The sequence below is a fragment of the Lupinus angustifolius genome, chromosome LG09, assembly GCF_001865875.1.
Source record: "Lupinus angustifolius cultivar Tanjil chromosome LG09, LupAngTanjil_v1.0, whole genome shotgun sequence".
In the NCBI taxonomy this organism is placed as follows: Eukaryota; Viridiplantae; Streptophyta; class Magnoliopsida; order Fabales; family Fabaceae; genus Lupinus; species Lupinus angustifolius.
This window is the reverse complement of record NC_032017.1, coordinates 18,877,356-18,949,188: the sequence shown is the minus strand read 5'-3', so window position 1 is coordinate 18,949,188 and position 71,833 is coordinate 18,877,356. Positions and strand designations below refer to the sequence as shown.

The following is a 71,833-nucleotide window of genomic DNA, read 5'->3' as shown; positions in this document are numbered from 1 at the left end:
TAGTTAAATTAGTCATTTTAAGATAAAATTATTCATCATCACGTGTTATAAAATATGTTAAAAAAACTAATTTAACTTACATTTGACATTCTTTAGGATCATTTAGAGTTTTTCAATTTTGGAAAAATCAAACATGTAAGGTTTAAAAACAAGAGGGACTAAAATTGGTATATACTAAAATATTGTATACACTTTGGAACTAGTTTCTTGTAATAAGTGCTCTAATTTTGTGTACATTTTTCTACAACTTGACATGGTTATGTATGGGTTGGGTTCCTCTCCGATACTAGGGAGTCCAATATTGACCCAAATTTTAATATGTGATGCTTATAAATATTTAATGATTCATATTTTTTTATTTTTAAATTAAAAAATAACAAAATCATGTGTCCTCTTATTTTCATATCCGAGAGGAGCCCAATTCGTTATGTATACTGGACATGTTATTTGTAGTATAGGATAGAGTGGTAGACTCAAGCCCAAATTATCCTTTTTCCCTCTCTACCTATTGCTTGAAACCACTTCTCCTCTCACCTTATCTTGTATGTTTCAACTTTTATAGATAATATCTTCATCTTTGTCCATCTTTTTGCTCTTGTGTGTGGCAAAGAGTTGTCTTTATAATGGGTGCTACGGCATCATCATAATTTCCAAGATTTCAAAGTGGCTACCACACATTTGTTGTTTCCATCACCTATTGTGTGGATATGCAAATCTAACAAGTTTCTTATTATCACCACAGGCATTTTTCACTAATATAACCTCTTGAAACCATGCAAATATGATATTGCTTTTGAAAATAATGCTGTTATATATTTGGTAATAGGATAACCCAAGATTTTACTACATCACCTATCAAGTGTATCAATGCTGTTAATTTGGACTTAATATTAATCTTGCTTAAGTTAATATAAATGTTTGTACTATGAGGCTACATTAAACTCATTATAATCAATTTGAACCCGTTGAACCATATCTAACCTTATATGTCATGCTGGTGAGTTTGTGACCTTATATTCAACATTCACTTAAAAAATTAACATTCACCCTGTTATTGGGATATAGTATTTTTTTTTGGCTGAAAATCACATTATTCTTTGAGTAAGGAACTAATCAATTTCAGTTATATTATTTCTTCTAATAAATGTTATAAGAATTAAACTCTTAGTATTTTTAATCATATCATAACTTATATAACTACATTAACGTTTTGTTGAAGATGTATAAGTATGTTACTATGTTTACTTTTCACCTTACAATATGGAATATTTTAATAACCATCCACATTGATATTAATATATGAAATTCACAAAAAAGGAACATTTCCACCAACAAATGTTTAGGTAATGTAGAAGCACTATATCCCCTTCACTTTTCTTCTGCGGGTGCGACCATTTTCATCATCTTCTGATTCATCCACTGAAGAACTGACACAGAAAAAGCTATGTTGGATTTAACTTTTCGGGGAAATTGCATTGCATTTGGAACCCTTCATAGGGAACACAAACTTGTCATTATTTCTGTCTTTGTCTCGTAAGACCTTTTCAGCTTTAATTTCACCCACCAGAGTTAAGTTCATTTTTTTGTTTAGGGTTAGGACTTAGTAAGAAGTAAATGCATATTTATTTTAGACTGAAAACTTTAACTATTAAGGGTATTTTGATTCCTAGGGTTAAAATTAAAGGAAAAAACATAGGTGAGTAGTGACCAGATTAATTATACCATTGCCTTGTTACTTTTTTAGGATGATAACCAGATTGAATGTTGTTGCATAAATGAGAAAATATTGAAAACCTAAATATCCTCACATAATTGAGATAAAAATTATATTTAAGCCTTTATTTTTTAGATGAAGACCTTTATGACTTTATGACTTCTACTATCTTTAAACCTAAAAGCTCACAATAAGTATGAGTCTGATTTGAATACTTGTCCTTATCAAATTAGATTAAACTCATTTATTAGAATCTAAAAGGAACAAGTTCATATCTAATAGTATAATCTATCAATATAATATTTAAGATTAAGTGAGAAACAAAATTTACTTATCTCACATATACTTCTACTATATCTTGAAACTTTAACTAGGTGATAACTTTATAAAAAAATATGAATAGGGTTATTAAGAATAAGGATAAATGTTGAGAATAATTAGTGTAATTAATTGTAAGGTTACTTCTGTAACATATATTATTAGTAAACGGGAATATTATGGTGTGTTTGGTTTCAAGAAATATTTTCAGTTTTCATTTTCTATTTTTATTTTTAAAAAATAATTTTTCATTTTCATGTTTTTATTTCCTCAAAATATATTTGTTATTAGCATTTTCATTTTCAAAATCATTCACTCTAAACAAATGTTATGAAACCCGGAAAATGTCTCATATTAGGTTTAAACAATTAAACTGTTGGGTCAGACTAAGTGATTTCATATATAACTTATCATTTTTATCTATAAATATATAGTTATATATAAATACAAAATTTTATATAATTAATAACTATGTATAATTATATTGAAATAACACATCTTCATTTTTTCTTGGGACAGAGTAAAACAAAACATTAGAGCATTGTTCTATTTTTTAAATTTTCAAGTGAACTATTCAGTTCATTTTGTAGGTTATTCCAGTTCAACCAGGTTTAACACGGTCGGACAGTAATTTATTCGGTGTAAAGCAATTTAACCCATCATCCAGTTAAGACTATAAAGCAGATTTTTTTCAAATCCGATCAGCGATCCAACCGATCCAACCGCCCAGTTATCACAACATTGCTCTAAACTTGACAATCTAGGACACACTTACAATTAATTTACTTATAAAATTTAATCGCTAAAATAATAAAGTCATGATTTTAACAAATTTTATGTTATCAATACATTGAACAACTTTAATTGTTGGAATTTGTGATTAGCTATCACAAAGACGTGGAGAAAGTCATAACAAACATTATGTTGTTGTAGATGTTCTCTAAAAAAGTTCAAATAAAATACTAACATACAAATGTTCTATTATTTAGTTAAGGTTACAATAACTCTAAGGGAAATCAATTTTCATCCCAAATCATATATTATCATATCCATTGTCAAATTATTTTACCTATACCATATGAATTGCTATGTTGAGAGCTAAAAAATTAAATTTTATTATGAAAGTGTATGGTGGTCTTAATGAGAGACACATCCATAGATTGATTATGAAGTTTTGTTGATTAATAGATAAATTATTTGAAAAATATATTTCTCTCATTCTACATATTTTGATATTTAATGTTATACACATAATTTAATAAATTATTAAATGATAAATTTTTTTGATACAATTTGACTAAATAGTCACATTTGATGCATACTAAAAACTAGATTAAAAAAGAAAGGAAAAAATGTGTGATGAAAAGATGAGTAATATATAAGGGTATATTGAAAAATAAAATATAAATGTCCATTGAGTTTTTAAAATATCAAAACATTTGTATTAAAATGGAAAAGTTAAAAATCAAAAGATATTAAATTGATTGGAGCAACAAAAGTTTTAAAATTTCAATAAAAATGTAATTTCCTCGTTATTGAAAATATTGGAAATGACATTTTTTTTCATTTTCAAATTTTTTAGAAATGAAACTTATGTTTTCAGAAATATGAAATGAAAATAACAATACAAAAATGCTTTTATCATGACTCTTCCAAAGCAAACACACCCTAGTGTCACGGCAAAAACTAAGAGTGTTCACCCATAAACAGCACAGGAAATAAACAAATAACCCTTACTACTGTGGCTGAACTTAACAAAACACTAATATTAACAGGGAGCGGCTAAGTTTTAAGACACGCTAGCATGATTTCTAGAGGATAAGTTTCAAGACAACAAGCATGATTTTTGCTAGTATCTTTATTTTAATTGAAGTTAATTAAGGCAAAGGGAAGTGCTTTAGTGCCACTGCCTCCCCATGATACAGTAGTTGTGGGTTTGTGTTGAGAGATCTTCATCTATGAGTTACAACATTCTACTATGGGCTAAGTGAAAGAAATATGTAAATGGGTTTGACACAACATTTTGACCCAAAACCTTAAGACATTTAGTCTATGGTTCATCCACTTATATGTTCTTTAACTCATTAATTTTTACTCAATATGAGACTTCTTCATTCATACTTGGAATACGGAATAGTTTAAAATTTTGTTTGTTCTCTACCTTATAAATGGCATTTGACCTATTTCCATTTGTTGCTGTGGTTGACTATCTTGGTTGGATTATTGGATGGCCACTTTTTCAAGTATGAACACTATGAATTCATTATCCTAATATATTAAATGACCAAATAATTTAACAATTAGTGGAAGAAAGAAAAACACTGAAAATGAAATCTAAGAATCTTAATAAATACCAATCAATTCAAGTTTCAGCTAGATATTTGAGTGGTAATGACCTTGGAGATTAATACAGTCAATGTGCTAATGCTTATATGTTTAATAACTAAAATGGGTAGTTATAAAAAACTAACACGGTAGCATATTACATGAGTATAACATTTTTTAAACACCATTATAAATTAAATAACATTCTTTAAACTAGCATACATCATTGAATACAAAATGAAGAATCTCTAAAATTTCAATGATAACTTTGAGCCAGGCCAACCATTAACCTGCATGAGCAACTTTTATTGTTTTTAATAAACGTTAAAAGAAACTTGTAATTTAGATTAACTTATATGTCAATAGGATATTTAAAATGTTAAGCTAGTCCAGTTGATTCCCATGATTATTACATTATGCTTTACTCGGTTGATTTTCGAATGAGGATTAAGCTCTTCTGAAATGAATATCTCTTTGAAGTAATTATTACATCTTCATTGCCTCACTATAGAGAAATGTTCACTTTAGATTAATCATTCCCATCAAATAGTATCGTTTTCATTTGAAACGAAGTGTTACCATATTTATTGAGAATCCCTCTTGATTAAGATTGAGCAAGCAATGATTCATGGGAGTATTGTCCGATTTTATTTTGGATTCGGGTTCTGTTTTTCTGCCTAACAGAGCTTCAAAGCCCAATACCTATAACCCACTAGAACCCGCCTTTTCTTTCTCACCACCTCAAATGTAGGGGAAATTTACAACCACATTTTTTATGCTTTAAAAATTATATATTTTTTAAAAAAATTAACTTACAAATCTAACTTTTAATTTTATGTATTAATGATTATTTTACTAGTAAGTAGTCACCATAGTATAGTATGGTACAAGCAAATTTATATATTGATTTTCTAGGAATATATAATTATTCAGTTTTTTTAAATCCCAAAACAATACCATCCCTAGTTCATTCCATCTTCTACAAGGTTACAACTCAACTACACCCCACTCCATTCCATTATATTTTTGCATGAAACTTTTTTCTAATCACCAATGTTAGTATTGTTTGTGGATGAGACTTGAATCCTCAATCTTCTTCATTTCAACCTATTATATCATCTTATAATTTCTTTTTTTTAATTTCCTATAGTTAAGACTCAAACCTATAACTATTTTTACTTCGTTCCTTAAACTTAACTGCTGGAATATCTTATCACTCACCTTTTTTGTGCAACTTAACTCCACCCAACTCCATTTATAACTCTTCTTTCCTTTTTTGTTATAAAATTTACATGTCATGCTGTTGAGTGAAAACTAAGAAAATTTATAACGATTAGTCATTAAAAAAACACGAAAATATCGTTAGCCAACTGTAATGAAATTACAATCACTCAGATTTATGAACACAACCCATGAGCCATGAAGATGTCGTGTGAGTGGCGTCACCTTAAAACCAACACGATATTATGGTGATGTTTAAGATCCAACGGCCAAGAACAGCTATCATAATTAACATGCGGAACCAACAACCATGTCCTATTGTCCATTATGCGTATGCATGGTTTCACAACAAAGCGTGCAAAGGTAGCGCCACCTGGCTACTTTGTAATGTTTTTTCCCTGTAATATCATAACTTTCTAACTGGAAAATATGCTTGTTAACTAGTAACAGAATCACCTTTCATGTTTTTATTAATTAACTCATATTTAATATATTATTATTTAAATAATACAAATAATTAATAGAAAATATTGTTCCGTTCGAGTCCAAAAGTCACGTCATGGTCGGACTAAACTAGTTTGGTCTAATCAACATGACAATTTAGATAAGTACGTCATTGATTAGACAATATCTAAATGGTAGTGCATGGGATCACTACCTTTGGAATATGTCCATCACACAACCTGCAAAGGACTGCCACGACACATGAATATCATAGACATCTGCTACAAGTCACATGCCACTTGTGCTATGTACCCACTTTTTGGCAGACGAAAGAGACAGAGATAAAAATATGGCTATTGAGTATATAACAAATTATAAGTCAACTATTCATAGATCATAAGTCAACTATTCATAGACCATAAGTCAATTATTTATGGACTATAAGTCAAGAATACTCCGTAAGAAAGATATCTTAACTTTCTCATTTATACTCTTGCATATTATTCTCTTTATTTTCATACATGTCTTAGATATTGACTTGAGCATTAGAGAATTTTAACTCCCCAGAAATTCCCAGATCAATTTCAGGTGACATCCAGAAAAAACCTCCCATTCAACAGCTCATCCAGTCCAAATATAACCATATCAAAGAACAAATGTCTATAAATATTCAACACTTATTTAAAGAATTATAGTTGACTTAATTATAAGATGACAAGATTTTGACGTAATCAAATTGTAAAAATTAGCACTCATATATTAAATTTAGGGCTTTGATAGCTTCAAAGTCATATATTAAATTATGGGCTTTCTTAGCTTCCGCCCTTAAGATTGAATATAAAGAGTTTAAATAAAGCAAAACATATATTAGAAAAACCAACTCCATTACTTCTCAAAGTTTTAAACGCATGTGTAATCACGTTCAAGCAGGGTGACAATTATATTCTTATAAGTTTGAAATAGGATGACAATATGGACTTAATTCGACAAGGCCACCTTGTTTGGCCTGCCATTTTCGTGGGTTAGGCTGAGGATTTGAGTTATTTTAACAATAAGGGTCGGGTCGGCCCATATATTGGCAAGCCAATAGCAATTCAGGTCAGACTGACCCATATTGCCACGCTTGTTGGTACCTCTTCATGACATCAAATTATTCGTTCTAATGGTTTTCATTTTGTTATGAAACCAAGGATAAAAAATGTAATTATCATTTAAATACATTAAATTTCATCAACAAGAATGTGTCTATGAAAATTTCATACACTCATCATCAAGAATATAATAATCATTTATTTGTTCTAATGAAAATGTAGATGATGAAGAAGAAAAATATTTGAAAGATGTTGATGGTGGTAGTAATAGAAAATGGAATACATCTTTTTCCTACAGAACATCTGATTTTTAAAACTTAGGAGTTAGAAGTTTTATTATGAACTATAAGTCTAAAAATGTAAGACTATGCTAACTTGTTATTTAGAACTTACAAGTTTTAAAATAAGACGTTATATTATTGTAAGATTGTGGACTTTGAATTATGATTTATTTGTTTTAAAAGACATTTATAATGCATGATGATTATTTATTTTAGAAATTGTGATTGAGTTGGTTATAAATACATATTTTATATATATATATATATATATATATATATATATAAATAAAAGAATAAAAACAACAAATTCAACTTAATGGAAAAGTTGTGATGTATACTTAACAAAAAAAGAGTTTTGTCAAAATCATAATAAGATATATACACATGTAGAAAATATTATGAATTTGTCAAAATTTTAACCGTTGATTTTTGGATCTACATTTATAAAAAATTATCGTTTTTTTTTAAAGTAAGCTTCTTACTTAAGATGATTTAAATCACACTAAAATGAGGAGAGATGAGGTGATTTAAAGTACGTTTTGGTGTCTAATATTATTTTATGTTGGTTTTTTATTTTAAACACTGTTAGATTTTTAAAATGACTAAAAAATTAATGTTCAAATTCTGTTAGTGATATTTGTTAAAAGAATCAACTATACATTTCAAAATAAATTAATTCATTACCTAATAAAAATAAAATAATATATTTGATAGTACAAAAAAACAAGTCCCCAAATGATGTTACCTAATCCTTGAAAAGATTGAAAGCTTAAATCAGTATCCATTATGTGGCAACCACACGCGTGCATCACAATTTTACATAAGAAACAGACACCATTATCCCTTTTCAAAACAATGACTCTTGACCCAACTTTAAAAAGGTACTTCTCACCAACATGGTTGGGTCGTTCATACCACTCGCTTGTTTTTAGCGCGTGTGACTATGATACACAGTTAGTGAAGGAGGTTAACTGTCGCAGTCAGAACCCGGCAACTCCTTAATTTAAACTTTAAGGCCCCTTTCTTGTCCCCAACACATCATTTTGCTTTGCCCTGTTTTTCTCTGTCCCTCTCTTTGCCCTGTTTTTCTATGTAAAAGTAAATAAAATATAATATACAACACTTATATCCATTTTATTTAAAATAATATTATATTTTTACTCTTAAAATACAAAAGAAAAAGTCACTTACATCTTCATTACTTCAGATCAGCCTCACTCCTCTTTTTCTATCTCCTATACTTAATTTGCATATTTTAATATTATATATTATTTATTTGTATTATTATTTTAAGAGCAATTTTAATGATGATTGATTAAATATGAATAATGGATATTAGGTTGACACTATAAAATACTCTTAATATTTATGTAATTAACTTAAAGTTTTTTATGACTGTCTTTGTTGGTATAATAAAAAGAAAGGAAAAAAAAGTTAAAGATAAATAATATTTTACTCTAATTTAGTTTATAGGAAGGTAATAGAAGAGATACAGAAAAGTGTATTGGTATCCCTTAATTTGTTTATTCTATCGCGTGGAGAGAAAATGAAAAACGATTGAGAGAAATATTTCTCTTCATTTCATTTTCTTAACCAAATAATATAAAAATCTGCTATATTTTTCATATCTCTTTTGTTGGTTTCTTTCTCACTAATTTTACTCTAGTTATAAATATTATTCTTATTAGTTTATATAAAAATAAATAATCATTAATATATAAATATCCAATTATATAGCGATTAATTATAATGTAAAAATTCTTCTACTATTTACATTATTTTTTCCTTTCAAAAACCCATAAAAACATTTTTTTAATAATAGAAAGGCTTATTTTTTTCTCATCTTTTATTTATTCCCCTTTTCCAAAATAAATCTACTGGACCACCATTAAGTCATTAACTCATTAAGGGTTATTTTTAACTATTGTGGCCAACTATGTCATATTCAGTTATAATATAGTGTGCTACAGAACGTTGAGGACGAAATCCACAGGGAAATACTTGATGTGTGTTTCTGTATCTGTCCTTTGCATGCAAATGAAGTGCCCTATGGCAATGTTCTAATGTCCTAATAAGTTGTGAAAGTAGAGTAGGTGGGATCTATATGGAAGCATTGCATGTGACATTGTGGGTACTATATTATTATTAGTTGGTATTAAATTATCAATCTGTGTATAATATTGAGGACGAATCTCGCAACTTTTGTTATAATAAAAAAGGGTAATGAGTGAAAATGTTGATGTGATTTTCAGTATTTGGCTGAGCATGCCATGTTTTTCTTTGTCCTCATAATCATAATATTTGTAGTACTTAGAAGAATATGGACAACACCATGATTACATTGGATACGAGTTTTCATTAAAAATTTATACACAATCAATACATTATATATTATTTATTTGAACTATTTTTATCTAAAAGTCAGTGTTGATTGAAAATAGTGGATCACAATCTTAGAGTAAACGGACTCTTCCGCTTATATATTTTTTAATTTAATTCTTATGCATTGAGAATGAGACTCAATTTTTTACTGCAATTTTTAGCTATCAGTCATAAAGTATATTCACCGGAAGTTGTAATACGATGACCATATAAAAAACTCTTACACTATTAGTTATACATTTTTTTTTTTTGAGGTTATCATGGTCATTTCAGGTTATTTTGTTGAATGCTAAATGCCTAAATGGAATAAGAAGTTAAGAACCACTGTCTGAACAGTTAAGGAAATGAAAATTGGTTATTATTCGGTCCATGCTAAACTAAAGTAGAAAACGACATCGTAGGCTAGTGATTTGGTTTTAATTAAGGATAAGTTATTGTTTAAATGGAGAGAATAAAAATATATACACTAATAATGTAGAGTTGTTATATTGTCACTGTATCATTCACTATTTTTTTCAATAACATTAACTTTTCAAAAAAGTTATAGACTGAAGAGTGAATAATATGTTAAATGTGTATAAATCTTTTCATCATCATCAGTATATACATAAATTAAAAGACAAGTTTACCATGAAAACAAATGTGTATAAGAGAAAAGTGCTGCATCTTTTTAGTTTCTCCCTCTGCAAAAGGAAAGGTTTCGTTAATAAAAAAATAGAGATGTTTATGTACTCACCAATGCAACCATATACGAGTGACATGCAATTAAGATATTTCATTTTAGGGTATGAACATATCATCTTCCCTACTTTTGGACCAGATTCCATGGTATTAATTTTACAGCATAGCCCAAAAAAAGCACTAACATAAGCACTTTATCTAAAACAACTTATATATCCATTTTAAATTAATTGGAAATCAAATCATAATAAAGCTAGTTACCCAAAATTATATCGTAACCAATATTCAACTACACCAAAATATCAGAAGACATTGTTTTGTGAGTCGACCCCCACTCTCTAAGATACGTGACTCAAGTTCATTCATCAAGAGAAAAAAATGGCAAACAAAATGCATAAGTTAAACAACATATAAGAGATGAGAAAAACAATTGTTATTGAAAATAATAATAATTAATAATTTAATATAGATTATTGAATCTGATTTGAATAATTAAGATAAAAATATAAATGTATATGATTTTTAAGTGATAATATGACCTTTAACTCACTTTTAATTTTAATAGGTCACATTTATTGTTCTCATAGTTTTTAACTCAATATAATAATACATTTGCTTTTTATTTAGTACTAGGAGAATAATATATTAGGGATATAAGAAAACTCTCAATTAATAGGGTATTTTTTGATATACCTTAAGGTTTATAAAGAAAATTACTCTCACTGAATTATATTTTTTCTTAATTATGTATATTTTGTGTTCTCGTCATCCATAATATTAAAATATTATGTCTAATCCTATTATTGTGTCTAATTCACAAATTTATTTTGTTGCCCTATCAACTTAAAGATTTCTAAAATCCTAATTGCAGTTGATAGCACCAATTGCTGGTGATACTAATAAGAGAATAATTTTTAGTATGGTCAGGGTAAAAAGTTTTAAATCATTATTGATCTTATTTGAATATATTATTTAATTAATTAACAGGTTTAACCATATTAACCATATGATATAACAAACTTTTTAAATAAAGCATGTAAACCATAATTAAGTTTGTTATACAAAGTGTAGAACCTCTTATCATAACAATACTTCAAAATAGAATTTTACTACTAATCTGTACAAAAGAGTCTTAAATATATGCTCCGACAATGTGTAAATATATATATAGTTAATATATCATCTACCATTTATTTAGATTACTTTTTTAAAAAGTCAATAATAATTAAAAATGAATGATAAATAATATAATAACAATATAAAAAACTCTTACACTGTTAATATATATATATATATATCTTTTTCTCTTCTACTAATAAAAATTTGCTTAACATTTTTGTGGCACATAGCAATTTATCTATAGAGAACAACCGTGGATTCCACGGGAAGGATAAATCAACGGTGTAGTGTCAATAAGCACAAAAGCGAGGTATTTGAGGCGTGTTCCCTCGTATTGTTCGGCGGAATATAACTACAAAATAAGAAAAAGGTAGCATAATAATTTTTGTTGGTTCCGAACATGTATCCTCTCATACATATATTGGAAACAATCTTGTCCGAGTCGGAAATATCTATAGGTACGTGACTAATTCTTTCAACAGACATTTTTTTCATCTACAAGACTCGAATCTGAGATCTTGTTTAAGGGAATCAAACATATACTACTTGAACTAATGTCCGTTGGTAAGTAACATAATAATTTGTTTTATTTACTTGAATTCAAATAAAAAATAAGAAGAAAATGTATGAATTCATAGTAAAATAGTTTTTATACTATTATTATTATTGTTATTCATATTTAATTATTATTCATTATATTCTTAAAATTAAATAATAGATAATATATTGATTATATATAAATTGTATATATATTTCACTTTCGAAAATTTGGATAAAGAATAATGTTTTTATTAAGACACTTTCTTATAGTTAAAGTGATAGAGTAGTATATTTTAATGCATTGTGTTTCACATCGAACAGCAAAAACAAGCTTTTTGTTGTTACTTTGTGACAAAAAAATGGAGGGTCCTTAGTTTTGTTTCTCTTTCTTTCTGCTCTCATTCTCAACCAAAGTTTCAATCACTCATCTTCTTCTTGTTCACTTTCATTTTCTTTCAGGTAAAACGTTGCTATCTTCAGCTTACAACTTTTGCTTACACGTTTTCTTTACTCTTGTTAGTTGCTTGGTTTAATCAACCAACTTAGCTTGCCCAAATCTTCAATCTTTTATCTTATGTTTATATCCTTTTCCTTTCCCTAATGGGTTGCCAATAAACTAATCAAATTTTCAATCAATGTATTCCTTTTTTTCTCTAAGTAATTTCTCCTATATATTTATATGCATATTATGTTTGTTATGGTTAATTTCAGTGTTTTTACTTGTTGTTTCTATGTTCTATATTCTAACTGTGTCATTAAAAATCCAATCTTGGTAAGTTGTGAGAGTTAAACATGTGGTCTTGTATTCGATCCCGGATTCATTTGTATGAAAAAAATATAATATTATTTGCAATTGGTGCTAATTTCATGCTTCTTAGGCACAAAGCAACAAAAAAACTAGGAAAATAAAGCTGTGAAATATGTTTATAAAGTGTGGATATCAGTCTTATAATATTAACCGTTTTTGTTTCCTATATGATGGAAGATTAATAAAAGACTCAAGTTTGTATATGAACAAGAGGAAATTTTGTTGTTGTTTGATAGGATAATCAAATTGGAAGCTTTTCATTTTAATTGTGATGTCTCCGCCGCAGCTAGGCATAGGGGATGATGAAGGTGAAAGCAATGTAACTTTGTTGGTTTCTTCCTCAACAACCATGGAAAGTGTGTGTCTTAATGGCTCAAAATTAAAAGAGTTCAACTACATGGGGTTATCCGATTCTTCTTCGGTGGATAGTTCAGTTCCGTCATTCTCATCACCGGATGAGAATAAAAGTAATCTGAATTTAAAAGCTACTGAGCTCAGATTGGGGCTTCCAGGATCTCAGTCTCCTGAAAGAGATTCAGATCTTTGCTTGAGAAGTTCAACTCAATTTGATGAAAAGCCGCTGTTTCCTTTGCGTCCTGCGGTCGATGATCATCATCCGTCGTCAAAGCCTGCTGTTTTGGGTAACAAAAGAGGGTTCTCAGATGCCATGAATGAGTTCCCAGAGGTAAACAAACTAATTTAATCACAAGGGTATGATGTACTTTTTAATTGCTGTACCATGCTCTAAAAGTTCCCAATCCTATGATGCAGGGAAAATTGATCGTTAGTTCGGATGCGAACACAATATTGTCATCTAGGCCTTCTCTTGGTGTGGGGTTAAAACCCTGCTCTATGCTTGACAATGTTGGGGCTCAGCAAGCCAAAGCCAAAGAAGTAGCAACAACGAAGGCTACTGAAAGCAGACCGATTCCTAATGGTTCGGCAAATAATAATAGCAGTGCACCTGCTACCAAGTAAGTGGACTTTCGGAACCGGGGACTTGCATTAAGTTTAGATTTATACATCGAAATGACATCCATTGATCCTTGTGTGGCAGGGCACAGGTTGTAGGTTGGCCTCCTATAAGATCATTCAGGAAAAATTCATTGGCTACTACTTCAAAGAACATTGTTGAAGTAGATGGAAAAGTAGGGTCCGGTACACTCTTTGTGAAGGTCAGTATGGATGGTGCTCCTTATTTAAGAAAAGTGGACTTGAAGAATTACTCGGAATATCCAGAACTATCTTCTGCTCTCGAGAAGATGTTCACCTGTTTTACAATAGGTAGGAAAAAGTAGTCTTTATGTGAGAAAATTTAGCCTTCGATAATTTAAGGCCAGTTTGGCGGGATCTAGTTACTTTTATTTCGATGTGATATCAGGGCGATGTGGATCTCATGGAAATCTGAATGAAACCAAGCTGAAGGATCAGCTTCACGGGTCAGAATATGTTCTTAGCTATGAGGATAAAGATGGTGACTGGATGCTTGTGGGTGATGTTCCTTGGGAGTAAGTTTTGATTCATTTATGTACTTTGCTTCTTTCATTCCATTTCTTTTAACGAAGCACATTTCTTGCCACATTGTCGTTTAATTTAATCACTTGTGCTGACAAGGAATGTTCATAGATGGTAGAATACTGACATTTAGAGTTAAAGATTGTGCAAGGCTAAGAAAGGATTGGATAATGAATATAAATGTTGTAATACTCATGAGTAGATCACAACAAAGTGACTTCACAGGCTTTAGCATTTTATTTTCATTTCAACTTAGAATGTTTAGCAAAATATGCACTTAATGAATATGTGAAATCGGCCTAGGAAATGCAAAGATATATTAAAACCTTGTTTTATGGGGTATCCATAATTTTTTATTAAATATAGCCTGCTGATATTTACATATGAATGGCTCAAAACCTTGGATTTATGAAGTTAGTTTCCTGTTTTAGAAAAAACCTGTGAAGTAGCATAAGAGATTGAGAATTGAAACATACCATGAGTTAAGATTATATGAGGCGTCATAAAACAATGAAGTTTGTTATCTAGAAGAGAAAAACAAAGTGAGGATGTCATCTTTGTGAAATGTTAATATAGAACCTTGACGCTATACATTTCTGAAATGGCTGGAAAATCTCTTGCTTGAATGTTCATAATCATAGTTTAATCCCATAACATTGGGATTTTTTTAGGGAAATAACCATTTTCTTTTGCATAAACTCTTGGGGATATTTCAATTATAAGCTAGTTTGAACACAAAATAAGTTAATCCAATACACTACGTGTCTAAAGTTTGATACTTGTCACCTCTATTCTTACTTATAAAGTTGGATTTTCAGCTTATGGTAGGGTGGGCTCTTGCATGAGGGGGAGTGTTAGAGTCTGAATAGTCATTCATGCGCCTTTACGGAACAACTTAAGATCTTGGAAGAGTTGATTGTTGACAATTGGTTTTTCATAATTCGACACACAAGACTCATATTTCTATCTTAAGAAAGAGAGAAAAAACAATGTACTACATTTTTGAGCATCCATGTTACTATAAGTTCAATAGGAAATAGTACCGTGGTACATAATTTTTTTTTGCACTATCAATGATTATTTGTTGTCATACCTTTAAAGAACTATTAATTACTGTCATTGGAAATTAAATATCTGATTGAACCCAATGTGACATTTCTTGCTTATTAGTAGTGTATAGATTTTAACATTGACTTGGATCAAATTTAAACATATTTTAATATAGAATTGGAATTTAGAACAGATAAGCTTTTTGGCTCCACTTTAGATTGTTCATGAAAATGTAGTTCAGCAATATTTGTTTGATTTTCACCAATAAGTTAGTGTTCAAATTAATTTCAATCTAATATCCCTACTCTTTGCAGGATGTTTATTGATACATGCCGGAGGCTGAGGATCATGAAGACTTCTGATGCCATTGGTCTAGGTTAGTATTCGTTTCAACGCCACAACTAAAAACCTATAGCTAATGATCTGCAAAAGGTGATCTGAAATATATCAGAATGGTAATCTGTGTAACTAATTCTGGCGTGTTAATTAGCGCACACCTGGTTAAGTAGCGTAAAATTAAACTCGTAAAAAGAAGCTTCCAAGAGACTGGTGTTTATTTCAATTTGTGTTGGTAAGTAAGAACAGAAATATAATCCCAGTAATCAAATTTGCAGGTTTCACTCAAACTGTATGAGTTTAAGTCCCATTATGAAGTTTGGAAATAGAGAATTTCTCACCAATACCTACTGCATAGAATATAAATGTTTTTGTTAAAAAAAATGTGTTTTCAGATATGTATAAATTGGAGTTATTTTTTGGAAACTTCCAAAGTTGAACTCGGATTATGTTAGAATGTAGTTTTCTGTTTCTGTGTATTAACTTTTTACACCCATGTATTATATATATACATATATATCATATCTGATTTAAGATATTACATTTTATGTGCTTTATGTATACTCTATGCAGCAGCACCCAGAGCTTTTGAAAAAAAGTAAGGGGAGGAACTAGGCAGTGTCAATCATTATAACACTCTCTTCACCTAATTGTGTGGCTAAAAAGCTTTTGGGCTTGTAGGCAAGAACTAAAACATGCTGGAATGGATGGAATTTCTCAGTTTCATATTAAGCTCTTTATCATTATACTATTTACTATCTCTATTGTCATGTTATTTATATTCAGCAAGTCTTTTTTTTTATATTATTTCATTAATGTTTGTCACAACTTATTAAGACCCCAAGACTTATATGTGGGAACTACTTATATTGTTTGTGTTCAAGTTCCTCACTTGGTGAAGGATCTGTGATTTGTAAGTTGCAACATTCCTTCTATGTTTGTGACTTTGTGTGGTAAAAAAAACAAGCTATATGTCATGTGTGTACCTTTAATGAAATGCACTCGAGATAATTCCGAAACCTTCATTTTCCATTTCTTATCATGTAAAATTCAACTTGCAAACAGACTCAAGTAAATGGTTAAACATATAAAAAAAGGTTGTGCTTTTTGATGCTTTGAAAACCTTAAACAAATTAGATAGTGATTGTTAGATATGGTTGTCGGGGTGTTTAGTGGAACATGTGAACTTGTGATCATTGGGTAGTGTGTATGGATCTTCTTGTTCAGTAAAAAAATGACATCATGAACGTTTCTCAACTTTCATTGGCTTTTCTGTTTTATGAAACTGTTGTGTTCTCGGGAGGGTAATTTCTTGCGTAAAAGGACATTATACTATGATCTAGGACAACTAATTCTTCTGTTAATGACTGTCTTGACATAACTGAGTAACAAAATGTAAAAATATTACATTCAAAATCACGGTTTTAAAGTTTTAATGGATTTGAATACACTTTGCAAGCAAGTTCTAGTTTTGATCTTTACTAGTGTCATTGTGATATTAGATATAATATTAGAATCATTAATCATACCTTATAAAAAAAACTCAGATGTAAATATGTTATAATGAGAAGTGTTTTATTATCCATGTACTTTTTAATGTGAAGTTTTTTTTATAGTGAGTTCATTATCCATCCTTTCATCTGTATTATTATTTTGTTTAAAAATAATAAGATTAACATCTAAATAATATATTAATATTATAAAAAACTCTTATACTATCTATTCATACCTTGTTAAACATGTAGACATATATAATTGAAAATGTTGTATTGCTATCGAATTAGTCTAAAATCATCCTAATCATATGATAGTCAAACTTGTCATTTAATCACGCACTAATACATATCATTACTTTACGACATGTAATTTATCTAGTATGATGAAGTACTTTATTTTCAAAATATAAAGTGTATTAGTATACTTTTCCAATCAAATTAAATAAGAATCAGGAGGACATTAAGTTATCATAATTATTAGATATTTAATAAATAATTAAATGTTAAATGATATTGTAAAACGCCACCATCCAGTATTGCCAAAGAAACTTATCTAATAAACTTTATTTTGAAATGGTTTTGCGGAATACTGGGACAGATATCACATGCCCTTATTCCTATTTCATTTAGTGTTTTTATTCAATCAAAAAAACTGATTTAATTAAAAATAAAAATTATAATAATAATAATAAAAATTAATATTTATATATTATTTTATTAAATTTGATTAGACATAATTTTTTTTGAGAATGTATGTCATATTTAGTTTTTTACAGAACACAGGTAAAGATACACTTCTTCCTCGTGAGAGAAAAATACAAAATACACCGAATAGATCAATTCTGCTTAAACTAACACGTGTAGTTGTTACCTTAAAAGGAATAAAACACCTAGGAGTTGTTTAGAGTCATTTAATTGCATTGCATTATTCCATCTAAGTAATTTTAAATACTGATTAGTTAGTTTTTTTGTGATTTCGTTATGTAACAGAAAAAATACTATCAATTATCTCCTACTAATGCTCTATGAACTTCTTCCTCAACAGCTGATGAAGAGATAATAAGATAAGAATTGTTTATGTGAAAATAAAATACATGCACCAATAAGGTTATTCACCTTTTATATTTAATCAGTAATACATATAAATTAATTTATTCCATTTGTGTAATAATGAATAGCATTTATTTATATCTTTATACTATAAATATTACACTAATTGTTTATAAATAGAATCATAATTTTCCATAAAAAAGTGTAATATTTGTTAAGTACACTTTATTAACATTCTATAATAAGATAATAACAACTTAATAACAAACAATCTTTTTCCTACAAACGGGCATTGGTATAATTGTTAAATGTTTGATTCCTCTTAAACAATGTCTTGGGTTCGAGTCTTTAGAAGAAAAAAATATGTCCATCGGAAGAGTTAGCCTCACATACTATTATATGTTCCTGGCTTAGACAGAATTGTATTCAGTGCTCACTTCCGGTGCGAAGATACAGAGACAAAAAAAAAACTCTTCCCATTACATACATCCTCTTCTTTCTGTCACGCCGTTTTTCCTCTCACAGCACACTCACTCCCTTCTTCACCAAACCACACTCTGCAATTCCCAATTCCCAATTCTCAATTTCTCAAACCCTAAATTCATTCTCCAAACACCTCATCAATGGAGAAGAACCAATCCTTCTCTTCCAATTCCCGCGACACCTCTCCCACTTCACGCGATGCTGTCATCGACAACAACAACCACCACCCCTTCGATCAACCTCATTCCTACAAGGTCAAATTCATCTGCTGCTATGGCGGTAAAATCCAACCGCGCCCTCACGATAACCACCTCTCCTATCTCGGCGGCGATACCAAAATCCTCGCCGTCGATCGCAACATCAATTTCTCCGCGTTCATGTCGAAGCTCTCTTCCCTCGCCAACAATGCTAACATTTGCTTCAAGTACCAACTCCCCGGCGAGGACCTCGACGCTCTCATCTCCGTCACCGATAACGAAGATCTCGACCACATGATGGTTGAGTACGATCGTTTATCACGCGCTTCTCCAACCAAACCTGCTAGAATGAAACTCATACTGTTTCCTCTAATCAACAACGCTGTTTCGGTTTCTGTTTCTTCTCCGTTCCAGAATTCGGATTTTCTGTTCGTTGACGCGCTCAATTCTGTTCAGATTCCACATCTGGAACGTTCTTCTCCGTCGCTGAATCCGGATTTTCTGTTCGGGTTCGATAATGTGCATCCAAAACCGCCAGACCCGGCGTCAGATCCGACGGTTCCGGATTTCACGGTTGAAGAACCTAATGCTGTTGTTGCTGGTGCTCAGAACCAGATCCAAGAAGAGTTACAGAAATTGAAGATTGTGAATAACAACAATGAGCAACAACTACTTCTTCATCAGTTGAAAATCAGCGAAGAAAACAGCAATGTTAACGGCGTGGACTGCTACGGTCAAAAGACTCCTGAAAAGGTGACGCCGTTAACGGCGAATTCTCCTAATTCTATTGTTCAGGTTCATGCGCCTTTTTTGCCAGATGGCGGTTTTACTGAACCGGGTCCGGTTTATCTTATTCAAACCGCGTCAGGGTTATACCAAGCGGTTCGACCCGTCACTGTGGGGCCTACTTACTATGCTATGCCGAGGATGGTTCCAGCTCCTGATTCTGGTGAAATGTACAATACGGCGTCGCTTTCGCATTCAGCGTCGAATATTGCTGCTTCTGCTGCTGCTGCTTACAATGGTGATTCACAGGTTGGGGTTCCGCACTTGCCTGAAAGGTCTATTGTTTGGAATTGAAGTTTCTGTGTTTGTTATGGTATTGATAAAAACTGCTATTGATTCTTTTTTGTTTATCGTTTTCAATTTTTGCTTATATGATATGGATATTAATCGTGTCTTGTACATAGGTGCATACTCTAAGGATTCGTGAAATGGTGGAGTGTAATTAGTTTCTCTTGTTATTGTGTTTTGATTGTCCCATTGCAATTCTTTGGTGAGTTTGTTAGCATGATTTTAATATGTGATCATGGTTTGTGATTAAGATGTGATGTGGTTGGGCAAACCTCTAAAACCATGATGTAGTTGCTTCAATATGCATGGAGTGACCTAATTGTTGGGTTTATTGAATTATGATATCACACATTAGATACAAAGGAATGAATAAAAAAATTTGTAAGTTAAAAATACCCATTAAACTAATGCACTAAGGTTTTACTTACGTGGTGTGTTTACTTATTTGGATAACAATAGGACTCTCTGGTCGCGGTTGAGGTGGGATAATGACTTTACACATTAGATACAAAGGAATGAACAACAAAATTTGTAAGTTAAAAATACCCATTAAACTAATGCACTAAGGTTTTACTTATGTGGTGTGTTTACTTATTTGGATAACAATAGGACTCTCTGGTCGCGGTTGAGGTGGGATAATGACTTTATACTAGTGGAATTTATTAAGAAATATGATTTAGAGATGGTTAAGGTGTCATGGAAAAGAAAGGCAGGATTCAAATTATCCTTTTTAATGCTTGTGTTAAACAATGGTGGTGACTATTGCCGTCTTGGCTCTTGAGAGTAATAATGAGATTTTGAGAGATTACCGTCATTAGGAGTTTAGGACTTAGAAGAGTAAGTTAGGTCACATAAGCTAGATTAATTGTTTTCAAATAGTGTAATTATAAAGACTGATATTTTACATTGTAATTGTTATTTTGACAAGTTTATTCTTTCTTTTTTCGTGATAATAAGCTAAAACTGAATTTAACAACGTGTTAGACTGGCAGGCAGGGCACAATATAATAATACTACTACCATAGCTATCCTACCTTATATAGCTGGTAACCTTTATGTTGTACGTTAAGGTATCATGTAGTAAAATATATATTTCCAAAGACAAAAGGACTTCGATGAAAACATATTTATATACAAATAAGTTAAAATTTTAATTCTATTTAAAATTTAATTATAAATGATAATATCAAAAAATATGATTGCATTTGCCTTTAAATATAAAGTGTTTAATCCATCATTGTACAAAATTTTCTCTTCAAAAAATAAAGAGTTAATCGAATTGGATAGAAACATTTTCAACAAATTATTTTGTATACAGGCTATATAACTACGATGGTTAATTTGTTTTATGTATAATAATAGCAAGTCATCCTCTTGTTAAGTATAATTGAAAAACCACTCAAGCGATGATACACCTTTGATTTGTAAAATCAGTAAGCTAAATAAGATTGAAAATAAATGGCCACTTAAATCATTTTCTGTTTAAACAGGAAAACACCCATTCAACCTAGCAATTGTTTCACTATATAGTGTATAGCAAGCAAGTGATTATTCCAATGAATAATCAGTCTCTCCTGTATCTGTTGGATTACAAAGTCACTAGTAAATAGTAATGCCAAATATATTATACTTGAAACAGGTAAGTGTCCTATGTAGTTTGTACTTTGTACCATGTATTCGTTGCACCAACCATACATATTTTGTACAAAAATCAAGGCAAATTTAAAACGACACGAGCTAATCTCATACCGTACACATGACCTGTTTTTTCTTCTCATCATTGCAACAATAAGCACTTGCTACTTCAATCATCCTAAGCTGAAATGCTTGCCTGTACATATACATGAAGAAAATATTAAAAAGCTACTTATATCTATGCATATTTCTTTAATAAACACAAATATGTATATTAATATTACTTATGTTCAAAGTTATAACCTTACCTTATCATTATTTGAGCGATTTAGTTGAAGCTGAAGGAGCTGCAAACCTAGCAGTAAAGCCACGACGTGCAGATTCTTCATCATCATCATCCCAACCATCATCAAAGTTCTGAGCATAGCTTAAAGGGTCATAACTACCAATGGGTTTGTAAGTACTTCTTCTTCTCTTAGTCCATGGAAGCTTCAATTTGAGACACCCCCAACATGAAAACATGCCTCCATGTGATGTGCTTTTAACAGATGAATTTTTCTCCATCACTTTGGGAAGCTATCATCAAATGAAACTTATGTGTCAATGGCCTTTTCTCATTCACCACCACTTTTCTTTTGCTAGTGATTATGATTGTGTGGTATAGAATAATATGACATGAAATCTAATGGTCTAAGTGTTAACGCTGTTGAGTTTGAAAGCATAATAAGAGACAACATAATTTAATTTTGGTGGTCTTGGATTGCTTTGTCTTATTTGAAAAAAGTATATCTATATTATTTTATACTCATATCATACAATATACTATACTACAATAATAAAATTGACTCGAAACAATTACTGATATCATTATATAAAGTACTATATATGTATTTAAATTTTAAAGTTCTCCTTATTATTATGATAATGATGATTTTATAAACAATAAATAATATCATTGTATGTATAAAGTTACCATTTCAAAATCAATCAATTTTAAGGGCGTACACTTTTTTTATGCAATAAAAAGAAAAAACAAAGTATAACTATCCAGTCGATCTCAATTATAAGTAAAAAAACATTAATATTTTTTGATGTCAAATATAAACAAATTTAACCATTTGTGCATATTCTCTAGTAATACTGTTAATTGAAACAATTTCGTACATATCAAACACTCAATTACAATTGTAATTATTTATATATATTTATTAAATCAAAGTAATTAGTTGATTATTAATAGATTTCTTTGATACAAGTGAAATTAGTTAGGAAGAGATATTTAAGTGCAATGGGCAAAACTTTTGGAAGAGAATATTCGAAGGATGAAGTTAAAGTGGGCATGCAGAATTGTCACATTTATCAAATTATATTTCCCATAGTACATGCCAAGAAACTGATCTTCTATCCTAATAAATATATTATTTCATGTATTACTTATTATAATTAGTTAGATAAAAATTTAATTATTAAATTTATAATTTGAATAAGAAATAACAATGAAGTATTTTTTAGGAAGAATATGTCTTACTCCCAATCATATTTCTATTTTGCCCTCATCTCTTACCTTCAAGCTTCACCCCTCATCCATTTATCTCAACGAGACAGCACCAATAATTATCCGTCATTTCAAGTCTGATAATTACTATTTAAATTTTTTCATAATTATATTGTACGAATAAATTCAAATAATTATCTGTCGGCTGATAATTACTATTTATTTTTTGTTATTATTATTTATATTAATTCAATTAATTAACCATCTTACCTAATGAGATAAATAAAGATTTAGTTGTCACATTCATACTGATTCAATTTAATTGTTGGTAGTGTAACAAAATATAAAATAAAAATCATACCTACGAGGCAAATCAAGTAGATTAGGGCACGCAATCTGAAACAGGCCGGTGACTTGACCGTCAAGGGACACGGTGTGGGACAGGTGATGAATGTAGACGTGGATGCTATGTCAGCTATCGACTATGACAATGCTAACGCTAAATAAATGCTAGGGATGATGTCTATTGGCACAAGAGTAATGTTCGTTGCTGACGTAAGAAGGGCGATGGTGACGTGAGTTTGATGTGTTTCTCTTATATGTTTGATGTGTTTCAAGTAGAGGCTAAAGAGTCTATTTATAGTTAAAATGTGAATGTTTAAGATATTAAATATATCACTTTACCAAAGATAAAGATAAGATAATTGACAATCTTTAAAAAAGTGATAAGATTCATATCCCTCATTTAAAAAACTAATAATATTTATTCATTTTTAAATAAACACATAATTTTATTGAATTTTTATTATTTGTATAATTTTAACTTTTTTCACTAGATACATATCTTTCAGAATTTAGATAAGTCCTCCCTCCCAACAAAAGTTTGAGTTTTAATTTGAAAACAAAAGTTGTCATCAGTGATAAAAAAAAGTGATAAGTAATGACTTTAACTTATTTAAAAAGATAAGTGTTAATAAAAAAGTTAAATTATAGAAGATTATTTAAAAATAGAGTGAAACTATGAGAAACTAAGAAATTAAATTTTTCTTTTGGTTACATAGAATTTAAGTCCAGTGTTTGTGCTAGGATGCCTAAAAAACGAATGCCAAAATTCAGTTCAATGAAGGAAAAATAAAATCCCAAAACCCTACAAAGCAACTAATAAAAAGTTAACATAAAAATGATTGACCGACGTTTGCCACACTGTTAAGGATAGAGCAAAATGCGGAAGCACAACATTGAATCAATTGAGAACAAAAGAGAAGCAAGTAAAGGATAAAGAAAATAACGCACAAGATTAACGTGGAAAAACCCCTCAGTGTGAGAGGAAAAAAACCACGGGCGATCAAGAGCAAAATTCCACTATGTAAAAAAGAAGAGTACAAGAAATCCTCTTATAATGATGAGGACAAATGACAATATGTTTTCTCACAAATACTCTCTCAAGTAGAACAAGAATTCTCTCCAAGAATGCACTCACAATATATGTGTAAATGAAAGAGATGTTGTGTGTTGTGAAGATGATTTTGAAGCTCTCTATATGTGTCCTTTTATAGGCAAGCAAAGTCTTGGTATCTTGGATTCCAAGCATTGGATGCTTGGAAACAAAGCCATAAAAGTGACATAAAATGCCATTAAAGAGAGCCATAAAATAGTCATAAAATTCTTTTAAGACATAGAAATGAGAGGCATCTAACAATCTCCACCTTGGCTCGAATTGGATAAGTTGCTCATGGCCAAATAATGCCCCGAAGGGCACTCAAGTGCTGTAGAGACCAACCAAGTCCAAGCAAAGTTGGAACTTGGTATTCGGAAGTGGCTTGGTAAGTATATCTGCTGGATTCTCTGATGTGTGAATCTTTTCCACCATAATTTCACCAATAGCAACAATATCTCGGATAAAGTGACGTTTTATATCAATGTGTTTGGTCTTGTCATGATAACGATTATTCCTGGTCAAATGAATAGCACTTTGACTATCACAAAACACTGTAAGAACACCCTGTATTAGACCAAGTTCATTTACCAAACCTCGGAGCCAAATAGCCTCCTTCACACCCTCCGTTGCTGAAATATATTCTGCTTCAGTCGTAGACAATGCAGCAATGGACTGAAGAGTAGCTTTCCAGCTAATAGCACTATTACAGAGAGTAAAGATGTAACCAGAAAGAGACCTCCTTCTGTCAATATCACCACCATAATCCGAATCAACATAACCTACAACGTCATCAGTTGTAGCCTTGTTTCTGTCAAATACCAAGCCAATACCAGAAGTACCTTTTAGATACCGAAAAATCCATTTTACAGCACTCCAATGATCCTTTCCAGGATTATGCATATATCGACTTACCATGCTAACAGCATATGCTAAATCAGGTCTAGTGCACACCATAGCATACATAAGACTACCAACTGCACTAGCATAAGGAATATGTGACATACGCTCCATCTCTTCCTCTGTATGTGGGCAAAGATCTAAAGATAACTTGAAATGTGCAGCAAGTGGAGTAGAAACAGGTTTACAATTATTCATATTAAACCTTTCAAGCACTCTTTCAATATATTTCTCTTGGGATAAAAACAATTTACCAGCTTGACGATCCCTGTGAATCTCCATACCAAGAATTTTCTTGGCTGCACCTAATTCTTTCATCTCAAACTCATTATTGAGTTGAATTTTCAATTTCCGGATCAAAGACTTGTCACGTGAAGCAATTAGCATATCATCAACATACAGTAACAAGTATATGAATGATTCATTTGGAAATTTCTGGAAATAAATACAGTCATCAAATTGACTCCTGCAATAACCTTGCCCAATCATAAAAGAATCAAACCTCATGTACCATTGTCTGGGAGCTTGCTTAAGGCCATATAATGATTTCTTCAATCGACAGACAAGATGCTCCTTATCAGGAACAATAAATCCTTCAGGTTGTTCCATGTAAATTTCTTCTTCCAGCTCTCCATGTAGAAAAGCTGTCTTTACATCAAGTTGCTCCAACTCCAAATCAAATAAAGCAACAAAAGCAAGCAAAACACGAATAGAAGTATGACGAACAACAGGTGAGAATATCTCATTAAAGTCAATACCTTCCTTTTGATTAAAACCTTTAACAACTAGTCGTGCTTTGCATCTTGGATCTTCAACCCCGGGAATACCGTCTTTCTTCTTATAGATCCATTTACATCGTAATGGTCGTTTGCCTTCGGGAAGCTCTGTCAAAGCCCAAGTACCATTCTTATGAAGACTTTCAATCTCTTCATTCATAGCCACTAGCCACTGTGACGAATCAACACAAGAAACAGCTTCTGTATAGCTGGCAGGTTCAACATCATCATTTACCTCTTGTGCAACTGACATTGCATAAGCAATTAAATTATCACCATCAGTGTATCTAGCTGGCCTTTTAATTAGTCTTCTGGTTCTGTCTCGAGCAATACAATAATCATCTTCTTGCTGATGAATAGGAGAAGTTGTACTGTCATCACAATCAACATAATGATCATCAATGCTAGATTGATTTGTAGAGGAAGATGGAACATCAACATTAGGAACTGTAGGTTTCACTATCAACTCCACCTTCTCGCTAGTACCCTGCAGATTACCTGTACTAGTAGAAGAAGACACAATAGATTGTTTTCCAGAAGATAAAAATGCATCCTCATTAAAAGTCACATCTCTGCTAAGAATTAATTTCCGTGACTTTGCATCAGAATACCATAAGCGATATCCTTTAGACTCAGATGCATAACCAAGAAATATGCACTCAACAGCTCTTGGAGCTAATTTACCATCATTAACATGTGCATAAGCAGGACATCCAAAGATTCTTAAGTTAGAATAATCAACAGGATTACCTGACCAAATTTCTTCTGGGATTTTGAAATCAAGTGCTGAATGTGGAGAACGATTAACCAGGTAACAAGCAGTAGATGCTGCTTCAGCCCAAAATTCACGCCGATGCCATAACCCAGCATTTGAGAGCATACAACGAACTCTCTCAAGTAGAGTCCTGTTCATCCGTTCTGCAACACCATTTTGTTGAGGATTTCTTGGAATAGTTTTGTGTCTAGCAATACCATTTTTTGTGCAGAACTCATTAAAATCACCATTGCAGAACTCTAATCCATTGTCTGTTCTAAGCTTCTTCACTTTCTTCCCTGTCTGGGTTTCAACAAGAGTTTTCCACTTCTTGAAAGTGGAGAAAGTCTCATTTTTATGCTGCAGAAAATAAACCCAAACTTTGCGAGAAAAATCATCAATGATGGTCATCATATAGCGACATCCTCCATGAGAAGGAAATTTAGAAGGCCCCCAAAGGTCAGAATGAATATAATCAAGAATACCTTTGGTACGGTGAGTTGCAGTGGAGAAACTAACCTTTTTCTGTTTCCCAAAAACACAATGTTTACAAAAATCCAATTTACCAATGCCATGTTTACCAAGATGACCTTGTTTGCTTAGAAGGTGCATACCTTTTTCACTCATATGGCCCAGGCGCATGTGCCATAATTTGGTAATGTCATTATCATGCATTGAAGAAGATACAGCTGTTGAACCTGTCACAACAGAACCTTGCAAGACATATAAACTACCAATCCGGTTAGCTTTCAATAATACCATAGCACCTTTCAATACCTTTAGAACTCCACCTTCAGCTGAATACCTACACCCGAGAGACTCTAGGGTGCCAAGAGAAATTAAGTTCCGCTTCAAATCTGGAATATAGCGGACATTAGCCAAGGTTCTGACAACACCGTCATGAGCCTTGATCTGAATAGTACCTATTCCTGCAACTTTGCATTGGGTATCATTGCCCATCAAAACAACACCACTGTCAACATGTTCAAAAGTGGTGAATAAGTCCTTATAAGGACACATATGAAAAGTACATCCAGAATCAAGAATCCATTCTGTTTTACTCCTATTATTATAAGAGACAACAGATAAAAGAATATCACCGTCAGAATTGGCTTCAATATTAGCAGCTTCAGAGGATTGTTGAAATTTTCCCTTATCTTGTTTTTCTTGTTTTTTCTTTAAGATAAAACAATCAGGAATGTCATGCCCCGGTTTCTTGCAATAGCGACAAGTTTTGTTGGATTTGCGACCTCTGGATTTGGATCTGAACTTTTTATAATTGGTACTCCCTTTTTCTTGAGTTCTACCTCGAACACTTAAGCCCTCACCCTTGTCCACAGAATTAACTTCAAGATCAAATTTTTCTTTGGACAATAAATTAGATTTAACATCTTCAAAGGATAAGGTATCATTATTTCCATACAACATGATTTCTTTGAAGTGCTTATAGGTAGAAGGTAAAGAGACAACCAACAAAACAGCTTTGTCTTCATCTTCAATATTAATATCAATATTTTGCATATCCATAATAATAGAATTAAACTCATCAAGATGAGTTTGAATAGGAGTACCTTCAACCATACGAATGGTGTATAACCGTTCTTTGAGACGAAGCTTGTTTGCGAGGCTCTTGGTCATGTATAAAGTTTCTAACTTCAGCCACAAAGCCGCAGCGGTTTCTTCATTGGCAACCTCACGAAGAACCTCCTTCGACAAACAAAGTTGAATTGTTGAAAGCGCCTTTTCATCCAACTCGTCCCATTGATCATCGGTCATGGAAACTGGTTTCTTTGACTTCCCATCTAAAGCTTTCTTTAATCCGCTCTGGATAAGAACGGCCCTCATTTGGACTCGCCAAATAGAAAAGCTAATTTTGCCATCAAACTTCTCAATGTCAAATTTTGAAAACCCCTCAGTGTGAGAGGAAAAAACCACGGGCGATCAAGAGCAAAATTCCACTATGTAAAAAAGAAGAGTACAAGAAATCCTCTTATAATGATGAGGACAAATGACAATATTTTTTCTCACAAATACTCTCTCAAATGGAACAAGAATGCACTCACAATATATGTGTAAATGAAAGAGATGTTGTGTGTTGTGAAGATGATTTTGAAGCTCTCTATATGTGTCCTTTTATAGGCAAGCAAAGTCTTGGTATCTTGGATATGAAACATTGGAGGCTTGGAAACAAAGCCATAAAAGTGACATAAAATGCCATTAAAGAGAGCCATAAAATAGTCATAAAATTATTTTAAGACATAGAAATGAGAGACATCTAACACACGTATGCATTATAAAATAGATTAATCATACGTGTTTGATTTTGATTGAATTTTTAGAAACTATAAGTAATACCTACATTGTTATAAACACTCACTACATATATAATTCACTACATATATTAAGATGTGAAATAATTTGTTTTTACCTACTTTTGGAATAGGATCCCCTCCCATACAAAAAATTGGCACAATTACTTTTTTAAATCCTCTCCTGCTCCAGATATTTTCTGTTGTATTTTTTAATATTTCATCTCAAAACCAATTGACAATTAGAGAAGTAGCATAACATGTATTTAAACTATTACTCAGAGACAATGAGGTAGGTGATGTGAGACTTACGTTCCAACATGTCTCCTCCACATAAGTCTGTCGGACTCAGTGAATGGTTACCTTTGACCCATAACTAAATGATATCTTTTGGCTCATGACAAAAGGAAAGAAATTGAGTCCTAGTTCTGATACCATGTTAATGTTCAATCTCAAAATCAATTGGCAATGAAATGAGTAGTTCAACAAGTATTTAAACAATGTGGGACTTACTTCCACTACTAATGAACTGAACAGTACAATTCTTCCACATTATTTTCTCGCTCTTCCTTACCTTTCACAGATCCTCTCTATCTTTGAGTCCAGATATCTCATTCAATCTTCTTAATCCATTTTTCGTTTTCTTTACTCCCCTTAACCGTTTGTGATTATCAGTTTCGCAGGGAGAATTACAATTCTCTCTGCGAAGTTCATTTCGGAATTGTATTTATCTTATTATTTGTTTCCTTCAGAAATTGTGGGTCCCGCATATTGTTGAATCACCTCTTTCATGGAATCGTTAGTGGTGGCCTTTTGTTCCCATGAGTGTTAAATCTATGAACTAGAAAAGTAAAAATACATAGATAGTCAGTGTATAATTCATCATTTATTTAAATTAATTTTTGTTGAAAAAATCAGTGATAGGATGATTGATGGTGAAAAGTTTTTATAGATACATATATCATTTTCTGAATAGTAAATAACTATGTATAAATCTTTATATCGGAGATACATAAATATTACAGTACCAAATAAAACTGATATTTGACATTAGTGAAATAAGCAATTATAAGATTTCACGTTTGTTTTCAGATGCTTTTATCATCATAGTTAAAGACGATTATCGTATCATCATTTCTCGTATATTTATGGTTAATTATTGTACATAAGTTCTTTATTGAAAAATGTAAGTATTTAAAAAATATAGAAACCCAATTATAAGAAAAAGAGCAATAAAATCCAGGATATAATAACTATTATAATCACAATAATGATTCAGTTTTGGTTAGAGCTTTACATTCGAGGCTGATGCATTCATTTACTATCAAAGAAGAAATTTATATTCAAACAATGTCATAAAGTAGCATACGGGGTAAATACATTATTCATCATTTACATTTAATTATTACTGACTTAAAAAAAATAATAGGTAATATACTAATTTTATATATAAATATTTATATATTATAGATATCAAACTCATTTATTTATTAGAGTAATGATAGTAGTTTTAACTTTTAAGTTTCACTATAAGCTATGATTTTATCTTTAATTAAATGTCAGATTTGACGTTTTAAAATATTCTAACAATATTTAAGCCTTATTTTAATGTTATTAACTAGATTAGGATACTGGATCACTCATTCAATATGCTGGACAATGGTTTAGTTTAAAAAATGGTCAAAAATATCATAATGCATTTATTGTCGAGTTGAAAAGGGAAGATTATGTTTGGCTCAATAAGATATATATATATGTACCAACTCCTCTTCCATTCTTCCCTACCCACTATTTTTTGATAACTTTTTTAACTCTTCCCTACCCACTAACTTTTTTAACTTATGAAATTCCTCTTTACCCATGAATTTTTTTGTACCATCAATGATATTTTTTCACCATTTGGTTAAGAAACTAATTTCGAACCCTTAATCCCAATAAATGTCGTTATCAAAAATTGAACCCTTAATTTATTGATCATCTTAGAGATCAAATAAAATCTTATACCACTATACTGTATGATAGTTTTATGTTATAATTATGATACAAGTAATTTGGTAAAGGAGGCATGAAACATGAGAAAGAAAATGAAACACGTTAACAAAGGGCCCAAGTTGTAACAACTACCAACTTGCCATTATAATTGGCATGCTCCAAATAGTGACCCAACACAGAAAATAAAAAAAATATAAAGTCTTCCTAAACAATTTTCATTTTTCAACCAACACAACTAAACACCTTCTTTTCAATTTCGCACCAATATTACTAATTTCCATTGCTCACTTTTTGAAGATTCACGTTTCTATTGGATCATTTGTGATGGAAGATGTATTGGATCAATCCACTAGCGTATGCACTCACTGGTAAATACATCAATTCCTTATGTTCTTGATTTATGTTCCTCACCTCTTAAGGTTTAGAAGAAGAAAAAAGGGAAATTTTGATTATTTTAATTGATGGGTGGAACAGTGGAAGATTATGCTTGATATTGGGTGTGTGATTTTATTTTATTGTTTTTTATACATTTTTTGTGGTATTTCGGTTATATTGATTCTTGAAGTGGCTGGTTGCATCTGTAATTATAGTTATGTTTTTTTGATGATTCGTTTTTTCTATGATGCTTTCAGTGATCGGGCTATCCCTGCCGCGAATATCGATTTGCATTATGCTCATTGCTCCCGGAACCTTGAAAAATGCAAAGTTTGTGGTGATATGGTTCCCAAAAAACATGCTGATGATCACTATTTAACCACTCATGCACCGGTATGTGAAATTTTGTAGCTTTTACTATTCCCTTTTCAGGGTTTAATGTCGTTTAAGTTGTGACAAACCGATGAAATTCGCTTTGCTTGAAGACAAAGAAACGGTAAAAGATGAAAGATTCTATTTTAAGTAGCTTTTAATCTCCTTCCAAAAAATAGAGATGAGATCTGTGCTTTTTATAGTTTACTATGAAATGGCAAAAATATATCAGCGTGTTTGTGTGCGTGTCTATATTAAATTAAAAGACCTCAAATATACTTCTAGAAGAATGATTGCATTGATGGTGATGATATGAACAGCTCCGCCTTGCGTATCACATCCCAGATAGAGAAGGATTTTGAAAGTGTTGGATAGTGAATGTAAATTTAAATATGACTTCTGTAGGCAGCTTTGGGAAAATAGCAAATGTAGTTTGTTTTTTCCGAGGAGGCACTATTTTCCTGAACTTAACTATGTGTAGAATGGAAGTTTTGATTGTACCATGTATGTTGTATGATTTATGGCTCTGAACGCTTAAGACTATATTATCTTTGAAATTGGTTTGATGTCTAAGTTTAGGGTTTAGGTTCCTTCATAAAATAAAGCTTGTAATGGATGAACCTATCATATCATGGACAGGACGGAAGGAAAAAAGAACTTGTAATGTTAACTCACAGCTCATCAGACATTTTAAGGGTAATACCCCCTTAATTAACAATGAAAGAGTCGGGGAAGCTGTCTGTCTATAATACCTCCTTGATTAACAATGAAAGAGTTGGGGAAGCGGGTTATATGCCCAAAACCGCCTTCATGGGGTGGTCTCCCTACTACTCTGTACCAGTTCTTAAAGTCAGATATAAAATTCACTTTTATTTTATTTTTTTCAAACTGAAGTCTGGATTTGTGCAGGTTTCCTGTTCACTGTGCAGTGAGATGATGGAGCGTGATATTTTGGATATCCATAGAGGTGAAAATTGCCCTCGAAGGATTATCACCTGTGAGTTCTGTGAGTTCCCATTGCCAGCAATTGATCTAGCTGAGCATCAGGTAGAGGCTATGAGGAACTTTTGAATTAGGAAGGTTTCATTAATGTAATTTGAACTCTTAACTAATTTCAGTGTGATCTTTATACTCTCAGGAAGTATGCGGGAACCGGACAGAACTTTGTCACCTGTGTCACAAATATGTTAGACTCCGTGAAAGATACACCCATGAAGTTGGGTGCAGTGGTAACCAAGATCGTCCTGTGGAATCTTCAAGGTAGGAAATGGCGTCATTTATGTGAAAAAAAGCCTCTAAATCATTTTTGTTTTCTCACTTGTAGTCTTTATTTAGTTTATCATAGATCATATCCTTCAGTCTGTCATATTTTTTAATTGGTTCTTATTATAAGCATATCAGCATATTTATGGTTTTTTTATTTATCACTACACATGCATCTTGTGAATTTCTTTTGTTTTAACAGTTACCTATCATTGTGAGGGTTAGGTATAGTTGTGCATCCCAATTATCTTCTATTTATTCCTAATTTTGGGCCTCCCTCTGTAAGTGTTGAGTGCATTGTTGCATTGTTTGGTTGGTACCTGTTTATTGTGGAGTTACTAATTGCACAGCTGTTCCATTTCAAGCTTAACATAAAGTGTTTGATACTTTCTTCATGTCAGAGATATGAATCCTATTTGAGCCTTCACCTATCAATTAAGTGGAATTTGAGCACAATGCAAAATGAGCCTGTGCATTGTCCACGCTTGAAGCCCAAAGGACTCTTGCTGTCTTGCATGATGGGGTGTCCTAAAAGTATTAGGTATAAAACCAATATTGGGCCTCCCACCTAACAGCTTTAGTTTTTAGGCAAGTTTGTCATTGACACTTGAACAACAAAGTGAACCTCCTAAGGTTGATTCTTTCTTTAGGGATGTGTTAAAGAGTGCCTTGAGGGAATTGTTTAAAGAATACAAAAGAAGGAAATTTGTCTTGGAAAACTAAATCTAGCACTTCCCGAAATATGAAAACATGATTTTTCAAGGCAAAGTTTCTATTATCTTTTCCTTAAACAATGCCCTTGGGCACTTGTTAACATTTCCTTTTTTTATGTTTAAGAGGGTGAGCTTGGCACAAAGGCTGTTGCTTCGGGGCAACATAGATGGTATTATGAGAATCTGAGCTTATGGATGCATAAAATAGTAATTTGATACTCTTGATGATCATAGACATGCAACCCAAAGTGGTGAATAAGGAATTATCATCTTCATAATATTTTATTTCTAACATAATTTTACAATGTGTGAGTACATGTAACTAACATTTTGAAATTGATTTCAATTGAGTCAGTCAAGTAACCGAATCAAGAAATGCTTGTTATGTAATTGACTTTCTATGTTAAATTATGATGTCTCCTTGTTAGCATCATATCACAGATGTAATAATTTATATCTGTCCTTTTTCATGTTTCACAAGATGATTCTTGTCTCTTCCTTTTGATATCTTTTACTTCTATTTTGTCTGAAGGAATGTGAGGGAAGCTGAAAGAGAGGAAGATGCTCGGAGAAGGCATCCGAATGACATCTCAACAAGACGTCTTCTTTTCACAATAGCAATCACTGGTTTTGCTGTTATACTGGGATCTTTCTTTTTTACAAAGGAAAGCAGAGCCCAGTGATGTGCATTAGCAACAGAGAGGAAAACATGTTAGGGTACTGTAAATCTGCTTTATCCTTATACTCCATTTGCCTTGCAACAAAAGTCGTTTCAGATATACTTTCGCTAGTGTATCAAAACACATCGAATTTTCATCATATATAACATATATTGCTAGTACTGCATTTGATGGAGAGAATTCTCAAGCACCAGGATATATTTTGAGCCTTTTCTGATGAGATTGCAACTTGTTAATCTTGCAGTTTTACATATGATGGAACAACTTCTTTCCCTTTACATTAATTCAATATCTACCAGTTGCCAATTACTGCCTGAGTTTAATCCATTATATTATATAGTCTGAAGTTTAATTTGCATAATCTTTGAATTTTGCATAGATTATTTATGTTTCTTTTTATTTTTTCTGATCTGGTATATATCAATAGTTGAAAAATCACTAGTGATCTACAGATTCGTTTTGAAGGCAAAGAAAATTATAAAACTTCCCGAATTTTCTTCAGATTCTTCCTTTCCTGTTTGTTTGTTGACAAAGTGAAATTTTTCCTTTCAATAGCATCTTTTCATTTCTTTTTGTTCTCATAGAAATGACAGCAAATAGAACAAAGTGGTCACAAGTGGGGTATCTATGAGATTTGAAGATCAAGTAAAATATTTCACACGTTAGCCCATGACCAAACAGTTAAGGATTCAATTCGTGTGAGTGACACTTATTGGGAGGGACAATCACATACACGAAGGGTATTAATTCCTTATTTAGAGGGTGAAGGGGATGAAGGGATTGGATACCCCTGGTATACAAAAAAAGAAAGAGAGAGAGGGTCAAACAGTCTCAATAGAAAGTCTTAAACTTGCATGCTGTTGTTTCTGATATCACATGGATACTCATCATTTTTAATGATTCTTTGACAACTCATCTAAATACTATATAAAATCCCTACCCAACTAAAAGAATTTTGACACAAGATTTGTTAAAGATATAAGGGATAATGTTAGATGAACCAGAGGATTAAGTACCACTTGACAATGACAAATAAATTTGTTTCATGAACCCTTTCAAAATGAATCAGCATGACTTCTAAGTCAGTCAACCTCTCAAAGATATAAGGGAGCATAATTGATTAGTCGGAAAAATACTAAATGGTTATATTTTTAATTTAAATGTATTTTCTTTAATCAATTGCAACATATATTATGAGACAGAAGATATATTCTCCATTGTAACAATACCCTATCTCTTTTGTCCAGCTCTTGTTTTCCATTTAAATCTGTCTCTTATCTTCACTCACTTTTGCTCTAACTTAAAGTACAACATCTACTTTCTAACTTCTAAGTATGAAAAAGAAAGAGAGCTTCAAGTTATAAAACAAAAAACAAGGAAATCTTTTTGCTATAATGTGATCAAAATTCAAACTAATGCAAGAAAATTTTGATATTTTGTTTCAAAGATGTCACAATTAAGAAAATTGTGATTCTCTTGGTCCATGCAAAGGGGTTTTGTTTACTTAAGTATGTGGTCATGTGGTCCAATTAACATTTATGTGTATAAAAAACTATTTTTGGATGGCCATTTCTATTTAGGTCCGAGAACATATTTGAAAAGATTACTAGTACAATTTATTTTCTGTACGCCTCGTCTCTCATCTTTCACAATTGAAAAGAGATAATGGAAATGATAAGACTTCATTCTCATCCTAAAAATTGGAGTTATTTTTATGTACAAAAAAGTAGAAAACTTTTTTTATACTTAATTTAGATAATTTTAATCTCTGTATCCAATTTTGGAGGTTTGGGAGTCGATTATTAATTGGGAGAGATATTAGCACTTATCTATCTATACTAAGATGATATTGTTATTGATAGTATGGATCTACAAAAAAATTATTATAAGATGAACAATAAGTTAGAGAGAATTATCAAGTACCGAGATATATTTTGAGCCCTTCTTTCCTTTTATATTAATTCAACACTCCATTTGCATATATGTGCTAAAGGGGAAAAATATGATATTGTTCACATTTGTTCTTACAATCTTTGCATGTTTTTTAAGGTTAAAAAGATAGTCTAACATTTATTATTATCCATATGTTCACTTTAAGAGAGTAAAGTAACAATCATATGTCAACTATGATATCTCAACTTGAAAAAGGTGAAAGATAAGATCTTAATTGTTACCGTTATTTAAATTCTTGTTACATTTAAATATTAATAATAAAATAATAAATAATTAAATATTTTCCAAATGGTAAAGATATTAATTCTATTTCTGAATCACTATTTATTATTAAAAAATATATTAATAAAACTATAACAATGAGACAAAAATGCTACATTTTATTAATTATTTATAATAAAACTATTTTACATCAACAAAATTGTTAGTTATTATTTTATAGGTAAATCTAATTATTATCATTTAATTATTATTATTATAAAAAATAAAAAAATAATAAAAAATGCTTAAATTCATACTTGACGGGACAAATAAAAAAATCGTTAGAGATTTTGTGCACATAGACTAAGGCTTCAGGACAACATAAATGATGTTAGACTAATGATAAATCAATGATATAGAAAATAATGAGAGATGTGTGGTGTACTTTTTATTTTGTTTTAGGTGTGTCTGAAATGTAAAACCCTTTAATTCATAATTTACTACACAAACCACCCCTCACTTTTCTACACCTACACAAACCTCCCCTATTTTTTAATTTTCATTACATTGACCACCCCTGCATAAGAAATAAATGTAATCTTTTAAACAAAAATGTGATAAATGCATTTAAGTTAAACAAAACATATATATTGTGTAGACAAATCATGATATATTGTGTAGACAAGTCTAAATAATATACAAATCAATGTATCTTTATTATTTTTTGTTACAAAATGCATCAACAATTCTAAAGAAATATTGTTTGAATCGCTCTTATAATATAGTGTAACGAACCAAAAATAATAAAGAAATATTGACTCATATATTATTTGGACGTGTCTCCACAATATATGATGTTTTGTTTAACTTAATTGCGTTTATCACATTTTTTGATTAAAAGATTAGACTTATTTTCTTATGCAGGAGTGGTCAATGTAATGAAAGTTAAAAAATAGGGAAAGTTTGTGTAGGTATAGAAAAGTGAGAGATGATTTATGTAATTTGACTAAAACTCAGGGGGTGTGAGTGTAATTTACTCTTATTTTTATATTCACCGTTATTTTCCTTGTGCAATTGTAAAGTCATTCCATATTCATTTTCCAATGACCATTATTTTGATTTAGTTTTAGTTTTAAATCATAAGAAAATAAGTTTTTTTATTTTAAAAGAAGATAGTACTAATAATTAATAGAGAATAATGTATCTCCTCATATAAGGAGATAACTTATCTCCTCTAACCATTAAAAATATGACATGTGTGCTATTTTGTTTATTTTTAAAAATATTTTCATAGAAAATGATGAATCATGATTTCACTGGCAGGAGGAGATAACTTATCTCCTTATACAATGAGATACTCCATTCCCTAATTAATAACGTATGTAGCCTTAAAAATATGAATTCTCTTATTTGCCCCTCACAAATCAAAATTTAAAAGCCAACACCATTCATCTCGTTTCAGTTTATTTAATTTTTTGTATATTCACCGGACAAAATTGAGTACACTATACAAAGAAAATCAACTCTATTTTGAAATTTTCTGCCACCAAACATATATTTTGTGATGGACTTAACAAATGACATATACCATCTACTAAGTCACAAAGTATAGATCATTATATATATTCTAGAGTGAGAATCCATTGAATTTATTCAAACCATTGAATTTATCTAGAATGGATAACTAAGATGAGGAATAAATTTAAAAAAGTTACTCTTGGAATAAGTGTATTATCTCATATATTCTAATGCTTCAATTTTGTGTTTGCACCCACATTCATAAACGTACACGGCTACAGTAGCGAGTGAGTAAAGAATTGAATAATAAAAAAATATGCTTTGCCTTTTAGTTAAAGAAAACCATATCACAAGTCTTATTGAGATTCAAGACCTTATATTATAAATAAAATAAATTGTACCAAAGTATATTCGAATACTAGACATAGCTATTGATGCAACTGAGATTTTTAATGTACACCAATGTTTTGTGATGTGTAATTAATTATAACAACCTTTTATCTTAATGTATGGTGATTCATAGTCCATACCTTATTGTCTTCATGATATGTAGTAGAAATGTGATATAACACCTTACTTGTTCTATTTTCCAATCTGCTATATTATTTTGTATCAGAAAAAATAACCATTGTTGTTGAATATAATCTCACATTTTTCTGCTGTTTTAGATCCTTCAATATGTCATCTCGACCAGTGCAGTTGTGGATAAAGGGCAATCATGTAAGACAGTTTTCGTCAGTTTAGTACTCTCATAGGTGTATTTCATGACTGTCAAGTTTTCCAACTTTGAGAGTTTGTTCTTCGAATTGCAGGTGGTCATGGACAATGGGATACTGCAAGTGTACTTATCGAATCCGGGTGGATTTGTCACTAGAATACAATATAATGGCATTGATAATATACTAGAAGATCTTAATGAAGATTTTAATAGAGGGTAGGTGCATACTAATCTTTTATATTTGGTGATTTCAATTATTTTTCTTTCATATTCATCTAACCATTCCTCATATATATATGTTTTTGTTTACTTCAAATAATGAATTCAAGATATTGGGACATTGTTTGGAGTGAATCAGGAAGTACAGGAACAACTGGAACATTTGAGAGGTATGTGATAATTGCTTCACATAGTTAAGTTCATTTTTTTCATAACTTAGGCTAAGCCTTACTAAAGATTCTAATGTTTTCCTATACTAAATGTTACAACAATGTCTAATATAAACCAAAGCATGAAAATTGTTGCTGCAATTGTTGTTTTATTATGTACCATTATCATTAATTGGCTACATATGCAGAATTGTAGGAACAAACTTTAAGGTTATAGTGGAAAATGAGGAACAAGTTGAAATATCATTTACAAGAATGTGGGATCCATCTCTGAAGGGAAAGCTTTCAGCTGTAAATATTGACAAAAGGTATATTACATAAACTGCTTAATAAGATTAGTTAAGTTGAAAAAGAAAAAGGATCATATTTAAGTACTTTTCAACAATTTTTGTGCAGGTATGTGATGCTCCGAAATTCCTCAGGCTTCTACTCTTATGGCATCTTTGAACACCTTAAGGAGTGGCCTGCTTTCAACATACCTCAGATTCGGATTGTTTTTAAGCTTCGAAAAGACAAGTATGGATGCCTCCCTACCTTCTCTTACAATGAGTTTATGTTTAGATTAGCTTATTTCGTGTTCGAAACAGCTTATAATGAAAAACTTTATTACAAAACTTTTGAAGAATAAGTGATGATTGCAAGAGAAGTAATTTTCCTCAAACATGTACTAAAGCTTCTATTGGAAAGATATTGTTTGCTCTCACTTCATTGACTTTGGTTATATACTATATGCAGGTTTCATTATATGGCAGTGGCAGATGATAGACAAAGATTCATGCCTCTCCCAGATGATAGATTACCTAGAAGAGGTGAAGAACTAGTTCCTCCAGAAGCAGTTTTGCTTGTTAATCCTGTGGAGCCAGAGTTCAAAGGAGAGGTACTTTTAAAAGTTAAAGTAGATATACTAACTTGAGTTGCATGTTAATTTTATGAGATGGGTTTTTTAATGAGATTGCACAAGTTTATAAGTAAATTTAACTATAAAGACAAACTTGTAAAATTGTGTAATGTATCATGAGTAATTTATGCAACATTGTTTGAACCAAACATGATTGCTTGTTAATTTATGCAACATTAACAACAACGCACTTTCTCTGTCTTTTCACTAGAAAATTGTAGTAGTAATATTAAATTCTTTAATATGCACATATCAATTTTCCTTACTCTATTATATTATTCATCTTATATGGTCTTTAAAAAGTATAGATTCATATAGGATATTATCTATTATTAATGAAATTTGTTATTGACTAATGAAGGTGGATGATAAGTACCAATACTCAAGTGAGAACAAAGATATTAAGGTCCATGGTTGGATAAGTTCTGAATCTGAAATTGATCCACCAATGGGTTTTTGGGTAATCATACCCACCAATGAATTTCTTACAGGTGGTCCTGTTAAACAAAACCTTACCTCCCATGTTGGCCCTATCAGCCTTGCAGTAAGTATTATTGGACATGTTCCTACTTGCTTAAAGATGACTCCTAACTATTAACGTCAACGTTAATATCTATGCGCTGTCAGTGTAAAGATTTATACACAGTCAGTCTGTCATTTATTTGTATTACGTTTTTGAATGGTGATGCAACTGACGGTGTATAAAACTCGTACACTGTCAGGACATACATTTTTTTCGCTTAAAGTTATTGCATGTTGATAAGCTTAAAAATACTTGTGTTAGATGTTCCTTAGTGCTCATTATGCTGGAGAGGATATTGTTCTTAAACTCAAACCAAATGAACCATGGAAGAAAGTTTTGGGACCAACATTTTTCTATCTTAATAACAACACTTTGTTGGATTCTGAAGACCCATTGGAGCTATGGGAGGATGCTAAACTTCAGGTTTCAATATCAAATTAACCTTATGTTATTGCAAACTTTAGTCTCATTAAGGAAAATAACATAACAAAACATAAACACTAATTAAGTACTAACTAAGATCATTAAAATTGGCCTCTAGATGACTGAGGAAGTTCAAAATTGGCCCTATGATTTTCCAGCTTCAGAGGATTTTCAGAAGTCTAGCCAAAGAGGCAGTGTCTCTGGCACATTACTGGTTCGAGACAGGTAACAAAAAACTACCAATACATCATTGCTATTAATACAACAAAATGTTTACAGTTTTTATCCTAGTTAACAATGTACCATTTAATATCTATGCACTGTCACGGTAAAAATTTATACACAGTCGATACATTATCTGTCATTCATTTGTATTACTTTTTTGGAAGAGTCAATAATGATTAAACATGAATAGTGGATGATACAATGACAGTATATAAAACTCATATTGTTAGTTTATACATTTTTTTCTCTCATTCCATATATGAATGCCAAAGTAAAACTCAGTTTCTGAGGCTTTCAGAATGAAAATTTTCAGGTGCCTAAGTAATGATGACATATTTGCACAAGGAGCATATATAGGACTGGCACCACCAGGAGATGCTGGGTCCTGGCAAAGAGAAAGCAAGGTTTAAACTATAGAAACATATATTTGTTAAACAAATCAAAATTTTAGCTCTATACTTCTATATGGTCTTAGCCAAGTAATCAAATACTTCAGATGTACATGTATTAATTGGGTATAAATTTTGACTTCAATGACATTTCTGTTCAGGGTTATCAATTCTGGACTCGAGCAAACGATGAAGGAAACTTCGCAATCGATAATATACGCAGCGGGGATTACAATCTCTATGCCTGGGTTCCAGGTTTCATTGGAGAGTTTTGGAACAATGTTGTAATCACCATAACCCCAGGTTCTTCTATTTATAATTTTCCAGGGTCATAGGTTGTGGATACAAAAATGGCTTTGATTTAGTGATAGTACATTACCTTGTCTTAATTTCACTCTATGTTTGTATATAACTTGTACTATAAGGACAATGCAATATGCAGGTTGTGAAATAAATGTTGGTGACATAGTTTTTGAGCCCCCAAGAGATGGTCCAACATTATGGGAGATAGGCATTCCTGATCGCTCTGCTACTGAGTTTTATGTTCCAGATCCTAATCCGAAGTATATAAACAAGCTTTATGTCAACCATCCAGACAAGTTAGTCCCTCTTTAAATAAGTTAAAAACATTAAAGGTACGTTTGCGAGTTGGATGACTCTAAAAGAAGTGAAAGAAACTGAGAGTCATGAAGTACATTTTTGAGATGATTCTGAAGCCTTCTTTTTCGTTTATTTCCCCTCCAAAACCTAACTCACAAACACACTTCCGATATAAAGCATCATCTAATTCATAAGTTGTGTTGACCTCTGACAGGTTTAGGCAATTTGGTTTGTGGGAAAGATATGCAGAGTTGTACCCACATGAAGATTTGATTTATGTAGATGGTGTCAGTGACTATACAAAAGATTGGTTCTTTGCACATGTCACCAGGTATACCAACATTAGTAGCCTTTAGTTAATGTCACAAAAACATGGAATATAATACATGTTTTTTATATATATTTGTTGCATTATAAGGATAAAAACGACCAGATATGAAGTTAAAAAAGTGAGACATTTTGATTTCATGTGTATGCCTAAAGAGAATAGAAACATCATTGTTTTATGTTTCATTTTGTTTAGTCCAGCATCAAATGCTAGAGTTGCTTTCTTTAGAAGCACATAAAAACATGATTCATGAAAGATGAAATTATTGCATGAAAAAATACAGGAAGAATGATGATGGTAGCTACAAAGGAACCACATGGCAAATTAAGTTCAACCTTGATGAAGTGAATACAAGTGTAATCTATAAATTGAGGTTGGCTCTTGCAAGTGCCAATGTCTCTGAATTACAGGTTTGGAACCACACCAAAAAAATTAAATTTTTGTTGATCCTTTTTCACTTCATACCCCATTGCCTAATAAAATGAAGTTTCTTGTTTTGCAATTTATGAAGGTTAGAGTAAATGATCAAAAACAAGATCCTCCACTATTTACTACAGGGGTGATTGGAAAGGACAATGCAATAGCTAGACATGGAATTCATGGACTCTACTGGTTATTCAGCATTGATGTACCAGGTCTTCTACTAAAGGAAATGGATAATACTATATATCTAACACAAACTATAGCTACTGAACCTTTGGCCCTATTCCATGGAGTAATGTATGATTATATTCGTTTAGAAGCCCCCAAATCTTAACTTTCCATAAAGAATATATTAAATTAATTTGTTCAACATGAACCTGATCTTACCTTACTTCATACAATTATTATCTTTTTTGGTTCTCTTCTATGTTCTGTATCTCTTGTTCTGTATTGTATTTTCTTTACCAGGGCTAAAAAGTAAAGACCCTGGTGCTATGTATTGTATTTTAAATGTGAACTTCTCTATTGGGTCTTGGTGTATTTCATATTGTAGTTATGACACAATGTTTCATTTTGGGTGCTACAACAATGTTCCATTCATGCTAGTAAGAGACTAAACTAATCTATCTATAGGCAAAAATAAACAAAAAGTTAAACACAATAAGATTATCCAACTAAGTCACATTGATTGACACATTAACTATTTATATAAATAGCTTAAAAAACTATTTATATAAATATTTGATGTTTATAAAAACAAAAAAAAAACAAATAGGAATTGGGTCCAATGAAAGACATCAATGTTTCCCTCATGCACCAGTAATAAAAGAAAAAAAGAACACTTGCAAAAAAGTTGCAGCAACTAGAAGTTTGAATGGAAAAGTGAAGAGTTAAGCAGATTTATTGAGCTTGTTCTTAATATCTTCAGCAGCATCAGCAGCCTCAACCTGCATCTTAGTAGCTTCAAGTTCAGCTGCACTTGCTTCCTGCTCATTTCTTGAAGTAATAGTCTTTACCTGCTTTTCCAAACAAAACAATTAACACAGCAAGTACAATCAAACAGGGTCATTTCAACTTGGTAAATAGGAACAGTGAAATCATTAGCATTACTATTACACCAAAAAATGGAAAAGGGCTTGTTTGGATTTCCAACCTGACCCACAAAAAAGGCTTTTACATATCTAAAGTTTTCCTGTAAAGATGCTGCAAAAGATAAGCAACACTTTCTCATACGTGACACCAATGAGACCTTCTTGTGATTTGACAAAGGGCTTGAGCTTGAAGAACCTATCTCCTCCATTACTATCTGCTATACTATTAACTGTAGAAAATAATCTGCTATGATGTTTAGCTTTTCTGAGTTTGAAGAGACAAAAATACATCAAGTATAAGTTTACAAACTTTAGATATACACAACCAAAAACATAGTAGATCCTTGTCAGGGTCTAACACGTTTCTAGTAGACTATGGTTTATTTCTTTATGTGGCAACTATATATCCTATCCACGTGCCAATTACTCTTCTGGTCACGCTCTAGTGTTTGATTATTATCTTTGGTGGAACTATCAGAAGAAAAAAAAATGAATGCAAGTTTACGAGTTTTATACACTATATCATTCGTCGTTCATTTATTATGAATTCTTCAAAAAATAATACTAATACAAATGAATAATAAATATTAATGATATATAAATCTTTACACGGTGCAAAGTCGAAGTTAAAACATGACCTTCTGTATCATTAACCGGTTGGGGTTGGTTTTAGTAATAAGCAATTAGATTTCTAAATGATTATTTCTTATTCTGCTTGCATTGATTGGATTTGGCAGAAAATATCATCTACTACAAGTCTATAACCTTGTTAATTATAACACAAAACAAAAACTACAAACTTTGTTATAAGATTCTTATTCCGGATAATCAAAAACAACATTATTTACCACCACTCTACCCCATAACCTCTATCATAAATCATCGTTATTATCAACCTAGCATCTACCATTACTCACTATTGTTTTTAGTTACAAACAAAACCAAAATATCACCAACATTCTCATAGGTTATTACCAACATGTAAAACCACAATCATTTGTCCCTAACCAGCAGCGGATCTTGAACTATAGTTTAGGAGGGGCAATAATATTTGATTGTAATTTATAATTAAGATTAATTGAATAACAAAAATATAAAGAAGAATAGATAATTGTTTTAATGTTTCAAAATAGCATGTTAATTCTAAATAATAATAATTAAAAATTAAAAACATTAAAGAAAAAAATGTAACATTCATTTAAAGTGTTGCTCTTAGTTAAAGACTTCAATTTATCGATGATTAAATTAAGAGTAAATTTTTTGGATATTTACATTTGAATATAAATCATCATGTTGTATACAAGAAATTCATCTTCTATTTTACTATATAAGTTTATTTGGTTGTGTTCGTTACTGAAAATGATATTTTTATAGTAGTTAAACCGAAATAGTTAAAATAAAACAAATAACTTAATCAAGCAAATTATACGCATTCACTTTTACTGTATCATCAAAGTTGCAATTAATTCAGAGATGATTGTTAGTTTTTCAAACATGAATTACTAACAACATCAATAATAAAACGTTGAAATTGAAATCTCAAATAAATATTTTTTTACTCGCATTAAAGTCCAAAGGTATAATTTTGCATAAAAATATATATATTATAAATATTAAATTGTTTTTAAAAATACAAAGAATATTAGGACTTTGTTGTAAAAGTTTGACAAAGATAATTTGTGATTTTATAATTTTTTCTTAACTACAAAATCATTATAAACTCAAATGAAGTAAATATTATAAACAATATATATATTTACATATGTAAAAAACTTTATCTATATCTATAATTTTTAGAAGGAATGTACAATTTATATAAAGTAAAAATATATATTAAAGTAGGTATAAAAAATTTTAAAAAATTGGAAAAAAAATTCAGGGGGCAACTGTCCCACCTGTCCTAAAGAAACTCCGCCAGTGTCCCCAACCATCATAAGTATTGGATCCATCACTATTACTCACAATTAATCTAAAACTTGAAATCACACCTCCTTATTAAAAAAAGGAAAAAATATATAAAACCTCATAAACTTTAAGGCTTTTGTAAATAGGTATAATGAACTATTTTTTCTTCCTACTTATCCCTTAAATTTAATCATTTAGTGAAATTGATCATTGTATAAATATATTTAAATTACTCTTATATAATAAGGAAATTGACGCAATTAGATTCACAATATTAGGAATACAATAATACATGTAAATCGACGTTGATAAAAAGCCATTAAAATGCAAAATTGATTCAGAAGAATAAAATAAGTAAATTATAGAGTTAAAAGTAATTAATACAATAATATTATTATATATAAAAATAAAATAAAATTTACGGTTAGAATTAAAAAATACATGAGTGAAAAAGAATTATTGTTTTTAATCTGATATTGTCATTATGTGGAGACTAGTTTTACCAATTGTTAAAATTTAAGGAATAATTATGATAAAAAAATAGTTTATAATATCTGTTTATGAAAAAACATAAAGTTGTTTTAACTTTTCCCTAGGAAAAAGGAATAAGAGCGAAAAATGCACAAAACTAATCCACTTATATTACATTGCAACCCACCATCACAACAACTTACCGCTCCTTAGTTGTCACCACCAATCACCATTGTAAATTTGCACCTTCTAACTCAACTACATAAGTGCACATCACGAATTTGTATTTGGTCAAAAAAATATATTTAAGTTAAAATTTAATTATTAAGTATTTTTTAACTAATCACAAACTTATAATGACACCGAGCTCTTATTGCAGTCCGCTCTACTGAATCAGCTACTTTATTTTTGGTACCCACAAAGAAATAAAAGATTAGTCATTCTTCTACTATAGGCATTATTTTTTTTCTTATAAAAAGAATTAAATTAATAAATACATGTAACATAAACTTACTTCGTAATTCCTTTTTTTTAGTTGGGGAGAGATGGCTGAGTGGACTAAAGCGGCGGATTGCTAATCCTCTCAAATAGATCATCAAAAGTAAAAGGGGGTAAATTAACTTTGTGTTGATTGTTTTCGAAATTTAAGTGTGATACAAGTTGTGGGATAAAAATATACTCTCATTTTACACCTACATGATTCAAGTACAATTTTTTAAAAGTTATGTAATTAGGACAAAGATGTAAATTGTTCAAGTTACTACACACCTTTGTGAGCCAACCACACGAGTTGTAAACTATTCAAATTATTCTGCTGGGTCACTAAGGTATAAATTTTTACACGTAGTGGCCCCAATTGAAGAAATTAAATTATTAAAAACTTTTACACTTGGTTTCTCATGCACATATATTTACATTTAGTAGGTGTATCCTAGTCATGATGACATCTCAAGCACTTACGTTATGAACAAAATGTAAAACTTAGGTGGTGGTGGAGGAGTCCTAAAACATCTCACCCTAACTAATACAAAAACCTCTGTTACTCATAAATCATAAAACTAATGATATTGTAATAAATATTTATATACAGTTAATATATAATCTAATACTCATTTATATCACTTTTTAAAGAGTAATGAATTGTGATTGAAGATGAATGAAGGATGATTGACTAACAATATATAAAACTCTTATATTACTAATGTATACTTTTTTCAACCAACAAACATTACATAATCATCCTCCATGAATCAATAAATTATGAAATCACACCAAATTTCTAGTAATTAATATCAATTTTACCAAAAGTTACTTATTGTGATTTTTTTTATAAGGTATTTTTGATATTTTATTCTTGATTGCTCACATGATTGTTTTCAAAGTTTAACATACATGAATTATTTTTGTTATGAAAGTACTCTTACATTAATTAATTAGAAATAAAAACATTAATTAATTAAGGGAAAAGAAAAAAAAATGAAGAATCTCATTAATAAATAATATTTTTCAAAAACAAAAACTAATCATGTCCTACTTTTTTTTGTACTAAAAGAATATCTTTCACCTTTTTTATTAATCACTTTTAGGATTCGTGACTACTCCTCTCAATAAATATCACTCCCGAAAATTAAACTCTCGATCTCAGAATCCAGTAAGAATTTACTTAAGAGGTGGATCCAATGAGGCTTTAATAAGAGGTAAAAGAGAATCAAAGAAAAAAAGAGTATAGAAAACAAACAAAGATACAAGGAAAACCACAAAAACCCAGGGATACAATGGTAAATCCCCACATCCTTTCTCAACAATAGAAGTGTTAAGCAAGAAAATAACGCTTGTTGCGTCAATTCTCTCTCTCTAGAACTTTTCCCTACCTTCACAGAGGGTACATAATTTCGTGTTCAACAAAGTAAATCAAAATTCTTCAAAACCAAACCAAACACCGATTCTCACACACTTTCTCTCTCTTTCTGCGATTTCACTCTTCGCTCTCTCTCTCTCTTCTCTTCTCACTTCGGATGTTGTTTTTCACCCTTCTCTTTTCTCTCTCATCTCTCAGGTACCGTACCGTATCCCTTTTCATTTCATTTTTCCTTTTATTTATTTTTTATTACAGTTTTGATCTGATTTTTGTTGTTAATTCTATTTTCGTGACGTTCAATTTTCTTATTCCTGTTTTTAGGTCTTAGCTTTACCGATTTTATTTGTGTTTAGAATCGGTTTAATTTGAACATGGATTATGAGTCTAAACTGTTTTTATTAAGCAGATTATTATGTAATTAATCTGATTATTATTTAAATTTGTGATTTTGTTGTAGGTTGTAGTTCAGAGTAGAGAGAAGTTAAGGTGAAATGACAACCCTAAGATCGAACTGGCCCTCGAGGTTGCGTCAAATTCTGTCCACTGAGGGAGCCATTGGTCCTTCCATCAAGCTTGATTCTGAGCCTGTGAGTCTTCTTTTATTTTCATTGCTTAGTTGATTGTATTTGTATCATAAGTATGTGTTTTTTTGCTACTAACTTTTGAAAATGTCACTTTCCACCACAAAAACAATAAGTGTATGCAGAATTTTAAAACCTAAGTTTGGTGAATGCTTTTCTATATTGAGAAGGTTAAAACAATATTCTGCACCATTTGTTATGTTAAATATCATGTGTATTTAGTAACTGAATTTGCCCGAAAGTTATTGCGCATGATCCTTGCTTGCTGAATAGCCCACAGATTGCTGTTTTAAAGGGGAAGCCTTCTGTCGTTTTCTTATAAGTTAACTGTGTCATGTTCTTTTCTTCGCTTTACTCTGTATGTTTCTTTCCATTTCCTTGTTGCAAGTCTATGAAATGCACTTGTATACAGCCCAAAGAGTATACTGGTCAGGCAAAAATATTTGCATGTAATATGCCATTTCGTATTACCTACCGGTTAATGTCTGTTTTTAGCTTTGTTTATATGCATTTTATGCTATTTGCTCTGATTAGGTTCTGGTAACATTTTTTCACAGTAATGTAATTTTGTGCGTACCACAAGTGTAATTTTGTGTGTAAATGCACATTCTTACTCATAGTGAGAAAGTGTATCAGCCAGCCTTTGGATTTTATTCAGCTTTAAGTGCTGGTACTTTTTGTGTGTGCATGCACTGTTGTAAGTGGCAAGATCCTTAGGCAGTTCATTTAAATATTGGGTGCTCCATGTACATCAGTCCATGTACTCGTTTTGGTAAAAAAAAAATAGGTGGCAATAGTTTTCTGTTTTCTAGAAGTTCTTTATAATGTTTGATTATTACTGCCATTCCCCTGTCTAACTCTAAATTGATTATCATGGGCAATTCACAAATTCAAATAAATATGTTTTTGATTTTGCTTCAATTGGATTGCATACTATTGTATTCTTTGACCCATTTATATGTACTTTCATGGGTGATTATTTCTATATACATATTGTCATTCATTTCCTTCCTCCTTACTCATGTATCTTCTCTAAATTTGGTGATCGATTGGTTTCAGCCTCCTAAGATCAAAGCCTTCATTGAGAAGGTCATCCAGTGTCCATTACAGGATATAGCTATACCACTCTCTGGCTTTCGGTGGGAGTACAGTAAGGTAATTATGTAGTAGCTTGCTAATTTTACTGACTTAAATTTTTTATTTTCCCCCTGTGCCTAATCGATTGATTTCTGTTCAGGGGAATTTTCATCACTGGAGACCATTGTTACTTCATTTTGATTCATACTTCAAGGCATATTTGGCGTGTAGAAATGACCTGACATTGTCAGATAACCTACAAGATGACTCCCCATTACCAAAACATGCAATTCTGCAAATATTGCGGGTGATCCAAATAATTTTGGAGAACTGTCCAAACAAGAGTTCATTTGATGGGTTGGAGGTTAGTTGGACAGACATTATGCCCTATCCAAGTCCGGTCTTGATGAAATATATTCTCCTTAATTTCTAACCCTATAATTTTTATTCAATTGGTTCATTTTTTTTAATTTGAAGCTTTCATTCTTCTCTAATACTTCGCTCCCTTTTCTTCAGCATTTCAAGCTTTTACTAGCATCAACAGATCCTGAGATTCTTATTGCCGCACTAGAAACTCTTTCTGCACATGTAAAAATAAACCCCTCTAAGATTCATGGAAATGCTAAGATGGTTGGCTGTGGTTCAGTGAATAGCTATCTCTTGTCCCTTGCACAAGGATGGGGAAGCAAGGAAGAGGGCCTGGGATTGTATTCTTGTGTTATGGCAAATGAGAAAGCCCAAGATGATGCACTGTGCTTGTTTCCTTCTGATGTAGATAATGGTTGTGACCAATCCAATTACCGCATAGGTTCTACCCTTTATTTTGAATTACATGGACCCAGTGCCCAAAGCAAGGAACAAAGTGTAGATACAGTTTCCCATAGCTTGAGAGTTATACATATGCCAGATTTGCATCTGCTCAAAGAAGATGATCTGTCATTGATGAAGCAGTGCATTGAACAATATGGAATTCCTCCCGATCTCAGGTTTTCATTGTTAACTAGAATTAGATATGCTCGGGCCTTTCGGTCTCCTAGAATATGCAGGCTTTACAGCAGGATTTGCCTACTTTCTTTCATTGTGCTGGTCCAGTCCAGTGATGCTCATGATGAACTTATGTCCTTCTTTGCTATTGAACCAGAATATACAAATGAATTAATTAGAGTTGTACGATCTGAAGAAACTATTTCTGGATCTATCAGAACACTTGCAATGCTTGCATTAGGAGCTCAATTAGCAGCATATACTTCATCGCATGAGCGAGCTCGGATACTCAATGGATCTAGTATAAGCTTTGCTGGTGGGAACCACATGATACTCCTGAATGTGCTGCAGAGGGCTATTTTGTCATTGAAGAGTTCTAATGATCCATCATCCCTTGCCTTTGTTGAGGCACTTCTTCAGTTCTATCTGCTTCACGTGGTTTCAACCTCAACTTCTGGGAGTAATATTAGAGGTTCTGGCATGGTACCTACATTTTTGCCGCTGTTGGAGGATTCCGATCCTGGGCATATCCATCTGGTCTGTTTTGCAGTCAAAACCCTTCAGAAGCTTATGGATTATAGTAGCTCAGCTGTATCTTTGTTTAAAGAGTTGGGCGGCATTGAGCTTTTGGCTCAGAGATCACAGAAAGAGGTACACAGGGTCATTGGTTTGGGTGAAGAAACTGATAACATGATGCTCACCGGTGAAAGCTCAAGACATAGTACCGATCAATTATACTCCCAGAAGAGGCTCATAAAGGTTTCTCTAAAGGCACTTGGTTCTGCATCATATGCACCTGCAAACGCTACCAGATCTCAACATTCTCAGGATAGTTCATTACCATCAACTCTAGTCTTGATATTTGGGAATGTAGATAAGTTCGGAGGTGACATTTATTACTCAGCTGTTACTGTTATGAGTGAAATAATCCACAAAGATCCTACTTGTTTTTCTGCTCTCCATGAGATGGGTCTTCCTGATGCATTTTTATCTTCAGTTAAATCTGGAATACTTCCATCACCAAAGGCCTTGACATGCATTCCAAATGGTCTTGGGGCCATTTGTCTTAATGCCAAAGGGTTAGAAGCTGTTAGAGAATCTTCATCACTGCGGTTCCTTGTTGACATTTTCACTAGAAAAAAGTATGCTTTAGTCATGAATGAGGCTATTGTTCCACTTGCAAATTCTGTGGAGGAACTGCTACGTCATGTATCTTCATTGAGAAGCACTGGTGTTGATATTATCATTGAAATCATTCAGAAGATTGCATCCTTTGGGGATGGAACTGGCACAGATTCTAAAGGAAAAGCTAATGGGGGTACTGCAATGGAAACAGATTCTGAAGTCAAAGAAAATGAAGGTCATTGTGGGCTTGTAGATACACTGGCAAATTCATCTTCTGAAGGGATAACTGATGACAACTTTATTCAGCTGTGTGTCTTTCACCTGATGGTATTGGTCCATAGGACTATGGAAAATTCTGAAACCTGCCGGCTGTTTGTGGAAAAGTCAGGAATTGAAGCTTTATTGAAGTTGTTATTACAGCCCACTATTGCACAATCTTCAGATGGCATGTCTATTGCTTTACATAGCACCATGGTATTTAAGGGATTTGCTCAACATCACTCCACTCCTTTAGCACGTGCCTTTTGTTCCTCTCTTAAAGAGCACTTAAAGAAAGCATTAGTTGGGTTTGGAGCAGCTTTAGAACCTCTATTACTGAATCCAAGGATGACATCTGATAGTGGCATCTTTTCTTCACTTTTCCTTGTTGAGTTCCTTCTCTTTCTTGCCGCATCAAAGGACAACCGCTGGGTGACTGCATTACTCACGGAACTCGGGAATGACAGTAAGGAAGTTCTGGAAGACATTGGACATGTCCACCGTGAAGCTTTGTGGCAAATTGCTGTACTAGAAAATACAAAGACCGAGGATGAGGATGGTGGTGCTTGCTCTTCTGATTCGCAACAGGCGAATCTTGATGCAAGTGAAACTGAAGAGCAAAGGTTCAATTCTTTCAGGCAGTTCCTTGATCCATTACTGAGAAGGAGGACACCGGGATGGAGTATTGAATCTCAGTTTTTTGACCTTATAAATTTGTATCGAGATTTGGGCCGTTCCACTGGTTCTCAACGCAGATCAAGTTCTGTTGGGCATTTAAACTTGCGGTCAAGTTCTAGTAATCTGTTTGATCATTCTGGGTCTGATGATAATAGCGGGACAACTAATAAGAAGGAATCTGACAAGCAGAGGACATATTATAAGTCTTGTTGTGACATGATTAGATCACTTTCATTTCACATTACCCATTTGTTCCAAGAGTTAGGAAAAGTAATGCTGCTACCTTCACGCCGACGTGATGATATTGTGAGTATAAGTCCTGCTTCAAAATCTGTGGCTTCCATTTTTGCATCCATTGTACTAGATCACATGAATTTTGGGGGCCACGTAAATCTCTCTGGAACCGAAGCATCCATATCAATAAAATGTCGTTACTTTGGTAAAGTGATTGATTTTATGGATAGTATTCTAATGGAGAGGCCAGATTCATGCAATCCTGTTCTGTTGAATTGCCTTTATGGACATGGAGTTATTCAATCTGTATTGACCACCTTTGAAGCTACCAGTCAGCTGCTCTTTGCAGTTAATATGGCACCTGCCTCACCTATGGATACTGATGATGCAAATGCAAAGCAAGATGTCAAGGAAGATGCTGATAATTCATGGATTTATGGTTCTTTAGCCAGTTATGGGAAATTGATGGACCATCTAGTGACCTCGCCTTTTATATTATCATCATTCACGAAGCAGTTGCTTGCACAGCCCCTTACAGATGGCGATACACCTTTCCCACGGGATGCTGAGACTTTTGTGAAGGTCCTCCAATCAACAGTGTTGAAGACTGTTCTTCCTGTTTGGACTCATTCCCAGTTTGTTGACTGTAGTTATGAATTTATTTCTACAGTTATCTCTATCATTAGGCATATCTATTCAGGTGTTGAAGTAAAAAATGTGAATGGTAACAGTGGTTCTCGTATTACTGGGCCTCCTCCTAATGAAACAACCATTTCAACTATTGTAGAGATGGGGTTTTCCAGGTCTAGAGCAGAGGAAGCTTTGAGGCAAGTTGGGTCAAATAGTGTGGAGTTGGCCATGGAGTGGTTGTTCTCTCATCCAGAGGAGGCACCAGAAGATGATGAACTTGCCCGTGCACTTGCAATCTCCCTTGGGAACTCTGAATCAGACAAAAAGGATGCTGTTGCAAATGACAATGATCAGCAGCTTGAGGAAGTGATTGTCCAACTTCCTCCTGTTGATGAATTGTTATCTACTTGCACAAAACTTCTGCTGAAAGAGGATCTTGCTTTTCCTGTACATGACTTACTTGTCATGATATGCTCTCAGGATGATGGTCAATATAGATCTAATGTTGTCACTTTTATCGTTGACCGGATCAAAGAATGTGGTTTGGTTTCTAGCAATGGAAATAATGTCATGCTGGCTGCTCTTTTTCATGTGCTTGCATTAATTCTTAATGAGGATACTGTAGCACGGGAAGCTGCTTCAAAGAGTGGTTTGATCAACATAACCTCAGATCTACTCTACCAATGGGATTCTAGTCTTGATAGCAGAGAGAAACAGCAGGTGCCAAAATGGGTCACAGCTGCTTTTCTTGCATTAGACAGGCTGTTGCAAGTGGATCAAAAATTGAATTCTGAAATTGCAGAGCATTTGAAGAAGGAAGCTATGAATATCCAGAAGACTTCAATTACCATTGATGAAGATAGGCAAAACAAGTTGCAATCTGAATTAGGACTTCATACAAAATATGCAGATATATATGAACAAAAGCGACTTGTTGAGGTTGCTTGTAGTTGTATGAAGAACCAACTTTCCTCAGACACAATGCATGCTGTTCTGCTTCTATGTTCCAATCTCACAAGGAATCATTCTGTTGCTCTTACTTTTCTGGATGCTGGTGGTTTGAGTCTACTGCTCTCGTTGCCAACCAGTAGCCTCTTCCCTGGCTTTGATAATGTTGCTGCTAGTATTGTTCGTCATGTTCTTGAAGACCCACAAACACTCCAGCAAGCAATGGAATCTGAGATAAAACATAGTCTTGTTGTTGCGTCTAACCGACATCCAAATGGAAGGGTCAATCCTCGCAATTTCCTTGCAAATTTATCTTCTGTGATTTCTCGGGACCCTGCAATTTTTATGCAAGCTGCTCAAGCTGTGTGCCAAGTTGAAATGGTAGGTGAAAGGCCCTATGTTGTCTTGCTGAAAGATCGTGATAAAGACAAAACTAAGGAGAAAGAAAAGGAGAGTGACAAATCATTGGAGAAGGACAAAGCACAGAGTGATAGGAAGGCTGGTTTGGGAAATACAAACATAGCAGCTTCTGGCAACGGCCATGGAAAAATGCACGAGCCAAATGCGAAGAATGTCAAGGGTCATAGAAAACCTACTCAAACTTTTACTAATGTGATTGAACTTCTTCTTGAGTCTATCTGCACATTTATCCCCCCCTCGAAGGATGACATTGCCCCAAACAATTCTGGCATCTCAGCATCAAGTGACATGGACATTGATGTCTCTACAGTAAAGGGCAAAGGAAAAGCAGTTGCCACCATGTCTGAGGGGAATGAAACTAGTAGTAAGGAAGCTTCTGCATCACTTGCGAAGATTGTCTTTATCTTGAAGCTTCTGACAGAGATATTATTGATGTATTCAGCATCTGTCCATGTTCTACTTCGGCGAGATGCTGAAATGAGCAGCATTAGAGGCACTTTTCAAAAGAGTCCTGCTGGCTTAAACATGGGTGGGATATTCTACCATATTCTGCATAGTTTTCTTCCATGTTCTCGAAATTCCAGAAAGGACAAGAAAGGTGATGGTGATTGGAGGCAGAAACTATCAGTGAAGGCTAATCAGTTTATGGTAGCTGCATGTGTCCGTTCTTCAGAGGCAAGGAAGAGGGTTTTTAATGAGATTAGTTATATCATCAATGAATTTGTTGATTCATGTGCTGGAGTAAAGTCACCAGGTGATGAAATTCAGGCTTTTGTTGATGTACTTAATGATATTTTGGCTTCTCGTACACCTGCTGGTTCATCCATCTCAGCCGAGGCCTCTGCCACTTTTATGGATGCTGGTCTTGTTAAATCATTCACTTGTACTCTCCATGTTTTGGACCTGGACCATCCTGATTCTTCTAAAGTTGCTACTGGAATTATTAAAGCTCTTGAGTTGGTATCCAAAGAGCATGTCCATTCAGTTGACTCTAATGCCGGAAAGGGTGATAGTTCAACAAAACCTTCTGATCAAGCTGGAAGAATAGATAATAATGGCGAGATGTCTCAGTCCATGGAAATAGCATCTCAAACCAATCATGAATCCCTTCAAGTTGACAATGTTGGGTCTTTTAATGCAATTCAGTCCTATGGTGGGTCTGAAGCTGTGACTGATGATATGGAGCACGATCAAAATTTGGATGGGACCTTTGCACATGCTAATGAAGATGATTACATGCATGAAAATTCTGAGGAAACAAGAAGAGGTCTTGTGAATGAAGTGGATAATATGGGGCTGCGATATGAAATCCAACCTCATGGCCAAGAAACTCTTGATGAAGATGACGATGTGGATGACGATATGTCTGGAGATGATGGTGAAGATGAAGATGAGGATGATGATACAGAACATAATGATTTGGAGGATGGAGTCCATCACTTGCCACATCCTGACACAGACCAAGATGATCATGAGATTGAGGATGATGATGATTTTGATGAAGTGATGGAGGAAGAGGACGAAGATGATGAGGAAGACGAGGATGGTGTTATACTGCGACTCGAGGAGGGCATCAATGGAATTAATGTTTTTGACCATATTGAGGTTTTTGGCAGAGATAACAGTTTTGCCAATGAAAATTTTCATGGGATGCCAATTGAAGTTTTTGGATCCAGACGTCCAGGGCGGACAACATCTATCTACAGTCTTTTGGGCAGAACTGGTGATACTGCCACACCTTCTCGCCATCCACTGTTAGTTGAACCTTCGTTCTCATTTCCGCCATCTGCAGGACAATCAGGCTAGTTCCTTTATGAATTTATTTCTCACTTCTATTGATAATTTATTCAACAATGACTCCTTAATCTATTCCTATTTCTGGTATAATAATTCTGAAAGACACTTTTTTTTGTTGGTATTTTGTTCACCAATTCCAGATAATGAACTGGAGAACAGCTCAACGGGATTGGATAGCATCTTTCGATCACTGAGGAGTGGACGCCATGGACATCGTATGAACTTGTGGACTGATATTAACCAGCAGAGTGGTGGGTCAAACACTGGTGTTGTACCACAAGGTCTTGAGGATTTGCTTGTCTCTCAATTAAGGCAACCGACCCTTGAAAAGTTACCCAACCAGAATGTAGCAGAAACAGGTCCTCATAGTAAAGTAGATGTCAGCCAGGCACAAGATTCAGGTGGTGCAAGACAAGAAGTCCCGGCTGAAAGTAATGCAAATCAGGAAGTCAGTACATCAACTCCTTCAATAATTGAGAACAATAACAATGCGAATATCAGCCCTGCTGGAACTGGACGTCTGGAAACAGATGTGTCCAGCACTCACACACAGGCAGTTGCAGTGCAGTTTGAGCTTAATGATGGAGCCACGAGGGATGTTGAAGCTGTGAGTCAGGAGAGTAGTGGTAGTGGTGCAACATTTGGTGAAAGCCTTCGGAGTCTCGACGTAGAGGTTGGAAGTGCCGATGGCCATGATGATGGTGGAGAAAGACAAGTTTCTGCAGATAGGACAGCAGGTGATTCACAGGCTGCACGCACAAGGAGATCGAATATGCCTTTCGGTCATTCCTCTGCTGTAGTTGGAAGAGATGCATCTCTCCATAGTGTTACTGAAGTTTCTGAAAATTCAAGCCGGGATGCAGATCAAGATGGTCCAGCAGCAGAGCAGCAGGGGAACAGTGATTCTGGGTCAGGAGCAATTGACCCTGCTTTTCTAGATGCTCTCCCCGAGGAGCTGCGTGCGGAAGTGCTCTCAGCTCAGCAGGCTCAAGTTGCCCAACCATCAAATACTGAGTCTCAAAACACTGGGGATATTGATCCGGAGTTCCTTGCAGCACTTCCCGCTGATATCCGAGCAGAAGTTCTAGCTCAACAGCAAGCACAGAGGTTGCATCAATCTCAAGAGTTGGAAGGTCAACCTGTAGAAATGGATACTGTCTCTATAATTGCAACATTTCCTTCAGATATACGAGAAGAGGCAAGTTTGTTAGTTTACCCTAGTTATGTATAAGTGAGATTGTCTCTGGACATTTTTATATATTTTATTTCATTACTTCAGGTTCTGTTAACTTCATCTGATACTATCCTTGCCAATCTTACACCTGCTCTTGTCGCCGAGGCAAACATGTTGCGGGAGAGGTTTGCACACCGTTACAGTCGTAACAACTTATTTGGTCTACGTCGTAGAGGTGAAGTTTCTAGACGTGGTGAAGGTATTCGTTCTGCCTTGGATGGAGCAAGGGGGGTTGTATATTCACGCAGGTCTAGTGGAGCTAAGGTTGTTGAAGCTGATGGAGCACCTCTCCTTGACACAGAAGCTTTGCATGCCATGATTCGGTTGTTTCGGATAGTGCAGGTATTAATTTATGAGTTGTGATATAAAGAAGTCCTTATGTATAAGTGATTCGTTCTTTATTAGATATAATATGTCTTGCTTTTTTGCAGCCACTTTATAAAGGTCAATTGCAGAGGCTTCTTTTAAATCTCTGTGCCCATAGTGAAACAAGAACCTCTCTTGTGAAAATTCTGATGGACTTGTTGATGCTTGATGTAAGAAAGCCTGCTTATTATTCTAGTACTGGTGAGCCGCCATACAGATTATATGGTTGTCAGAGCAATGTGATGTACTCACGTCCTCAATCTTTTGACGGTAAGAACAACTGATTAATCTGATACTCTTAGCTCATGAACAGTTATTATGGTTTTGATTATGCAATCTAAAATGGTTTTGGTTGTGCTCATAGCTCTGAATTTTTGTAGTTAAGCCCCATGAAAAAGCACTTCCATTTTCTTATTCCTTGAGCTTGTTGGCTTGGGTGACCATCCATAGAGTTTCAAGCATGGAAGTCAGAAACACATATGTCATGGTTGTCCAGGTCCTCAATAATACAATATCACATGGACTTTTGTTTTGTTCCAATGATACATAACTCAGGGATAGCTGTGGGCGTTAAACTGAGACAGATAGGTGGGTGTGGCAGGAATTTTGTCTGCGGAGAGGTCTGAGAAGATAGCTTCTAAACTTGCAGACCTGTCAGTTTGTGGGTGCATCGAACCTCAGTTGACATGGAGTCCTGTGTTAGGACTGTCTGGGGCTGGCAGTGAGGTGGTGTGGTTGATGGGAAGTGAAACACAGCTTAGAGATATAGATCTGAAATGTCAGAGAAAAGTAAAGCCGATGGGGCAGCTGAAAATCATTAGGATTTCTGTTGCAAGGTTCTAGTAAATAGTATTCAATGTCGAGAGATAAATTTATGAGTAGACCCTGATAATTAAGGTTCTAGTGAGTAGTAATTAATGTTGAGAGACAGGATTATTAGAAAAACAATAATCGTGGATGTATACAGAAGGGAAATTAATTGTTTTATGGTAAATATTATAGTGAAAGTATATTGTTACTTCAATATGTTTCGGTTCCCAATTAAAAAATAAGCCTTCTATTACACAGTCAATTCATGACTTGATAAACTTTATTTGGAGAACTTTTTGTGTTTCCCGTCGAATGAGCTGATTAATATCTTTCATGTTATTTGATTTTATGTAGGAGTTCCCCCATTGTTGTCCCGGCGAATACTTGAAACTCTTACTTACCTTGCTCGGAATCATTCATATGTTGCAAAAATTTTGCTTCAGTCTAGGCTGCCTTATCCTGCTATAAGAGAACCAGATAGTGCCGATGCACGTGGCAAAGCTGTGATGGTTGTTGAGGATGAAGTAAATATGGGTGAAAGCAATGAAGGCTACATATCCATTGCAGTGCTTTTAAATCTCTTGAACCAACCACTTTACCTGAGGAGCATTGCCCATCTTGAGCAGGTGATGATCTGATTTGCCATTTAATTGCATAGTTGCATGTGTCTGCAGACATGATTCGCTTCCTATTTGTGCTCACAGTATTTGCTTTGTATCTCTGCTTTTGTGTTTTCAGCTGCTCAATTTACTGGATGTTACCATCGATAGTGCTGGAAGCAAGTCTAGTTCATCTGACAAATCCCTGATATCCAATTCTAATCCATCATCGGGTCCTCAAGTTTCAGCTGTGGAGGCAAATGTGAATATAGGTTCGGGTGTTATGCCTTCTGGGGTTGATACATCTAATAAAGTTGATGACTCCAAACCCACTTCCTCTGGTGATAATGTGGAATCTGAATCTCAGAGAGTATTGAGTAATCTGCCACAAGCAGAACTCCGTCTCTTGAGTTCATTGCTTGCACATGAAGGGTATGCCTATCAGCCTATGATTTTTTGATTTGTGCTAATTTTGCTGACTGAGTTTTGTCGATATATACTTAGTTTTGTGTAGATACTTATGTATGTCGCCTTGGGGGGAGGGGGTGACAGAAGTCCCAGACTTTGGAGCTCCCAACTAATTTAACTCAATATGATGTACTTAGTTTTGTGTAGATACTTATGTATGTCGCCTTGGGGGGAGAGGGTGACAGAAGTCCCAGACTTCTTGTTATGTGCATTTAATTTCTTTTGTTTATAACATCTTGCAATATGATGTACTTGATCTGATATTACCGTGCATTCCTCCCAGCTTGTCAGATAATGCATATGCTCTTGTTGCGGAAGTAATGAAGAAATTGGTAGCCATTGCTCCAACTCATTGCCAGCTTTTTGTCACTGAACTTGCTGAAGCTGTTCGAAAGTTGACTTCATCAGCAATAGATGAGTTACGTGTCTTCGGTGAAGCAATGAAATCTCTTATTAGTACCACATCTTCTGATGGAGATGCAGTTTTGAGAGTCTTGCAAGCCTTAAGTTCTCTTGTCACTTCATTGACTGAGAAAGAGAATGATGCAGTTACCCCTGCTGCTCTTTCTGAGGTTTGGCAAATCAATTCAGCACTAGAGCCCTTGTGGCATGAGCTGAGCTGTTGCATCAACAAGATAGAGTCCTACTCAGAGTCTACATCTGAACTTTTAACCCTGCCTAGCACATCTGTGCCTAAACCTTCTGGTGTCATCCCTCCACTTCCAGCTGGCTCTCAAAATATTTTACCATACATAGAGTCTTTCTTTGTGGTTTGTGAGAAGTTGCATCCTGCACAACCAGGTGCTAGTCATGACTCAAGTATTCCCATTGTTTCTGATGTTGAGAATGCAAGCACATCTGCAATTCCGCAAAAAACATCTGGACCTGCTGTGAAAGTAGATGAGAAAAATGCAACTTTTGTCAGGTTCTCAGAGAGGCACAGGAAGCTACTGAATGCTTTTATTAGGCAAAATCCTGGTTTGCTAGAGAAATCTTTCTCACTCATGCTTAAGGTTCCAAGATTTATTGATTTTGACAACAAACGTGCTCACTTTCGGTCAAAAATTAAGCATCAACATGACCATCACCACAACCCCTTGAGGATATCAGTAAGAAGGGCATATGTTCTAGAAGATTCTTATAACCAGCTTCGCATGAGACCAACTCAAGATTTGAAGGGAAGATTGACTGTTCAATTCCAAGGGGAGGAAGGTATTGATGCAGGAGGACTTACTAGGGAATGGTACCAGTTGCTATCCAGAGTTATTTTTGACAAAGGAGCACTGCTTTTTACTACAGTGGGAAATGAATCAACATTTCAGCCAAACCCAAACTCTGTTTACCAAACTGAACACTTGTCTTATTTCAAATTTGTTGGTAGAGTGGTGAGTCCCTTTGCAACTGCTCTCAATGGTTTCTGTTGGCTATATATGACTTTTCTTATCCCTCTTTTACCTTATCCAGGTCGGGAAAGCATTATTTGATGGTCAGCTCTTGGACGTGCATTTTACTAGGTCATTCTACAAGCACATACTTGGGGTCAAGGTTACATATCATGATATTGAAGCCATTGATCCAGACTATTTCAAAAATCTGAAATGGATGCTTGAGGCAAGTGCATTTTTGTAGTTTAGTTCATCCACTCCTTTCAGTATTCTTACAACATTGTTTCTTTGTCAATTGTCTCATGTTCCTGTTATGATTGCAGAATGATATTAGCGATGTTCTGGGTCTTACTTTTAGCATCGACGCAGATGAGGAAAAATTGATCTTATATGAACGAACAGAAGTATTGACTGCGCTCTTAAACTTTTTCAGATGTTATATTGGATTATGCATTGTTATGCACTAATCTTGGTGGACATTTTCTAGGTGACTGATTATGAGTTGATTCCTGGTGGGCGTAATATCAAAGTTACCGAGGAGAACAAGCATCAATATGTTGATTTGGTCGCGGAGCATCGGTTGACAACTGCTATTCGACCTCAAATAAATGCTTTCTTGGAAGGGTTCAATGAATTAATTCCCAGGGAGTTGATATCCATATTCAATGACAAAGAGTTGGAATTATTGATAAGTGGACTTCCTGATATTGATTGTGAGTCGTTCATTGTTTTGCATCACTTTTATTGGCGTGATTAATGTTTATTTACTCTCCCCACCTGCTATCTTTACTATTCTTTAAATTGCATTGAAGGGAAAATATAACTAACAGTTCTGCATTTTATTTCAGTGGATGACTTGAGAGCAAATACAGAATATGCTGGTTATAGCGCTGCATCACCAGTTATCCAATGGTTTTGGGAGGTTGTTCAAGGTCTCAGCAAAGAAGATAAGGCTCGGCTATTGCAGTTTGTGACTGGAACATCTAAGGTATATTGCTATTAGAGATTTGAACCTTTTAATCTTTTTTATTAGTATCTCAAAGTTAACAGATGTTAACCAAGGTGTTTGAGAAAATATAAGAGGAACTCTGTAAAATGATTGCTACTTATTTATACCTGGTTTGTGAGTTCAATTTGCTTGCAGTGCATTTTCAGTCAAGAGTTAGTCACTTGATTGAAAAATACAGCAGAGTATGTAGTGGGATTTTAAACTTCAATGATATTTTTCGGATTACCGGTAAATTTGAGTATTTGAAGTGTCTCTATTTTACTGAATAGGCTGATGATGAAGCTATGACCAAGTTTTGTTCCCGAAAATATACATTACTCTAAGCCTTGCCCTTGCCTATTTCCCCTTTGAAGATAATAATCTCTAACATAACATATGATAAGGAAGACTGTGTTGACTCCTTATTTTGTCTACGTAGAGCTGTTGAAAAGCTTATTGTGTAATTTAAGGGTCTGACTTTGACTTTAACTACTAATGTTTCAGGTGCCTTTGGAAGGTTTTAGTGCTCTTCAAGGAATTTCAGGCTCCCAGAAGTTTCAGATACACAAAGCATATGGAAGTCCTGATCACTTGCCTTCTGCTCATACATGGTACACCCTTTTCCCCTTTACTATTAACTATATTTATTTGTTATCTTCTCTTGTTACCTCAGCTACTTTCATCACTTGATGAGATCAGCAGTATTATTGTGTGATTTAAGCTAAGTAACAACGATTCTTTTTGATGCAGTTTCAATCAATTAGATTTGCCAGAGTATCCATCTAAACAACATTTGGAAGAGAGGCTACTGCTTGCTATTCATGAAGCAAGTGAGGGATTTGGATTTGGTTAAGTTTCAGATTGAATATTAAGTATGTAGGTTAGGAGCTATTTTAAAACAGAATTAAATGGTACAGGAAGTTTGGACAAACTTTTTCAAGTTTATAACATGTCAATATGTTGTACAGTCGTTACTTGCAATGGGAAAATGCCTTAATCTTTCTGTTACCTGTTTTATCCCTTAGTTACTGTCATTAGTATGGTTGCTAAATCAGCTGGTACCTCCCCTGCAAACAGGGGTGGAAATGCTCAGGACCTATTACCTGATTTATAACAGTTCGGCCTTTTAAACATGTCTGGCCGATAATATATTTTTTATAATATTTAACCGTACTAAATTCGAGATAAAAAATAACTCGTATCGAACGCGAGTAAAATTTTAAACTGAATTAATTCTTATCGAACTGAACTAATCTTTATCGATCTAAACTTAATTGAACTCTGGTTCAACTCGATTCGGCTTTTGAGTACTACGGCCGTACATAATTGTTACTGAATAATGAGGCCTTAAGTGGCAGTCCTCGTAAATATGATACTTGACATTACTAAATTCCCGATTTACCCTCTCAACCTTATTCACTATTATGTTTCTCTTAGAACTTGCTCTTCAGTTTCACCCTCATTCTCACGCACACATTCAATTCCCCTTTCAATTCAAATCAAATTCAAACTCTAGCTAGGGTTAGCTTTTCGAATTCCACTCTATTTCTCCTTGTAAATGCTTCGGAACCTCTGAATTCCATCATTGAACCAACAATGTACGGTCACGCCCCACCAACGAACATGGACAACCAAATCGGTGCTGACGAAAACGTCGACGGATCTGGCGAGCACTCTATGGATCACATTCAGTATGAAACGCATGCCCTTGATGATGGTAACGGTGCAATTGGTGGGGGCGTTGAAGATATTGCTGCTGCTGATGTATATGTCTCCGGTGACGGTGGTGGTGGGGACCACGACTTTGCTGTTCAACCCTGCGATGGGTCTAACCAGCTAACACTGTCGTTTCGTGGCCAAGTTTATGTTTTTGATTCTGTTACACCTGATAAGGTTTTTTAATCACCAAATAAAAAATATGACAATTAAACTGGTTTTTTCCTTTCTTAATTTTTCACTGATATATGATTTTGAAGGTTTTTTCCTTTGTGTTGTATATGCCTAATGGAATAGTTTTTATTATAATTTTGCTTTTTCTCTGAGTTTTTATTGGTTTTGAGTAAACAGCTTAATTACGCGCTTATTCACCAAGTTATTTTGAAAATCACATATAGGTCATGAGCTACTTCAATAAGCTATTTCATTAGTTGTTTTGATAAGTTTATTTTAATAAGCTGTTTTCTTTTCCTCTATGAGCTCGTTCATACTATTACTCCCCATAACTGGATGAACAGAACTCAAGAAGCAGTAACTTTTGGTGCTCTGAGAATAATATTTTGCATTTGGTTTCACTAAACAGGTTCAAGCGGTATTCTTACTGTTGGGTGGTTGTGAATTGCCTTGCCCGGATACAGCACCTCAACATGATCAACGGGTATTTTCTGATAGTAAAAGAATAATGCTACTTACATCAAGCCGCGTCAGTTTACTATTTAATATGCAACTTGAAGATCATTATCACCTCATATCAATTACTTACTACCAGTATCAGATATTAAGATATTGATAATCTGTATATTTGTTAATGTCAGGTAGATACTATGATATTGGATGATAGTTTTGTAAAAGTTATCTAGACCTATGGCTTACTGGTGTAAATTAACAAAATTTATAAATATGCTAAAGGTCCCTTGGTAAAGGCATTGGTATCAAGTGATAATTATCATAAGTATGCATAGTAAATGGTAATTTGACGGGTGTGTGAGTAGCATTTTTCATCATACTTCTTTTTTAATGCATAGTGCCGAGTGGTATTTTCTAACTTTTTTGGTCCTGCAGCAAGCTCCATTGGAATATCCTGCAAGGTGTAGTCAACCACAGAGGGCAGCGTCATTAAGCAGGTTTCGGAGGAAGAAGAGAGAGCGATGCTTTGAGAAGAAAATTAGATATGAAGTACGCCAAGAAGTTGCTTGCAGGTCTGATAATTTATGTGGCAGAATTTGTAATATAATCTCATGAGTGTTAGACTGAATTCTTTGAACTTAACAAAGCTGTTTACAACTTGAACTTAAAAGTAGATGCTGCTTATATGACAGATGCCAGATCCATCATGCGAATGATGATGAGTTTGAGTTTTCTACTGTGCTTCTTCTAACCAATTTATTGATAAGTAGTAGACTTAGTACAATTGAACAGTGTGGTGTATATATATATATATATATATATAAGATAGCAGGCTAAGCTATGGTCCTAGCTTTTACATAGAATTATGCTAGCTTTGGGATTCATTTTATATACAATAATGTTAAGCTTCATGTATCATTTTACAATTACATAAGTGTTCAACTTCAAACTTAATTTCATGTAGAATTGTATTGGGGTTCAGAGTTTGATTCCTTGAAAATTGGTAAAATGAAGGCCCAATCCCTGCCCTATGATCAGTTCTATTACAGAAACATGTACTTTAAAGTTTAAACTGCTCTCTCATTTTTAAGTGGCATAAAATGTAGGCTTTTTTGTAAGCTAAGTAGATTGAGAATAATTTAGTTTTGGTCCTGTGATGAACTTGGGTGGTGGAATGGTAGGACCCAATTGCAAGCCATGGTTTTTTTATCCTACATTGGATGTGTGGATTTCTAATCTTTTTATGGTGTGCTTCTTCCTAGGTTTGTATAAGAAAACATTTTGTATAATCATTTTTAGATTTTCATATTTTAGGAAACACATTAGATTTATAGGGAATTGGTGACTATTCTAGTACCCATTTTATTTTTTAACAGTACTGGCATCCATGACTAATTTCAAACATCTCCGGTTGGTTATATTAATGAATTTTCAACATTTAAGGTGAAATCAATAACCACAATGTTTGGCAATTAACTTTGGGTACAATATCCTTATGGCTACTTTAGCAACTGCCTTGGTTGAATATATATAGTACAATATCCTTATGGCTACTTCATCATTGTAACTGTTCAATTTTTGCTTGGGTCAATGCCTGTTTTGTACTTATCTGATGCTTAAACTCAGGATGGACCGTAAAAAGGGCCAGTTTACTTCGTCTAAGAAACAAGATGGAGCTAGTAGTCTGGGTGCTGGCCAGGAGTCAGGGCAGGATGATAGTCCATCAGAAACTGCGTAAGAATCATGTTACTTGTATGATTTTATAGTAAAAAGATTCTTTTCATCCTGAGAGTTTATGACTTACTGTGCTTCTAGCAGTGCCATTTGACTTGTTATCTTGTCTAGTTCAAGGTTATTCAATACTTTATTTTACATTATTAATTATGACTTGCACCTTGTAGGCTTGTACTAAGTAGTTCCATATGTGATGAATTTTCGCTTGAGTGGGATGTGTTTAACTGGATGTTTACCATCCCTTTTTATTGCAAATTTGTATAGGTGCACACATTGTGGCATTAGTTCAAAATCCACCCCAATGATGCGGCGAGGGCCAAATGGACCAAGGTCACTATGCAACGCTTGCGGACTTTTTTGGGCAAATAGGGTAGGTATTTTCTCCGAATGATTTGTATTTGGTATTTTCTTTAATTATGTTCTTTCATATAACTATATCGGTTCGAATTCAAGAAGTGAATTTTACTCTTTTTACAGCTCCATAATTTTCTAAGTTTCCTGTGAAGCATTTTCATTTAATAAAGCATACAATATGAACATATAGGTTATCTTCCTGCTCTGTATGCATATGCATGTTAAGTTCACATCTGTCCAGCTTTTGCTGATTTTGTTTCTCATGCATGCACTGTGCTACTCTGTTCCTGTGTTGTATTGGATTTTTTTAATGTATACTGTTAAGTGATTTTTTTTAGCTTAGAGTTGGTTTGAGAAGAAACAGCCTATAACTGGCGTCATTTTTGTAACCAGTGTGAATATTAAGAATTTTAAAAGATCTTTCTGCTTTCATGTCCAAAATGCTCTGTTTTAATTTTACTTTCCTATGGTTTAAAAATATTTAAGTGATAGTCTTTTTGGCTTTCATGTCCAATGCTGTGGTTCGTGATTCTGTTTCCATTTCATGCTACATTGTGGACTTTAATGGTGGGGAAACATGATATTCAATGGCGGGAATCTCCAATTTCTTATACAGAAACTGCTTAACATTTTGACACTGTATTCTGCAGGGTGCTTTGAGAGACCTGTCTAAGAGAAACCAGGAAATCTCTCTTGTACCAGCTCAGCAGGTATGCTTTCATTCACTATATGATCAGGTTTTCAATTAATCAGCATTTCATGGTATTTTGTGCACATCTTTTTTTTACCTATAACCTCTTGTTTTGAACCTCATCTTCAGGTTGAAGGTAATAATAACTCAGACTGTGGGACTGCCATCCATGCACATAACAATCTTGTTACTTTCTCCGGTAACGATAACCCAGATTTGGTACCTGGTCGCTGAGTTTTCCAGTCACAACGCGAGAGTCGTTGACTGTGGCATAAGTAAGTGTAATAGTATTTCCATTGAGACTGATCAATAGAATGAATGTACAGTTATAACAATGTTCTCATCAATACAAGAGTTCTATTTTTATATGCTTCGATCAGTGGCATTAACTGTTGATCACTAAATGTATAACCTTGAATTTAGATGATAACTTGGGTATCTCATATAAGGGACTTTTAGTCTTACCTGATATTTTGGATTTAAGATTACCTATAGTTATGTTTGGTATGAAGGAATTGGGGGACATTTGGCAAGACAAACAAAATGAGTTATCCAAGCTTCAAGTAAAAAAAATATAGATTTAGAAGGTGAAGTCCATTCCTTAAATATTACATTGGGGATATACCCTATGTAATTTTGTATACTCTAATGCTTTTCCAATCATTTGCATGAGATTGTTATGATTGCTAATGAAGATGGTGCTGAAAGAGAGATGGAGCTAAATGCCTTTTAAGTAGAGTGTAGAGATGTAGTAATACATGGTGATGGGGTGTGCATAAAATTTGTTGATGGAAAGAGTGATAAACAAGTCTGAGTTTGTAGAGAAAAAATAAAAATGAGAAACAATGAGGTATATGCTAATTATCTATTAGGGATATGCATAAATGTTTTTGATTTCATAAAAACCTTTAAATTTATTCTGTGCTGATAAAGCAAGTGAAGTGAAAATTATATTTCTTAAAAGACTTTTTTATAAAAAATTATCTCAACAGAATGATTGAGATTGAGTTAATATGACTTAGTTAAGAAATTTGAAAAAAATTGTGATAAGAGATTGTGATTCCATTAAGAAATAGGATTAAACTAAAACTGTATTTATGGCGCTAAAGCTTTATTTATGGCGCCAAAGCTTTATTTATGGTGTCTTTGGCCAATAAATTTTCATTAGAATGAAATATTCTATTTTCAGATTTGAATTAATTTTCCATCAAATATTCACTCCTATAATTTATGGCAAGGAATATATTATATAATCTTAAGTATATCTTAGATGTGTTTAAATAATCTTAAGAGATAGATTGAAATTGATTTGTTTCACTTTTATGATATGATCATTGGTGCTAATACTACTATAAATAAAGGGTAGCACTAGATCATTAATCACAACATATAACTCACATAATTTCTATTGTGCCATTCTCATTCTCATGGCTATGGAAATCTATCAACCTATTTCTTTCAACTATTTTCATAAGGAGATATATAACATTGCTGATTGTGTCTCAACTAATAGCAATGTTATAAGTCAGAATGAATGGAATTGTGATCTATGCCAGATTAATATTGGTAGCGAAAATGGCTTAATGGCACATCTTCAAGGCAAGAAGCACAAGGCTAAGGAAAATCATGTTAGATCTGTGCTATCCATTAAAGGACCAAGGAATCTCAATCAAATTGTTGCAAAAACTCTTAATACATTTTTCACTCCCATAAGAGTGTGTGAATGGTTGAGGCCAAATTTCGGATGGATCAAATTGAATACTGATGGTTCCGTGAAAAATGAAAGAGCTGGTTTTGGTGGATTGCTTCGTGATTACATGGGTCAACCAATATGTGCATTTGTCGCTAAATCTACTCAGAAAGATGTTCTATTGGTTGAACTTACTGCTATATGGAGAGGGCTTATTCTTTCATTAAGTCTTGGAATTAGTGCAATATGGGTGGAATCAGATTGTTTGAATGCTGTGATGACAATCAATAAAGAAGTACCTTCTTGCCAGAAAGCTCATGTGTATTTGGAACACATCCAAAAACTCTTGCTGAAGTTCGATAAATATCACGTTACTCACTCATGGCGTGAAACTAATAGAGCAGCGGATCATCTTTCAAAAATGGATCTTTGTAAACATGATGTAGTTTTATGGCCAATTGAGTTTCCTTATAAACTTTGGAGTATTATTAAAGATGACGCAGAGGGCAAGAAATATATTAGAAGATGAACATGAAGAAGAAGATAGAGTAGAATTGGTATCAGTAGAAGAAACCAAAACTATGTATGATACATGTACATATTATTTGTTGTTTATAACCAACAAATACACTATTCAGTATTGTCATTTTATATAACAGATTTTTACTTTCATTGTTTCATTTTACCTAGTCTGCAATTATATATAAATGTGCCATTTTATTTTTCTCATCATCTTTAGTTTGATTACCTAGTCTGAAACTATTGAAATCGTGTATGAATGTTCATCTTTTATTGTACTTGTCACACCCTCATTCAACTTATGTGCCAAAGCAAGAACCACTCCAAAAGTTGCTCACATATATTATTATTATTGAAGACAATTCCTATTTTCAACGTCAAATACAAGTCAAGCATATTTGCATCAAAATCATATATAATGAATATTAATTTTATATAATTAAAAAGCAATAACAAAAAGTTCCAATTCTAATGACCCACGAGTGATTTTAAATAATTTACAATATACTATACAACTTTTAATAATAATTATTCACTAATTATCAACATTTCATTTAACACTATCTTTTAAAATGGAGATTTCATGGAATGGTTGAGATTGAGTTAATGTAACTTAATTAAAAAATTTGAACTTAACATGCATATGCATACAGAGCAGGAAGTAAGGAAATAATGAGATTCAAGATTATAGGATTGGTATTTCACCAATTATAAGGAAATATCTAATAAGTGGTATTAGAGCTTTAGGTTCTGAATTTTATGGTTCTTCATTAAAGATGTAATTCCCCCCCAATTTTTATGAACCCCAATCATAAGGAAATATTACTTTTTTTTTTCTGGTAATTATTTTGAATTAATTGATACAATATGTTACCAAAGCAACCTCTATTGTGGAAATTAATTAAGATTACATAGATGAGTATAAGATTATTTATGTGAATTATGTTCGGCCCAAAGGAAGATACAATTTGGCCAAGTAATAACATAAATGAATAACAATTATAATTTTTTCCATGTGAATAATAGTCGGTTCAAAGAAAGACTATTGTTTGACAAAACTAATTGTTAATATTTGATCATTATGTTGAGAGTACCACTTACAAATTCATTCCTCTGTCTAAAGACTAGAAACTGATGTTATGCTAGGTATTTTGTGTTGGGTCTATTATGTGAATATCTCTTA

The 71,833-nt window shown here is 33.1% G+C and overlaps 6 protein-coding genes, 1 long non-coding RNA gene and 1 pseudogene across 15 annotated transcripts; 6 read left to right on the top strand and 2 right to left on the bottom strand.

The window, feature by feature from the left end:
• LOC109357235 (auxin-responsive protein IAA9-like) lies at window positions 12,422-16,802 on the top strand. Of its 6 annotated transcripts, none has more exons than XM_019601046.1 (8): window positions 12,422-12,575; window positions 13,161-13,609; window positions 13,696-13,898; window positions 13,982-14,208; window positions 14,306-14,432; window positions 15,804-15,865; window positions 16,399-16,433; window positions 16,511-16,802. In XM_019601046.1, exons 2-7 carry the CDS (start codon window positions 13,196-13,198, stop codon window positions 16,425-16,427), a joined length of 1,062 nt encoding a protein of 353 aa, XP_019456591.1. In that variant the 5' UTR covers window positions 12,422-12,575; window positions 13,161-13,195; the 3' UTR covers window positions 16,428-16,433; window positions 16,511-16,802. The 6 variants fall into 6 exon arrangements, with proteins under 6 accessions (XP_019456591.1, XP_019456588.1, XP_019456592.1 ...); XM_019601043.1 differs by having other exon boundaries at window positions 16,399-16,457; window positions 16,489-16,802; XM_019601045.1 differs by having other exon boundaries at window positions 12,423-12,575; window positions 16,399-16,455; window positions 16,513-16,802.
• On the top strand, window positions 18,831-20,380 carry LOC109355712. Its single transcript, XM_019598900.1, has one exon. The coding sequence runs from the start codon at window positions 18,995-18,997 to the stop codon at window positions 20,129-20,131; it is 1,137 nt and encodes a 378-aa protein (XP_019454445.1). The 5' UTR covers window positions 18,831-18,994; the 3' UTR covers window positions 20,132-20,380.
• LOC109355711 lies at window positions 21,630-22,496 on the bottom strand. The gene is made up of 2 exons (XR_002108677.1): window positions 22,069-22,496; window positions 21,630-21,956 (listed from the first exon to the last, which is right to left on the bottom strand). It is a non-coding gene; the product is annotated as an uncharacterized LOC109355711 (long non-coding RNA).
• On the top strand, window positions 31,613-35,139 carry LOC109355829 (annotated as a pseudogene).
• Window positions 38,905-43,939, top strand: LOC109355826 (probable rhamnogalacturonate lyase B). Of its 3 annotated transcripts, none has more exons than XM_019599061.1 (16): window positions 38,905-39,003; window positions 39,165-39,216; window positions 39,309-39,430; window positions 39,544-39,603; window positions 39,792-39,911; window positions 40,000-40,119; window positions 40,339-40,480; window positions 40,863-41,045; window positions 41,286-41,447; window positions 41,566-41,672; window positions 41,986-42,076; window positions 42,223-42,364; window positions 42,504-42,660; window positions 42,876-42,992; window positions 43,273-43,399; window positions 43,501-43,939. In XM_019599061.1, exons 2-16 carry the CDS (start codon window positions 39,175-39,177, stop codon window positions 43,744-43,746), a joined length of 1,938 nt encoding a protein of 645 aa, XP_019454606.1. In that variant the 5' UTR covers window positions 38,905-39,003; window positions 39,165-39,174; the 3' UTR covers window positions 43,747-43,939. The 3 variants fall into 3 exon arrangements, with proteins under 3 accessions (XP_019454606.1, XP_019454605.1, XP_019454607.1); XM_019599060.1 differs by having other exon boundaries at window positions 38,916-38,950; XM_019599062.1 differs by lacking the exon at window positions 42,876-42,992 and having other exon boundaries at window positions 38,916-38,950.
• Window positions 44,079-44,828, bottom strand: LOC109355828. Its single transcript, XM_019599063.1, has 2 exons — window positions 44,566-44,828; window positions 44,079-44,428 (listed from the first exon to the last, which is right to left on the bottom strand). Exons 1-2 carry the CDS (start codon window positions 44,710-44,712, stop codon window positions 44,303-44,305), a joined length of 273 nt encoding a protein of 90 aa, XP_019454608.1. The 5' UTR covers window positions 44,713-44,828; the 3' UTR covers window positions 44,079-44,302.
• LOC109356660 (E3 ubiquitin-protein ligase UPL1-like) lies at window positions 48,698-64,338 on the top strand. 2 transcript variants are annotated; one of them, XM_019600105.1, is made up of 17 exons: window positions 48,698-48,935; window positions 49,195-49,324; window positions 50,378-50,473; window positions 50,556-50,759; window positions 50,912-57,473; window positions 57,610-58,667; window positions 58,749-59,045; window positions 59,135-59,339; window positions 60,234-60,505; window positions 60,618-60,910; window positions 61,230-62,331; window positions 62,411-62,557; window positions 62,655-62,735; window positions 62,819-63,044; window positions 63,180-63,319; window positions 63,824-63,930; window positions 64,070-64,338. In XM_019600105.1, exons 2-17 carry the CDS (start codon window positions 49,229-49,231, stop codon window positions 64,170-64,172), a joined length of 10,989 nt encoding a protein of 3,662 aa, XP_019455650.1. In that variant the 5' UTR covers window positions 48,698-48,935; window positions 49,195-49,228; the 3' UTR covers window positions 64,173-64,338. The 2 variants fall into 2 exon arrangements, with proteins under 2 accessions (XP_019455650.1, XP_019455651.1); XM_019600106.1 differs by having other exon boundaries at window positions 48,698-48,940.
• LOC109356325 (GATA transcription factor 25-like) lies at window positions 64,228-68,843 on the top strand. The gene is made up of 8 exons (XM_019599649.1): window positions 64,228-64,239; window positions 64,757-65,212; window positions 65,619-65,693; window positions 66,098-66,234; window positions 67,289-67,396; window positions 67,661-67,766; window positions 68,401-68,460; window positions 68,571-68,843. Exons 1-8 carry the CDS (start codon window positions 64,228-64,230, stop codon window positions 68,673-68,675), a joined length of 1,059 nt encoding a protein of 352 aa, XP_019455194.1. The 3' UTR covers window positions 68,676-68,843.

Bases quoted from the DNA above. Each gene is read 5' to 3' on its own strand.
- LOC109357235 (XM_019601046.1), top strand. From the start codon at position 13,196: ATGTCTCCGCCGCAGCTAGGCATAGGGGATGATGAAGGTGAAAGCAAT. The intron at 13,899-13,981 runs GTAAGTGGACTT...CTTGTGTGGCAG, and splicing joins AGCAGTGCACCTGCTACCAA to GGCACAGGTTGTAGGTTGGC. The intron at 15,866-16,398 runs GTTAGTATTCGT...TACTCTATGCAG, and splicing joins TTCTGATGCCATTGGTCTAG to CAGCACCCAGAGCTTTTGAA.
- LOC109355712 (XM_019598900.1), top strand. From the start codon at position 18,995: ATGGAGAAGAACCAATCCTTCTCTTCCAATTCCCGCGACACCTCTCCC.
- LOC109355826 (XM_019599060.1), top strand. From the start codon at position 38,931: ATGCAACTGAGATTTTTAAT. The intron at 41,448-41,565 runs GTTTCAATATCA...ATTGGCCTCTAG, and splicing joins GGGAGGATGCTAAACTTCAG to ATGACTGAGGAAGTTCAAAA. The intron at 42,365-42,503 runs GTTCTTCTATTT...TGCAATATGCAG, and splicing joins TGTAATCACCATAACCCCAG to GTTGTGAAATAAATGTTGGT.
- LOC109355828 (XM_019599063.1), bottom strand. From the start codon at position 44,712: ATGGAGGAGATAGGTTCTTCAAGCTCAAGCCCTTTGTCAAATCACAAG. The intron at 44,429-44,565 runs GTTGGAAATCCA...TTGGAAAAGCAG, and splicing joins AAGCCTTTTTTGTGGGTCAG to GTAAAGACTATTACTTCAAG.
- LOC109356660 (XM_019600105.1), top strand. From the start codon at position 49,229: ATGACAACCCTAAGATCGAACTGGCCCTCGAGGTTGCGTCAAATTCTG. The intron at 58,668-58,748 runs GCAAGTTTGTTA...TCATTACTTCAG, and splicing joins CTTCAGATATACGAGAAGAG to GTTCTGTTAACTTCATCTGA. The intron at 60,506-60,617 runs GTGATGATCTGA...TTGTGTTTTCAG, and splicing joins GCATTGCCCATCTTGAGCAG to CTGCTCAATTTACTGGATGT.
- LOC109356325 (XM_019599649.1), top strand. The intron at 66,235-67,288 runs GTCTGATAATTT...GCTTAAACTCAG, and splicing joins CGCCAAGAAGTTGCTTGCAG to GATGGACCGTAAAAAGGGCC. The intron at 68,461-68,570 runs GTATGCTTTCAT...CCTCATCTTCAG, and splicing joins CTCTTGTACCAGCTCAGCAG to GTTGAAGGTAATAATAACTC.